The following is a 60,948-nucleotide window of genomic DNA, read 5'->3' on the forward strand; positions in this document are numbered from 1 at the left end:
GACATCAGAGAGAGCTGTGTGACATCACAGACAGCTGTGCGACATCACAGTGATGTCATTGTGACATCACAGAGATGTCTGTGTGACATCACAGATAGCTGTGTGACGTCACAGAAATGTCTGTGTGACACCACAAAAATCTTTGTGACCTCATGGGATCGAAGTGACATCACAGAGATGTCTGTGTGACATCACTGTGACGTCACACAGCTGTCTGTGACGTCACAGAGACATCTCTGTGAGGTCACACGGCTGTCTGTGATGTCACACAGACATCTTTGGGATGTCACAATGTAACACATTCCACATGTGCCAAACAACAGATGCAGCAAATGAAGATAATTGTTTTTCTTCTTTCTCTGAGCTTTCTCACAGCCTTCGCAGGATTTTCCTGCGAAAGCCTGTGTCACTCACTGTTCAAAGGATATGTGAATACCACACACGCCTTCTCTCTACCTGTCCTAGACAGCCCAGGCTGTCTGGTGGGAACAATAGGGAGTGGGGGGGAAGGGGACTCTGTGGAGAACAGAGAACATCTAAACAACAAATCACAATAACATAACTCTACATCAATAAAGCTTCTCTTAATATACACACTATATTCATCCCTTAATTGCGAGAGCCAATCATCTCATTATCTATCTATTACAGTTTGGATGGAGACCAGAACTAACACCTTGCAAAAGGAAAAGAGGGTACAAAGGTCCCTGCATTGCCCTGGCCTAGTACCTCAGCCAGTGGGGAAAGGAAGAGGGCAGCATGTGGCCAGGAGTTTAAAAGGAGGCTGTGTCCTCCAAAATTTTGAGAGAGGAACCCCCACCAGCAGATGTCCCCATGGACTCTCTCCCTGTATTCAAATAAAGATGCAGGGCTCCTCTGGCTCCTTTATGGACACTGGCTTTTCACAGTGTGGTTTGTATGCACGCCTGTTTCCTTGTATCTCAGCATCACCAGCCTGCAGTGGAGATACTCTGACTCGCTGCCACTCTGGTGTGCAGGAGAAATGGAACTAATTTCCATTAAGGCCTTCCCAGAGGGAAGGAAAAACACACCCAGAGGAGACAAGCAACCCCTGCAGGCATCCAAACTTCTGCACCAGATGCCGAGTGAGTCGCAGAGGGAACGTAGTGGGTGCATTTCCCTCAGCCTTCTCCTGAGACTCAGCAGCCAGGGCCTTGCTCTGCACATGTGTGTTGGATAATATACCAAGTTCAATTTTGTAAAATTTCTCTAGTCAGGCTTGGTTTGCCTTTGCTTTGGGGAAAGGAATTCTAATGGGTTTTTTAAGGGATGTTACACCACTCAAGGGAAATGAGTTGGACAACCAGAGCAGAACCAAGAATACATGGGGAAAGGAACAATCCATTAAGGATAAAATATGCTAATACAACACAAAAGTGGGAGGTTTATAGAACCGAGCATTGAAACAGAATTGCAATTGAAAGCACAATAAAACACAGCGCAACACCTCAGTGCACAAGGGAAGAGCTACAGATGCCTCCACTCTGGGCTTCTGTAATGCCCTGGACACATCAGCCCTGCCCAGCATCCTTGTCCCTCGTTTGGTGAGCTGTGGATCTGATGCAGGCACAGTTCGGAGAAGGAGGAATTGGCTGGGTGCTCACATCCAGGGGGGTTGTGGTCAATGGCTCGGAGGCCCAGTGGATGTCAGTGAGCAGTGGTGTCCCTCAGGGAGACAGCAAAACCATCCCTGGACACTGGGAACTCAATGTCCTGATGGTGCTGCTGGACAAGAGACCCCAAGGTGCCTCACAAACAGAACTGTTCTGATCCCCAAGTCTTTCAGGCTTGCTCAGTGAACGAGCAGCTGGTTGAAGTGCAAAGATACTGAGAAACCACAAAATCCCTTCCCTGGGAAGAAACATCTCCACAACCAAACCTCACCTGTCTTTATCCAGCTCCAAGGGGAACAGACATGTCTATATCTAATCAAGTAACTTCAGCTTTAAATAAAATCTCTTCACTTATCCTTTTCCTGTGAAGTTGTGTTTAGAAAGAAGTTTTATTTTATACAGATACATTTACTAAAGACATTAAATAACAGATGCTTTTAAGGTGTCCAATACTGGAACTTCAGCAAATTCCTCCCTGATTTCCTTTCATGAGTGCCTGCTGTCAGGGAGGGATCAGAAGGTCCTGTCCAGAGGGTGGGAGCAGATGTATGCCCTCTTCTCCAGGATCTGCTTTGCAGCTTTTTTAATGGAGTCATCCAGGTTTTCATCAGCATCTATGGAGAAAGAGATAAAAGCCAACTAAGGCACCGTAAAGAGCTGTTGTAAATTTCTTTCAAGAAGTGTTTTTGAATACAAATGTAAGTGGGAGTGCCAGGAAGAAACTGAACATTCCCTTCTGAAAAAGACTGATTATTACAGACTGAGCTTCAGAGAGCCAATGTCCAACTGGTCAGCACTTCCCAAAGAGCCCAAATCCCTAATTTCCATCAGTTACTTGTCAGGAGTATATAAAGAAAATACAGATTTTATATTTCTCAATAAAGAGCCCTGACAGTTTGCTTTAGGTATGAAGTGAAGAGACTACTCTCCACAGGTTCTCGGGCTGCTTCTTGTTTCAAATAAAAGCAAAGCAAAACTCTTCTGTTGGTCACATCAAACCAACATAGGTTTCATGAGTCTGTGAAAGACATAAGAGTGTAAATATTATTTCATATTATTGAACTTACTGTTTTCTAATTCTCCATTGGGGTAATAAGGCCATCATTCACTATATCAAATAGCTGGAATAAGCACTGGAAAAGAAGTTTTTTTTTTTTAAAACACAATTTTTAAAAAGGGAATGAATTCCATAAAGAAGACCATGTACAAAAATACAGCAATTTAAACTTCTCAGAGCCCGTTGATAATGGAGCCCTGAACCCCAATCATGTGAAGTGCAGCCTTGGTGGTCCCTTTGAGCCCAGAACTGCCAATGGTCATGGATGGGATGAGCCTTCACCCAAAACTGGCTCCAAGACTGAATGGGAATCAATTCAGAACAGGGCTCACACAAAGAGCAAAGCCTCAAGGCCAAAGCCAAACCTTCATTGGTTGGATTTCTTTAAACACTGAATTGGAGCAAATTTGCTTGTCCGGTAGCATTACTGTTACCATTAAACTTTTCAGGAGGTACTAAATAAGCAGTGTCCTGTCCTGAACTGTGTTGCCCAAACACTGTTGAGAGCTTGCTGTGCCTCTGCCCTGTGCCCCTGGGGCTGCTCCTGGCCAGGCAGCCTCAGGGGGAGCCAGCACTGGCTGCAGCCCCAGCGGCCCCCCAGGACAAGGCCCAGCAATGGAGAGGCCAAGGAAAGCACTGGGCAGCAGCAGAACCCTCAGCAGAGTGCTTTGGACAGCCATGGACTGCCCACAGCTCCCCTGCAGCATGACTACGAGTCAAGCTACCCATGCTATGAGCAGAGATACAAGAAAATTGGGGAGAAAAATTCCACAACTGACCGTCTGATCTCATACAGCTTCCTGATGCCAAGATAGCAGCCGATCAGCACAAGTGGCACAGTGATCAGTATCACCACCGTGCCTATCATGCAGGACCGGCGTACATCCCGGGGGCAGACAATTCTTGGGAGGCGCACTGGATCCGGGGCATATATTCCTGTTCCAGTGATAACATCTGTGGGAGCAATGGGGAGCGTGAGCCCGCGCTGTGCTGCACTGCTGAGCTGGCAGCACGGTGCATACGGCCAGGACGTTCTCTGTTTGCCCAGAGCTGGGGCCTGCAGGCACCTTGCCGCCCCTTGGCACAGGCTGTGCCCCCCAACAAAGCCCAGCAGGCCGGCAGGAGAGCCCGGGGCCAGCGCAGCTGCTTGGGCCGTCACTGCTTGGAGGGACAGGGGCCAAACCCATCCCTGAGCAGCCCCTGCCAGCCCTGGCCCTCCCTGCCCCGTGACAGCTCCCCCAGCCCCAGGGGACAGAGCCAGGCCCTGTCAGGACACACTGCAGCCTTGCTCTCCCCCTGTTGCCTTTCCCCATCCTGGGCTCCCTGTGCAGCCACTCCCAGGTTTCAGGACGGGGACTGCTCAGCCTGGCTGAGCCTGGCACAGCAATCACCTTCTGTGGCGCTGTCTGGCATCTCCTCCATTCGTGTATCAGGGGTTGGAATGGAGCCGCTGCTTCCTCCAGGAAGGGCTGCCTTCAGCAAAGCCCTGTGGTCCATCTCTGGAGAAAGGAAAACAGCTGGATGAGGTGGAACCATTCCCCACTGGGGAAGTGGCATCTTCAGGATGTAATACTTGTCAAAGACATGGATAAGGATCAGGAAAAGGCCAAGGCTGTTGAGGCTGCCACAGGGCCCTCCGTTTAACAAAGAGCTGCCCTTCCGGATCTGCCTAGAGACCAGGAAATTGCAGGGGACTGCAAGCCTGTGGTGCAGCTGGGGCTCCCTGTCAGCCTGTGCCAAATGCCTTCCTGCAGAGGCTGGGGAGAAGCTGCAGCCAGGCCAGGCTGGGAAACAGCCCTGCAGCCATGAGAGCAGCAGCGGTGCAGCGAGGCTGCCATGGATCCCTTCCCGCTGTGCCGGGCACGGCCTGTCCAGATGTGCAGGGAAAGACCCCGGCTGCTGAGTCCCAGGGGAAGGCTGAGGGAAATGCACCCACCACGGCGTCTCTCCAGATCACCCAGTAACTGGTCCTGATATTTGGATTCCTCCATGGACTTATTCCCTCCTATAGGTTTGTTGTTTCTTCTCAGGGGACCTTAAGAGAAACATTTCCATTTCCATGGAATGGATCCCACAAAACCCGGGCTCAGCCTGTGGGATCAGCAGGGACACACTACTCACCCCTGCGATGGATGATGGGCTTGCGAGCAACATCCACCAAAGGACCTGGGAAAGTTCTCTGTGCAGCCACACCTGTAACTCAAGAGCCACAGAAGCTTCTGCCATCTCTGCAGATCTACACGGGCAGCACTGAGCCACAGGAGCGGTGAGGGGATGGCCCAGTGCGAGGGCACACACGTGCATGGTTCTGTGCTGGCACCTGCAGCGATGCCCCCCTGGCCGAGCTTTGGGCTCTGAGCTGGCAGCTCTCGCAGGGGGAAAGGCCTTGACCTACCCTCAGCATCTCCCAGAGGCTCAATCCTGAACGTGGGTTGGGAAGCCAGATCACTTTTACCAACAGGGTTACCTGCAAAGAAAGGCAGGACAGAACAGCTCCTGTGGCACTGCTGAAGATTGTCCTTCAGGCCGCAGTGGCAGTGAGTGCCCCTGGGTGATTGGTGCCCTCCAAGGCACTCCCTCAGCTCTGCCTTCCACCCTGGAGCAGGGGCAGGGGCACCAAGAGCCTGCGGTGGCCTCGCACTGGGATGGAAGGAGCTCCTTGCGGGGCAGTCGGGGCAGAAAGGACTCCCTGGAGCTGCCAGCAGCTCTAAACCCAGCCCCAGCCAGGGCCAGGGCTTGGCAGCAGCAGCAGGAGCAGCTCAGGCTCCCCGGGGCTGGCAAAGGAGCTGTGAAAGGCTCAGCCCCGGGGCACAGCCCTGGGCCCGGCCCCTTCCCTCTCTGCTCTTCTCTGGGGCTGCACAGAGCACACGGAAGGACACACTGGCATTGCACATGGGTGGAAGATGGACAACCAAATGCTCCTTCCTCCCACTGACCCGGATCCTATGGGATCACTCAGGGCTCCAGAACATAGTAGGGAAGGATTTCCAGAAATTAACAACCTTCCTACTCCTAAGGAAAATGGCACATGTGTGAGCTCTTGCCACACTGATTATACTCTAAGTAAAAATGGACTTTGAGTACTTGGCTAAAGCATGTTCCAAGGACTTCAAACTGTGATCCAGAAGGATGAGCAGGGAATCCATGTTATGATTCCATTCTAGAAAGGGACCATAAAAATGAACTGCTTCCATGGCGTGCTGGGATCTCCTTTTGCCTTTGGGAACTGGCCACTGCAAGGGGCTTCGGTAAGGCCATGGGTGCCAGATGTCAATGGACACGGCCAAAGCTGCACAGGGGACTGGGGAGCGCTGGGCTGGCTCCTGGCCACTCTCCACCCTCTTAGCAGGCCCTGTGCAACATCCCTGGAGGGGTGGCAGGAGTACCCCAAGGGCCCTGGGGCCCTCTCCCTCCCACAGAGAAATGTCCTAAAGTCCTGGGGAGAAGTGCAGCATGTAGTGCCGGAACCATTCCTTCCCTCCTGCACTCCCTCTCTGCCCCCCTCTGTTGGAACTGCTCCCCCAGCCCCAGGGCTCATACCCAGGCCCTCTCAGGACACCCTGGAGCCTTGCTCTCCCCCTCTGCCCTTTCCCCATAACGGGCACCCTGTGCAGTCACTCCCAGGTTTCGGGATGTGTCTTCCACAGAGGGACCCCAGCAGGACTGCTCAGTACCCGAGTGCCCTGAGCATAACAATTCCTCTGGGCTGTGTCGGCCTCGTCCGGCTATGCCCGCACTGCCAAGCAGCAGAGAGGGCAGCTCAAGGCTCAGCAGGGCTCAGGCCCAGAGGCACAGCAATTTCCTCCTGTGACTGTGCCTGGCAGCGCCTCCCTTCCTGCAGCAGAGGCTGACAACGAGCCACTGCTTCCTCTGGGAAACTCAGCCTTCAGCACAGCTTTTTGGTCCTTCTCTGGAGCACGGAAATAGCACAACTGGATCGCATGGAACCATTACACAGACAGGAGGGCACATGTTCAGGAGGCATGGCTTGTGAAACTCTTTGCTATGGATCAGGAACTCATATAAACTATTTGGGTAGTCCAGGGCCCTCCCTTCTCCAAGCTGCAGCCTCACAGGATGTGCCTGGGGACTGGGAAATTGCAGGGGATGTCAGAGTGTGCATGGCTCGTGGTGCAGCTGGGGCTCCCTGTCAGCTGGTGCCAAATGCCTTCCTGCAGAGGCTGGGGAGAAGCTGCAGCCAGGCCAGGCTGGGAAACAGCCCTGCAGCCGTGAGAGCAGCAGCGGGGCAGCGAGGCTGCCGTGGATCCCTTCCCGCTGTGCCGGGCACGGCCTGTCCAGATGTGCAGGGAAAGGCCCCGGCTGCTGAGTCCCAGGGGAAGGCTGAGGGAAATGCTCCCACCACTGCGTCTCTCCAGATAACTCAGGGTCTTGCCCATGTGTTTGGATGCCTCCAGGAACATGTCTCCTCTAAGTTTGTTCTTCCTTCTCAGGGAACCTTATGAGAAATATTTCCATTTCCATGGAATGGATCCCACAAAAGCAGGGCTCAGCCTGCAGGATCAGCAGGGACACACTACTCACCCCTGCGATGGATGATGGGCTTCCGAGCAACATCCACCAAAGGACCTGGGAAAGTTCTCCGTGCAGCCACACCTGTAACTCAAGAGCCACAGAAGCTTCTGCCATCTCTGCAGATCTGCACGGGCAGCACTGAGCCGCAGGAGCGGTGAGGGGATGGCCCAGGGTGAGGGCACACACGTGCATGGTTCTGTCCTGGCACCTGCAGCGATGCCCCCCTGGCCGAGCTTTGGGCTCTGAGCTGGCAGCTCTCGCAGGGGGAAAGGCCTTGACCTACCCTCAGCATCTCCCAGAGGCTCAATCCTGAACGTGGGTTGGGAAGCCAGATCCTTTTTATCAACAAGGTTTTCTGCAAAGAAAGGCAGGACAGAACAGCTCCTGTGGCACTGCTGAAGATTGTCCTTCAGGCCGCAGTGGCAGTGAGTGCCCCTGGGTGATTGGTGCCCTCCAAGGCACTCCCTCAGCTCTGCCTTCCACTCAGGAACAAGTGAGAATCATTTCCTGGTGTGCTGGGATCCCCTTCAGCCTTCGGGAACTGGGTACTGCATGGGGGTCAGGTAAGGTCATGGGAGCCAGATGTGAAAGGACAAGGCCAAAGCTGCACAGGGGCCCGGGGAGGTCTGGGCTGGCTCCTGGCCACTCTCCATCCTTCTTGCAGCCCAGTGCCACATCCCTGCAGAGGTGGCTGGACTAGACCATGGTGCACAGGGGCTCTCTCACTCCCACAGTTTATAGTCTTGCCAAAAAACTAGCGAAAAAATGCAGCAGGTAGCACCACAATCATCTGTCCCTCCCTCGTGCACTCACCCTCCCTTCCTTACCTCCTCTCTGTCTCTATTCCTATCACCCCTGGAATTGCTCCCCAAGCCCAAGGACACATAGCCAGGCCCCCTCAGGACACCCTGGAGCCTTGCTCTCCCCTTTTGCCCTTTCCTCACCACGGGCACCCCGTGCAGTCGGTCCCACAGAGGGACCCCAGCAGGGCTGGTCAGTACCCGAGTGCCCTGAGCATAATAATTCATCCGGGCTCTGCTGTCATTGTCTGGCTGTGCCCGCACTGCCAAGCAGCAGAGAGGGCAGCTCAAGGCTCAGCAGGGCTCAGGCCCAGAGGCACAGCAATTTCCTCCTGTGACTGTGCCTGGCATTGCCTCCCTTCCTTCAGGAAATGCTGCTTTCCATAAAGCCTCTCTGTCCATCCCTTGAGAAAGGAAGAGGCACAGCTGGATCAGATGGAACCATTACACACTGGGGAGGTGGAAACTTCAGGAGGCAATACTTGCCAAAGACATGGATATGGATCACGAAAAGGCCCAGGCTCTTGGGGCTATGACAGGGATCTCTCTTTTCCAAGCCACCACCCCTCCTGATCTTCCTGGGGACTGGGAAATTGCAGGGGACATCAGGGTGTGCATGGCTCGTGGTGCAGCTGGGGCTCCCTGTCAGCCTGTGCCAAATGCCTTCCTGCAGAGGCTGGGGAGAAGCTGCAGCCAGGCCAGGCTGGGAAACAGCCCTGCAGGCCGTGAGAGCAGCAGCGGGGCAGCGAGGCTGCCATGGATCCCTTCCCGCTGTGCCGGGCACGGCCTGTCCAGATGTGCAGGGAAAGGCCCCGGCTGCTGAGTCCCAGGGGAAGGGGGAGGGAAATGCTCTCACCATGCCCTTTCTGCAGCTCCATTGGTTTCAGGATGTTGTTTGCCTCATGGGGTTTTTTCTTTCCTGTGCCTTTGTTCTTCCCTCTCGGAGGACCTTAACAGGAAGTAGTTCCATTTCCAAGGAGTGGATCCCACAAAACTGTAGCTCAGCCCATGGGGTCAGCAGGGACACACTACTCACCCCTGTGATGGGAGCCGGCCTTGTGCGTAGGAATCAACAAAGGAGCAGGAAAAATCCTCTCTGCAGCCACACCTGTAACTCAACAGCCACAGAAGCTTCTGTCACATGGTTCCTGCCAGGTTGTCAGCAATTATTCCTTGGTGGGACAGTGAGAACATACCTGCAGGAGGCTCTAATGGCTTCAAGACTTTATGCAGCCAATCTAGTGGAGAAGCCTTCCCAGCAACCTCATCTAGATCAGAGCACAGATGAGAACATTTTCCATGGTGTGCTAGGATCCCCTTCTGCCTCTGAGAAATGGGCACTGCAAGGCGGCTGGGTAAGGCCATGGGAGCCAGATGTGAATGGACACGGCCAAAGGTGCACAGGGGCCGGAGGAGCTCTGGGCTGTGGCTCCTGTGGCTCCTGGTCACCCTCCACATTCTATCTCTGCCCTGTGCCACATCCCTGGAGGGGAGGCTGGAAATCCTAGAGCCCTAGGGGCTCTCTCACTTCCACACCTGAAATTCTTGTTCAAGCACAGGGGAAAACTGCAGCAGGCAGTGCCACAACTTTCCCTCTTGCCCTCTGTCCCTCCTGCCCTTTCTCACTTCCTTCCTACCGTCTTCTATCTCTCCATCCCTCTTTCCCCTGGGACAAACACCCCAGCCCAAGGGCACATAGCCAGGCCCTCGCAGGACACCCTGGAGCCTTGCTCTCCCCCTCTGCCCTTTCCCCACCACGGACACCCCGTGCAGTCGCTCCCAGGTTTCGGGATGTGTCTCCCACAGAGGGACCCCAGCAGGACTGCTCAGTACCCGAGTGCCCTGAGCATAACAATTCCTCTGGGCTGTGCCGGTCTTGTCCGGCTGTGCCCGCACTGCCAAGCAGCAGAGAGGGCAGCTCAAGGCTCAGCAGGGCTCAGGCCCAGAGGCACAGCAATTTCCTCCTGTGACTGTGCCTGGCATTGCCTCCCTTCCTGCAGCAGAGGCTGCCAATGAGCCACTGCTTCCTCTGGGAGAGTCAGCCTTCTGCACAGCTTCTCCATCTACTTCTAGGGAAAGGAAAAGGGGCAGCGGGGTTAGCTGGTGCTGTTCCCCAACGGGAAGGTGGCATCTTCAGAAGGCAAGGAAGGCAAGGCTTGTCAAAGTCATGGTTAAGAATTAGGAAATCTCTATAAATCTTGAGGGAAAGCCAGTGCCCTTGGCTTTCCAAACAGTTGCCCTTTCTGATCTACCCAAAGACTGGGAAATTGCAGAGGAGCTCAGACCCGTGGTGCAGCTGGGGCTCCCTGCCAGCTGGTGCCAAATGCCTTCCTGCAGAGGCTGGGGAGAAGCTGCAGCCAGGCCAGGCTGGGAAACAGCCCTGCAGCCGTGAGAGCAGCAGCGGGGCAGCGAGGCTGCCGTGGATCCCTTCCCGCTGTGCCGGGCACGGCCTGTCCAGATGTGCAGGGAAAGGCCCCGGCTGCTGAGTCCCAGGGGAAGGCTGAGGGAAATGCTCCCACCACTGCGTCTCTCCAGATAACTCAGGGTCTTGCCCATGTGTTTGGATGCCTCCAGGAACATGTCTCCTCTAAGTTTGTTCTTCCTTCTCAGGGAACCTTATGAGAAATATTTCCATTTCCATGGAATGGATCCCACAAAAGCAGGGCTCAGCCTGCAGGATCAGCAGGGACACACTACTCACCCCTGCGATGGATGATGGGCTTCCGAGCAACATCCACCAAAGGACCTGGGAAAGTTCTCCGTGCAGCCACACCTGTAACTCAAGAGCCACAGAAGCTTCTGCCATCTCTGCAGATCTGCACGGGCAGCACTGAGCCGCAGGAGCGGTGAGGGGATGGCCCAGAGTGAGGGCACACACGTGCATGGTTCTGTCCTGGCACCTGCAGCGATGCCCCCCTGGCCGAGCTTTGGGCTCTGAGCTGGCAGCTCTCGCAGGGGGAAAGGCCTTGACCTACCCTCAGCATCTCCCAGAGGCTCAATCCTGAACGTGGGTTGGGAAGCCAGATCCTTTTTATCAACAAGGTTTTCTGCAAAGAAAGGCAGGACAGAACAGCTCCTGTGGCACTGCTGAAGATTGTCCTTCAGGCCGCAGTGGCAGTGAGTGCCCCTGGGTGATTGGTGCCCTCCAAGGCACTCCCTCAGCTCTGCCTTCCACTCAGGAACAAGTGAGAATCATTTCCTGGTGTGCTGGGATCCCCTTCAGCCTTCGGGAACTGGGTACTGCATGGGGGTCAGGTAAGGTCATGGGAGCCAGATGTGAAAGGACAAGGCCAAAGCTGCACAGGGGCCCGGGGAGGTCTGGGCTGGCTCCTGGCCACTCTCCATCCTTCTTGCAGCCCAGTGCCACATCCCTGCAGAGGTGGCTGGACTAGACCATGGTGCACAGGGGCTCTCTCACTCCCACAGTTTATAGTCTTGCCAAAAAACTAGCGAAAAAATGCAGCAGGTAGCACCACAATCATCTGTCCCTCCCTCGTGCACTCACCCTCCCTTCCTTACCTCCTCTCTGTCTCTATTCCTATCACCCCTGGAATTGCTCCCCAAGCCCAAGGACACATAGCCAGGCCCCCTCAGGACACCCTGGAGCCTTGCTCTCCCCTTTTGCCCTTTCCTCACCACGGGCACCCCGTGCAGTCGGTCCCACAGAGGGACCCCAGCAGGGCTGGTCAGTACCCGAGTGCCCTGAGCATAATAATTCATCCGGGCTCTGCTGTCATTGTCTGGCTGTGCCCGCACTGCCAAGCAGCAGAGAGGGCAGCTCAAGGCTCAGCAGGGCTCAGGCCCAGAGGCACAGCAATTTCCTCCTGTGACTGTGCCTGGCATTGCCTCCCTTCCTTCAGGAAATGCTGCTTTCCATAAAGCCTCTCTGTCCATCCCTTGAGAAAGGAAGAGGCACAGCTGGATCAGATGGAACCATTACACACTGGGGAGGTGGAAACTTCAGGAGGCAATACTTGCCAAAGACATGGATATGGATCACGAAAAGGCCCAGGCTCTTGGGGCTATGACAGGGATCTCTCTTTTCCAAGCCACCACCCCTCCTGATCTTCCTGGGGACTGGGAAATTGCAGGGGACATCAGGGTGTGCATGGCTCGTGGTGCAGCTGGGGCTCCCTGTCAGCCTGTGCCAAATGCCTTCCTGCAGAGGCTGGGGAGAAGCTGCAGCCAGGCCAGGCTGGGAAACAGCCCTGCAGCCGTGAGAGCAGCAGCGGGGCAGCGAGGCTGCCATGGATCCCTTCCCGCTGTGCCGGGCACGGCCTGTCCAGATGTGCAGGGAAAGGCCCCGGCTGCTGAGTCCCAGGGGAAGGGGGAGGGAAATGCTCTCACCATGCCCTTTCTGCAGCTCCATTGGTTTCAGGATGTTGTTTGCCTCATGGGGTTTTTTCTTTCCTGTGCCTTTGTTCTTCCCTCTCGGAGGACCTTAACAGGAAGTAGTTCCATTTCCAAGGAGTGGATCCCACAAAACTGTAGCTCAGCCCATGGGGTCAGCAGGGACACACTACTCACCCCTGTGATGGGAGCCGGCCTTGTGCGTAGGAATCAACAAAGGAGCAGGAAAAATCCTCTCTGCAGCCACACCTGTAACTCAACAGCCACAGAAGCTTCTGTCACATGGTTCCTGCCAGGTTGTCAGCAATTATTCCTTGGTGGGACAGTGAGAACATACCTGCAGGAGGCTCTAATGGCTTCAAGACTTTATGCAGCCAATCTAGTGGAGAAGCCTTCCCAGCAACCTCATCTAGATCAGAGCACAGATGAGAACATTTTCCATGGTGTGCTAGGATCCCCTTCTGCCTCTGAGAAATGGGCACTGCAAGGCGGCTGGGTAAGGCCATGGGAGCCAGATGTGAATGGACACGGCCAAAGGTGCACAGGGGCCGGAGGAGCTCTGGGCTGTGGCTCCTGTGGCTCCTGGTCACCCTCCACATTCTATCTCTGCCCTGTGCCACATCCCTGGAGGGGAGGCTGGAAATCCTAGAGCCCTAGGGGCTCTCTCACTTCCACACCTGAAATTCTTGTTCAAGCACAGGGGAAAACTGCAGCAGGCAGTGCCACAACTTTCCCTCTTGCCCTCTGTCCCTCCTGCCCTTTCTCACTTCCTTCCTACCGTCTTCTATCTCTCCATCCCTCTTTCCCCTGGGACAAACACCCCAGCCCAAGGGCACATAGCCAGGCCCTCGCAGGACACCCTGGAGCCTTGCTCTCCCCCTCTGCCCTTTCCCCACCACGGACACCCCGTGCAGTCGCTCCCAGGTTTCGGGATGTGTCTCCCACAGAGGGACCCCAGCAGGACTGCTCAGTACCCGAGTGCCCTGAGCATAACAATTCCTCTGGGCTGTGCCGGTCTTGTCCGGCTGTGCCCGCACTGCCAAGCAGCAGAGAGGGCAGCTCAAGGCTCAGCAGGGCTCAGGCCCAGAGGCACAGCAATTTCCTCCTGTGACTGTGCCTGGCATTGCCTCCCTTCCTGCAGCAGAGGCTGCCAATGAGCCACTGCTTCCTCTGGGAGAGTCAGCCTTCTGCACAGCTTCTCCATCTACTTCTAGGGAAAGGAAAAGGGGCAGCGGGGTTAGCTGGTGCTGTTCCCCAACGGGAAGGTGGCATCTTCAGAAGGCAAGGAAGGCAAGGCTTGTCAAAGTCATGGTTAAGAATTAGGAAATCTCTATAAATCTTGAGGGAAAGCCAGTGCCCTTGGCTTTCCAAACAGTTGCCCTTTCTGATCTACCCAAAGACTGGGAAATTGCAGAGGAGCTCAGACCCGTGGTGCAGCTGGGGCTCCCTGCCAGCTGGTGCCAAATGCCTTCCTGCAGAGGCTGGGGAGAAGCTGCAGCCAGGCCAGGCTGGGAAACAGCCCTGCAGCCGTGAGAGCAGCAGCGGGGCAGCGAGGCTGCCATGGATCCCTTCCCGCTGTGCCGGGCATGGCCTGTCCAGATGTGCAGGGAAAGGCCCCGGCTGCTGAGTCCCAGGGGAAGGCTGAGGAGATACACCCACCTTGTCTTGCCTGCTCCATTTCCTTCAGCATTTGCCTCATGTTTTCAGATGGCTCATGGGGTTTCTTGTGCCCTGTAGCCTTGTCCTTTCCTTTTGGAGGACCTTAGAGCAAAACAATGCCACTTCCCAGGAACGGATCCCACAAAACCAGTTCCCAGCCTGTGGGGCCAGCAGGGACACATTACTCACCCCTGCGGTGGGAGCCGGGCTTGCGAGCAGTAACCAGCAAAGGAGCTGGAGAAGTCCTCCCTGCAGCCACACCTGTAACCCAACAGCCACAGAAGCTTCTGCCATCTCTGCAGATCTGCACGGGCAGCACTGAGCCGCAGGAGCGGTGAGGGGATGGCCCAGGGCGAGGGCACACACATGCATGGTTCTGTCCTGGCACCTGCAGCGATGCCCCCCTGGCCGAGCTTTGGGCTCTGAGCTGGCAGCTCTCGCAGGGGGAAAGGCCTTGACCTACCCTCAGCATCTCCCAGAGGCTCAGTGATGGGGATGGGTTGGGAAGCTGCACCACCTTCACCAACAGGTTCAGCTGCAAAGAAAGGCAGGACAGAACAGCTCCTGTGACACTGTAGGAGATCCTCAGGCTGCACCCAAGGCTCAGCCCCGGGGCACAGCCCTGGGCCCGGCCCCTTCCCTCTCTGCTCTTCTCTGCGGCTGCACAGAGCACAGGGAAGGACACTCTGGCACTGGACATGGGAGGAAGATGGACTATTAAATGCTCCTTCCTCCCACTGACAGTGATCCTGTGGGATCACTCAGGGCTCCGGAAAGGGAGCAGTGCAAGGTTTTCAGAATCCTTCAACCTTGACTTAACCTTAATAAAAATGGAAGATGAGTAACACCTTGCCACACTGATAGTGATTATTCTGTCAGGAAAAAGGGAAATGCAGAACTTTCCTCCAGCATTCTCCAAGATATTTAAAGTGTCATTCACTAGCACTTGCAAATAATTCAAGTCACGATCCAAATCTAGAGGGAAGCAGAGACCAGACCCATTTCCATTGTGCTGGGATCCCCTTCGGCCTCAGGGAACTGGGCACTTCAAGGGGATCAATAAGGCTGTGGAAGCCAGGTGGCAATGGGCAAGACCAAAGATGCACAGAGGCCTGGGTATCTCTGGGCTGTTTCCTGGTCATTCTCCACACTCTTTCCTTGCCCTGTGTAACATTCCTGGAGAGGAAAGAGGGGCTGCCCAGGACCCACGGGGGCTCTCTCCCTCCCACAGAGGAAACCCTCCCTAAAGCCCATGGGAAAACCATCCCCAGTTCTTCCCAGGGAGCAGGGAGCGCTGTCCCGGGAAAGGGCAGCCAGGCTGCCGGCTCACCTGCTCCCCGCACTTCCAGTGGAGCAGCCCTGGCATCCCTGGCAGGCAGGGCCACGGCCAGGAGCAGCAGGAGGAGGAGGCGCAGAGCAAGGGCCATGGTGCCTTGCCCTGTGCCAGTCCCACCGCTCTCACTGCCACCACTCTCCTGACACCGCTGTTCCAATCTCAGCACCACTGCTGCCACCGCCACTGCTGCCGCAGCAGTTGTGCTCAAGCACTGCCTGCTCGGGCGTGGTGGTGCTCTGGAACCACGGGGCTCTGGGACCTCTGTGACCTCAGAGCCTGCTCTGACCTCAGCCTGCTGTGACCCCAGAGCCTGCTGTGACCTCATGGCTGGGCTGGATTTTGTGAGAATGGATCTCAAGAGCTGCCCTTCCAGTGAGGAGACTATGTCCCTGCAGTCATCTCTGTGCAATATAGTTTTTTTCACAAGAATTGCATTATTTGGCATTGGACAAATAAGACATTTCATGGTTCTACATGCAACAGCAATGTCAAGTCCAAAGTTCAACTCATGTTGGTGATTCCCACTATTACAGGCAGTAGCAGCCCTGCCACAGACACCAAGACCGTGTTGTGTGCTCTCCTGACCTTTGGTCTGTATTTAAAAAGTGAAGGACTTGATGCCATAGCTTAGAAAAATATTGCAACACAAGCCATCACGGTAGCTGCATGCTTTTGGGGACACCCAAACCCACTGCACGTCTTATGGGTGTCCTCAGCCAATTTCCCAAGGTCCTGCATGTAAATGGTTGACTGCCTGTCTCCCAGGGCTCACTCCCACACTCCAGAAAGTTCTGTCCCCATTTCTTCCAGTGGCTCACACGTTGTAGTCACTCCCCTGCTGTTCTGCTATTGGTTGATTGTGTGTCACCCCACCTCAACTCCTCCTTCTACCCCGTATCCCCATTGGTTCATTGTACCCTGTCCCCTCCTACCTTCCCCCAGTTTACATACCCTGAACCCACCCCCTGGGGGGACACTTTCTTTTCTGCCTGCTCTCCGTTGCTGGTTCCCTTCGACTGTGGTTGTTTCCTCGCCTGCTTCACCTACCGGCCTCCCAGCCTCCCTGCCTTCCTCATACCCCTCTGGACCCTCAACCTTACCCTACAATAAACCCAGCTGGATTACCATACGGAGTGCGCTCCCGTCTTTTGCTGGTGAAGAAGAATTTCAACTTCCAGGCATGGGCGTCTGGTCCGCTGGGGGAGCTGTTTGTTGGGCCTGGGGTGGAGATGTCGCCAGTTCAGCAGGCAACCCTACAGGATCTATCATTTGCTTTAATTGGATTTGTCAGATCTCTCAGGTTTTGAAGTTGTTGGTGGATGGACACTGAATGGTCAGATAAGTTTATGTAACACAGTCTTTCAAAATCTTCACAACCGTCTATATGCTAGTAAAAGAAAATTGATGGTAGTTCTGTTTTGTAAGGTTGAATGTTTGACAGCACTAATGTCTGTCATTATGTCACTAATTGTAATGGAAGTAATATTGACCTTTTTACTCAGCTAACACCCTAATTGGTATAATTGTTTTAATGCTTTGCTTGAGGTAATTTGAGGTAGAAATAAAGCTGCTGTAATTTGTTTTGCAGGGCCCCAGAGATTGAAATTGTTATTACAGTTTTCTTTATAAGGATGGGTAAATCTGTTTTTTTCCCTATGTTTTCTCTTGATAGGTTTTTTAACATTAGGTAGGTGCTATTTCAGTGAGCTGTCTGATGCTACATGGCTACATGGGCTACTTTTAATTTTTGAGGGAATGCCCTGTTAGGCTCTATTTCTGTAAATGAGCTGATATCTTTTAGGCAGTTGCTGTGGGGATTCATCTAGGCCAGCAATTTCACCCTTAGAGGCCACTGGGGTAGTACAATTGCACCACAAACTGGAGTTGCTGTATACAGGATGATGACGCGTAACATTTTATTGTGGATCTCCCTGGTACTGAAACTCAGCACGACACTCTGTTGCTAAAGAACCAAAAATTTCTAATTCTTGAGGTTCAGAAGGTGCTTTAAGAAGATCAGGGGCCTAATGATATTAATTGATGATGTGATTTGTCTTGTTGGTAGCTTCACATTAATATTTGTTACAATTAGGTATTGGCCACTCTTAACTGGTATTGGTACACTGAGTGAACAGGTCGCAAAGGGTTTGTCTGGCTTCAAATTGGTCAAATGTGGTGTCTGAGCCTGCTGACTTGGCTAAAGCAACCTAAACATTCATTTTAGTTGATCTACAGACATATCTGCACTGTAAAACTAAGTAAGTAAAACGAGTAAGCGCCAGTATATAATTTGATCAAACTCTATGTTCTTGTTCAGCTGCTTTTCGGTAAAAGCTTTCTCATATAGTTCTCAAGAAAATCTTTTAGCATCTGTTTAGGCACTGGCTAACTATAAGGCACTAAACTGTCCCTCTAACATTCAATTTTTACAAATTTGGATATCTTAGGATTCTTTTTAACACGATGGGCAACATGCTCTTGCCAGAAAAGCTCTATGATATTAACAATTTCCACAGTCCAAACATCAACATAAGACTCAAGATTTGTAGTTTTTGTGGCTTGAACAGGGAATGTCTGGCATGAACCATAGTCTCTGTGCAGCTCACGTCTGTGTGCTCATTTCCCTGCTTGTGGAATTGGCGGTGCACTCTTGTGTGTGATATGGTTTCACGTTTCTTGCTGGGACCCACTTAGGTCCGGCACCTGTAGAAACACAGGCATACCCTTTGCCCCAGGTTACTAGTAGAAATGGTCCTTCAATCTGTCCTGTCTCAGAGTTTCTGATTAAAACTGGAGGATTTTCTTCAATTTTGCCTGTGTGCTATTTGAAAAGTGCCCAAAAATTGGAGAATTAGGTTCTGCAAATGAGCGATTCAAAAAATGGAAGACATATAAAGCTTCGCTCAAACCTCATCTGAAGTTTTGCTTGGACCACTTCCTCCTTCTCTTGATCTAGAATGCGTTTTAGAGTGTGGTGTGTCTTTTTAATGATTGCCTGACTTGTGGGGGAATAGGGAATTCTAAAAGTGTGGTGAACACCCTAATCCATCAAAAATGTGGCCAATTTCTGAGCTGTCTATGTGGGGCCATTGTCAGTTTTTACTTCTTGGGGTGTGAGAACCCCAGCCTTGCCCTGGGGTCCCATGTGGTGGTGAAATTTCTCTTCAAACCCATGATTCCAAAGAAATCTGCGTAGGCTCTTGCTGTTTGGTCTCAAGGCAGTTTATTGTTAGTTACCTAAAAGATTGTCTTCTTGGGCTGCGGCTGCTTGGTCAGCGGCCCAGGCAGAGGCACACACACACCCTGACATCCTCTCTGTCTGCTGTCTTCTTCTTCTCTCTCCTCACCCAGGGCTGTTGCTATCTTTTATATGATATATTACGTATTACATGTTTATAGTTTTCCCCCAATACCTACTACTTATATTACAAAGTGCTTTTCTACTCTAAACCAATCTGTGAGTGCTAACATTACCAAGAACATGGAGGTAAGGAAAAAGAAGGAGGAAGAACAGGATCAGCCCACTTTCCTTCATCTTAGAACTTCTGACCCCCATGTACAAACTCCCTTGTCTAAGTATTAAAACCCCCCTGTACAATTCTAAAAAAATTTCCCCTCTGTTTTGTAACTACTTTTACCATATTATCTAACCTTTTTGTGACTGCTTGTTCTACTTCTAAAGTTGGTAACTCATTCCATGGCTCAAACTCAAAATCACAGCTGTTTCCAGCTGCCTGCCAGGGTCTAAAATGCTTCTGACCAAGGCCTGGAACCTCTAAAAATGTCTGAGAGACATTTTGAGTTCCAACATTGGGGTACATCTGATGAAGCAAAAGATTGAAGAAAATGTGGGCAAGCATGACTGGCTGTTTCCCCTGTGTGTGCAGAAGCAAAAACTGCACTTGAAAAAGCATCAACAGATGCATTAATAGTTTTGAACTTTCCAAAAGATGGGTATTTGGTACTATCTATGGTTTGCCATAGTTGCAAATTTTGCAGTCCTTGAGGGCTAACAGCTCCCGTAGAAACAGGAGGTGTAGAAGTGGGCAAGCACCAATAATGGCTTTTACTTGACCCTTGGAGATGCAAAACATTTGCAGAAGCTCCTTCAGGGGGAGAGGACCTTGTTTGGGTGGTGGCAGCATCTGCAGACAGAAAGCTGGTAAAGCAGCTGTCAGAGGGCCTTCACACATGGACATGGAGATGGGAAATGTCTGGCACAGGTGCCCCAGACTGAGTTGTTTGGCCGTTCCTGTGAAGCTGCAGAGGGACACCTCTTGAGAGAGGAGGAGGCTGAGGCCCCAGCTGCAGCTGGCACACAGGCACCCTCCTGCATAGGAGGAGATTCCCACTGTGCTCAAAGTTTATCTCTGAAGACTAAGAGGTGAGCTTTTCAAAAATCCTGGAAAATGTCTGGGAAAAGGTTTTAAGTTAGATGTCACGAGGTACAAATCTTCAGTGGGAAAAGAGCCTCTCCAGTATGCTGGGTGTCTTGTGATGAATTAGTTCTTCTTAGAGTAAAGATTACCAATTAAATGCAATTTTAGTTTTTACTCTAGAAGTTTAAAAGGGTTCTGAATTGATCTGAATTCTAAATCTACTTTGAAATATACTGAGCTTTTGTGTGAAAAGGGAAGAAATATTTGAGGATTTTTTCCAACAAAAATTTCTAATGTGTAAAAAAGAAAAACGAAGACAAAATGGGGTCACTTTTCTCAGGAGCCCCACGTGTGGCTGCTGCCTGCCCACCCCAGTCATGCCAAGAGCAGCCAGTGCAGGTGGCAGTGCACAGACACCTGAGCTAAAGCCCAAAGATGTGGCTGGAGCCAGGCCCTAGCCTGGCAGGAGGGCTGCACCTCTTGTCATGGTTGGACAACAGGGCCAGCGCCTTTGGGGACAGAGGGTCCTGTTCTGGGTGGTGGTAGCATATCCCTGATAGTAAAAGGGTTTTAAATCATGGGGATTTAGGGTTAAAAGGAAAATTAAGCTTAGTAGGCCCTGAAAAGAAAATAAATACCCTAAGTACAGGAAGACTTCATACCTTGCTAGAACTGCACCTGTGTAGCTAGTACATGATAAATGATATAATCGTTAGATATGATGATTACTTAGTAATTAAATGTAATTACTGTTTAATCATAAGAATAATCATGAGAAACTGTGGTCAGGGACCTAAGAAAGATCACGTGAAACTCATGTCAATGTATAAAATAGAACAATATAAGTTTCATAATTAATATATAAGTGATATAACGAAAGAGTATAAATTACGTTCAGCTCAAAAGCCATGTTGGAGTCAGATTTGGGTCTGTACCACTGATTGCCAAAGCTCTCAATAAAAGCACCATCATATAATCATAACCCATGATTATGTGTGTTCATGAACGCTAACACCCTCAGCAATAAAAATGCGGCCGTGGCAGGGACAATGGAGACATGCTGGAATATGGAAGATGACGGGTCCAGATCTCCATGCAAGAAGGTTTTGATGGACCTTGTGAAGCTGCAGAGGCGCTGCTGTGGAGAGAGCAGTGGCTGAGGCCCCAGCTGCCAGTGGCACACAGGGACCCTCCTGCACAGCAGGGCCCAGAGCTGGCAAGGCTCCCCAGCACGGCTGGAGCGGCTGGCACACCTTGGCCCAGCTGCACAGCTGCCCCTCGAGGCCCCGGCGAGCAGGGGACGGCTCTGGGCAGCTCCCTGGCCAGGAGCGGGCCCCGAGCGCCTCTGCCTTTCAGGGGCCATCTCGTCCCCGCTCTTTCTCCTGCCCACCTTGCTGTGCCTCTGCCCTGTGCCCCTGGGGCTGCTCTTGGCCAGAATTATAATCCATGACTGTTCTGTTAGGAAAGGGACATGGAGAAGTTGCCTCCAGCATGCACCATGATCTTCACACTGTTACCTGCCAGCACTTTCAGGCAAGCCGTATCTCGATCGCAGTGTAGGCGGGAGCGCAGTCCAGAAGCGTTTTCATGCTGTGCTGGGTCCCCAGGTGCTTTAGGGAACTGGGCAATGCAGGGAGCTCCTTCCTCAGTGCGGGAAGGCACGGCCTGAGTTGTAGCTCCGGGTGCCTCCTGTGCCCCAGGGAACGGCTGTGGCTGTAAAGGTTTTGGGCTGCAGCACAGGGTCAGGGCGTAGCGAGGCCCTTGTTGTGCCTCCGGCATTGCCGAGTAGCCCCATGGCACCCCGGGGCCGCGACCCTTCCCCACCAGAGCCAGAGCTGCCCCGACAAGGGCGCGGCGGCTCCAGGGGCCCTGCCTGGCCCCCAAGGATGGGCTCTGCCCGCCCGCCTGGCCCCAGGCCGGGCTCAAGGCTTTGCAGGAAGCTCCTGCCAACTTTGCACCAGCTGGACCGAGAGTGCCCTTTGCTGTGCTGAGGAAACTGAAAAATCCCCTCGAGTTTAACCCCGGTGCACACCTCATGAGGGATCCCTGCATCACATAGCAGAGACTATCGATACTCCTTTGTGCCTCAGGAGGGATCCCTGCACCCCTCAGCAGACACCCCAAAATAGCCCTGTGTGCCTCAGGAGGAATCCATACACACCAAAGCAGAGACCCCAAAATAGTCCTGTGTGCCTCACAAAAGAATCCCGCCTCCTGCCCACCTTCGGAAGGACTCGGCTCCTCTCCAGGCCTTGACACCAAGCACTAAATGGCCACATTAATCACGAGGAACTCAAGCCCCTGCCAGCCTTACAGATTTTCCCAGTCACCTGTACGCCACAGAAGAGATCCCAAATCCCCTAAGAACCTTATGAGGAACCCCAGCCACATGCACTGCTTACACAGGACCCAAAGCCCCGCATGTCCTACTGTAAAACCCTGCACCCACAACACCTCCCCGCCACCTCGTGTGCCTCATGACAGACGCCGGTCATCTGCCAGCCTTACACGGGGTCCCCCATCACCTGCATGCCGTAGAAAAGCCAGGCCTGCCATTAACTCTAGCCAGCAGTGTGTTCCCTGACAGAAACCAATTCCCTTCTGGGCACTGAAAACAGGTCTTGTGTGGCCGGCTGCATCTGTGGGAGCAATGGGGAGCGTGAGCCCGCGCTGTGCTGCACTGCTGAGCTGGCAGCACGGTGCATACGGCCAGGACGTTCTCTGTTTGCCCAGAGCTGGGGCCTGCAGGCACCTTGCCGCCCCTTGGCACAGGCTGTGCCCCCCAACAAAGCCCAGCAGGCCGGCAGGAGAGCCCGGGGCCAGCGCAGCTGCTTGGGCCGTCGCTGCTTGGAGGGACAGGGGCCAAACCCATCCCTGAGCAGCCCCTGCCAGCCCTGGCCCTCCCTGCCCCATGACAGCTCCCCCAGCCCCAGGGGACAGACCATCATAAAGTCTACAGCCAGCAAAGAGATCGTCCCTGTAATTGTGTGCTGCTTTTCTTCCCTGCTGCTGGTCCCAGAAACATCCCTCACACTGCTGCAAATGCCCACACATGGTCTGATCAGTCCGTATGATTTTCCAGTATGCTCTCCAGAATTTTCCAACAAGTCGACTAATAAATTCCCGGTTACCGCTGTGAATTGCACACTTGAGTTTTCTTCAGTTTTTCCCAATACCTGGAAGTTCCTGTATCTAGCAATGGCCTTGAGGATCTCTGATTCTATTCAGTCATGTTATTTTACTAAGACAGATAAAAAAGCCTTATTGGTTTTGGTTTTGCCAGGTCTGATTTTTCTCTTAGCATGATGGTTTGCTTCTTATCTACATGTAAACTTATTTTTATTTATGTTTTCTTTGTTCCCCAAGCAATTATTTTGGCAATCTGTCATTCACTTCTTAGTTAATGTTCCATACATGAACAATTCTAAGTCTCTTTTTCTAGGAATGTAAAGATCTCAGAAAGCTGTATTTTTAATTTTCATGACACTGTCTCTCTCCGCTCCCAGCTTTTACAAGGGAGTGATCCTTTTTCAAACACCCACTCCTAAGTTTTACAGCAATCCCTGAGGATTGGTAGAGTTATTTGGGAAGTGCTTGACTTAACCTGGCTAACGGATTATTATGTTTAGTGCTATAATCCTGCATTGCTTCAAGCTTCACAGCGGCAGTCCTGATTTGTGGCTCAGTGCCTGGATGCCTGTCTGAATTAAAACAATGTTTGTGAGGCAGCTGAAGAGCTTAGGCCTCAGAGATTAAAATTCCTGGGAGGAGGAGGAGGAGGAAGAAAGGATAAAATCCTGTTTCACAGACTGTTTCTTCAATCCTAGGATGCTATAATTATGGTAGACAACACCTGTCTTCAAATATCAGTTAGCTACATCAAAACTGTCTACAGTGCCAGACACCAGGACAAATTACTTGTCACTTTGCCTCACAATGCATTAACATTAATTCTAGTGAGAGGCAGGCTGTTGCTATCATGCTGGCATGGTAGTGTGGAGGAAGGGTTTTAGAAAGCCCTTGGGAATGGGAAACTGAGGAAAAGATACATTTATGTATGCCCCATTGTTTCAGGAAAGTTTCACTTCAGCATTTCTCTGTAAACCCCCTTCTCCCCACCCCTGAGCAGTTCCCATTGGACCTGACCCCTGGGGTGGTTCTGATGTGCCCAGGCTGGACACTGTCTCTATTGTTTAGACCTTATCTCTTAATTTTGCTATATAAAACTGTATCTGGGCAGTAGCCCAGGGTCTTTGGTCCCTGCAACCGTTCAGGCAATACAATCTCTCTGGACTGCTTCCCATTGACCTCTCTTCATCTCTTTTATCTCGATCCCTTGCGGCGACCTAGGCGCGCTGCCGCTCGGACCGTGCTAACCCAGCCGCTGCCTGGTAAGCCCAGTGCAGCGGGACCACGGCAAAACCCCGGTCCCCTGAGGGGAAAGCCAGCCGGAGGGGTCCCGGGGAGGGACGGGGGACAGCCGCAAGTGACCCCCAAGAGCCACAAGTGGTGCCCAACGTGGGGATTTGCACCGGTTTGAGCGAGCGAGCTGAGGCCGCCGTCAGCAGTTCGCCAGTTAGGAGCTTTTCCGGACGCTTTGCGATCAGTGTCACGGCCAGTGACAGAGTGGTGAGCTGTGCGAAAAATCCCCACGCAGGATGTCAGCTCCACAGGGAGAAGCTTGCGGACCACGCTGGTGGTGTGGGCACTCGCCCTTCCATGCAGCCTGGCAGGACTGTCACCGTGGAGACAGAGACGCCAATTTCTGTCCAGCATGGTGTTTGCGGATGCGGGCGGCACCTTCATAACACCCGGGAGACTGTCTGCGGGAGTCAGGAACCGCTGCTGCAGCGTGTTATCTAAAGAACGGCGGTGGCAAGTCTTGGTACTGACGGGGAGGGGTCCGGCCAGGAGACTGGAGGTAGGATCCCATGCTCCCACGGAGGGACACGCCAGCACACAGGCGTGGCAGGGGTCTCTGTTGTGGCTTTAGAACTTTGGGGTTTTGCTGCAGCAGTCTGATTAGAGCAAATCAATGTTGTGTGAATGGCAAGAAGAATTTGCTTGTGAACAGATGAACATGTCCCTCTTAATAATGAGCAAAATTTCCCTTGACTTGGAAGAAAGTAGACATGGAGCAATGCAGTATTTGGGTTTTATCCAGTGATAAAATGGGGCAAGAATCAACTTACCTGTTTACAGAACACAAGTACTGATACAGCCAATAGTACACCCACACAACAAAGCAATGTTCAGGACATTCCTCTTATTTCTTAACATGGAATGGGCAGAAAAATGTTGGCATTTATCTGAACTGGAAGCCATGCTCCTCTCTTGTTTCGCCTAGAGCACACTGTGTGTTATTTGCAGACTTCAGTGCCCAGCTTATCAATCCTCTCTTGGCCATGTGCTAAATGGCACAACTACCAAAATACAGGTGTCAGCATAATCAGCCCAGCACTAATCCAGCACTGCTTTGATGGTGCACAGGAGCACGGAATGGCTGGGGTTGGAAGGGACATTTAAAGGCCATCTTGTCCCATGCCCTGCAGTGAGCAAGGACAACTTTAACTAGGTCAGGCTGCTCAGAGCATGAGCTTGAATGTCTGCAGGGCAGATGTCCACCTCTCTGGGCAACCTGTGCCAGGGTTTCAAAACCTACATGCAAAGAATGGGTTTCTTTTGTCTAGTCTGAATTGACCCTCTTTTAGATTAAAACCAATCCCCCTCGCTCAGGTCACAAAAGTCCTTACTAAAAATTCTGTCCCATCAGTTTTGCAAGCCTCCTTAAGGTACTGAAAGGCAGCAATCAGGTGTCCCTGGAGTCTTCTCTCTTCCAGGCTGACCAGCCCCAGCTCTCCCAGCCTATCTCCAAAGCAGAAGGGCTCCAGCCCTCACAGCATTTTGTCCCTCCTCTGGACTAGACCCAACAGAACCATGTCCTTCCTGAGTTGGGGACCCAGAGCTGGATACAGTACTCGGCTGTGGTGGAGACGGAGACAATGCAAAGCAACACGCTCCATTTCCAGAAGGCTTCAGAGCCTGTTTTTATTCTAGCATGCATGCTTTTTCTACATTCTGACAAAGCACATAAGTTTACACTTGACTCACTGGTCACAAGAGACAAGCAAAGTACTTATTGGAATAAGGCAGTTGCAGGTTTCTCTTATTCATCCTTCTTTCTTTCTTGGTTTGTATGTCAACGCCCTTGGTAGAAAATTCTTTTGGGGTAAACACGGATCCTTTTATCAAACTCCTCTCTGTCTCGCCGAAGTCACTGTAAATTGTGGGAATCATTAAAATTAGAGGGTTTTGGGAAAGTTGCAAAAAGCAGGCCTCAGAAACAACAGACAACAGACTAAAGCTACGCATTAAGATTTTGCAGCAGAAAAATTAAATAAGAAATAGAAAAGTAAGGACAAATAGAACAATGCTCTGTGTATTAACACTTGGCTAGAATAACTCCCTAAGCTATAGAATAGTATATCTAGCAAGATAGTAGGACGTTCTAAGCTTACTAATGGAGCTCTGTACATTGGGTTTTAAGGCTTAAAATGCAAGTAGGTATTGTATTGGAAAGAAGCAAGCCTTTTTTAGAGAAAAGGTACGTGGTGCTTTTAGTGGTTGGATAAATCTATTGTCACTATACTTTTGCTTTGTATGACAGGTCAAAAAACTTTCAAAGTACGTTGTAACATTAAGTTCTTTGTCTGCTGCCAGGGATGTGAGCTGCTGGCATCTGCCCATTGTCACAACCATGTAATGAGACTGATGCTAGAAAAGAAACAGGTCGATTTGTGTTCCTCAGCAGTCCTATCCCATTCCTGATTTGTACATAGATCCCCGGCCAGCAATATGAAACATCTTCCACAGTATTCCAGGTGGAGTCTCACCAGAGCAGAGCGGTGCAATCACCTCCCTCAACCTGCTGGGCACTGTCCTTTGGATGCACATGGCTGGCTCATGTCCAGCCTCTCATCAGGCAGCAGCCCCAAGTCCTTCTTAGCCGGGCTGCTCTCCATCCCTTCATGCCCCGAGCTGTGAGATCAGCTGGGCTGGGACTGTGTCACAGCCCTTGGACAGAGCTGCTGGGCAGGGTGAGCTCCCTCCCAAAGAGGGCAGATCCCATTCCCCACAAAACTCCCTGCTCTCCAGGCCCCTGTGCAGCTTTGGCCTTGTCCTTCCACATCTGGATCCCACGGCCTTACCCAACCCCCTTGCAGCACCCAGTTCCCACAGAAAGAGGGGATACCAGCACACCAATAACTGGTTCTGGTTTTTGCTCCCTTCTAGATTGGGATCCTGACTTGGATGTTTGGAAATGCTGCTGAATGATGGCCTGAAGATTTTGCCAGATGCTGAAGGCAAGTTCTCAATGTACCTTTCCTGACAGAATAATCAGTGTCAATGTGGCAAGAGCTCTCTTCTACCATTTCCCTTAAGTTCCTCTGAAGGTTGATGGATTCAGGAAAATTTGCCCTACTCTTTTCTCAAGCCCTGAGTGACCCCACAGGATTGCTGTCAGTGGGAGGAAGGAGTATTTAGCTGTCCATCTTCCATCCATGTGCAATTCCGGAGTGTCATTCCGTGTGCTCTGTGCAGCCCCAGAGAAGAGCAGAGAGGGAAGGGACTGGGCCCAGGGCTGTGCCCCGGGGCTGAGCCTTTCACAGCTCCTTTGCCAGCCCCAGGGAGCCTGAGCTGCTCCTGCTGCTGCTGCCAAGCCCTGGCCCTGGCTGGGGCTGGGTTTAGAGCTGCTGGCAGCTCCAGGGAGTCCTTTCTGCCCCGACTGCCCCGCAAGGGGCTCCTTCCATCCCAGTGTGGGGCCACCACAGGCTCGTGGTCCCCCTGCCCCTGCTCCTGGGTGGAAGGCAGAGCTGAGGGAGTGCCTTGGAGGGCACCAATCACCCAGGGGCACTCACTGCCACTGCGGCCTGAAGGAGACATGCAAAACCTTTCTGTTAAGGTCCTCCTAGAGAGATGAACCAAGACATAGGAGACAAGAAATCCCTGGAGGCAGCCAGACATCTAGACCAGATGCTGAGTGATCTGGAGAGACGCCGTGGTGGGTGCATTTCCCTCAGCCTTCCCCTGGGACTCAGCAGCCGGGGCCTTTCCCTGCACATCTGGACAGGCCGTGCCCGGCACAGCAGGAAGGGATCCATGGCAGCCTCGCTGCCCCGCTGCTGCTCTCACGGCCTGCAGGGCTGTTTCCCAGCCTGGCCTGGCTGCAGCTTCTCCCCAGCCTCTGCAGGAAGGCATTTGGCACCAGGTGACAGGACATTATCCACCTCTTTGTCACACATTGCTGGGAGCAGAGCAGCACAGCACAGAACAATTACGGCATGCAGGCTCAGGGCTTTGGGTACTGAGCAGTCCTGTGCCAAGGGACAGCATGGTGCCTGCAGGCCCCAGCTCTGGGGGAAAGAGAGAGTGAGAACATCCTGGCCCTATCCACCCTACTGCCAGCTCAGCAGTGGAAAATAGTGATGGCTCACACTCCCCATTGCTCCCACAAATGCGGCTGGCACCTCAACATATGCTGAGAATATCTGGAAAAGCATGAAAAGAGATTTTTGTTGGGGAACACCTTTCTTGATTAAGATTACAGCCATTGTGGCTGGAGCAGCACTCTGCCTGATGATGTGCTCTGCCCGATTCTGGTATTGCTGGAAGAGAAAATGGAGACTGTTTTGCTGGTCTCCACCTCAAAAAACTTCCTTTAAAGGTTGCTGGTAGCCAGGGAAGATTCCCAGTGAGGCTGCAGTGGAGGATGCTGGTCGACAGGGAAGATTCCCAGAGAGGCTGCAGTGGAGCTGTGGCCAGTCCATGGCTCTCCAAAGAACTCTGCTGAGGGTTCTGCTGCTGCCCAGTGCTTTCCTTGGCCTCTCCATTGCTGGGCCTTGTCCTGGGGGGCCGCTGGGGCTGCAGCCAGTGCTGGCTCCCCCTGAGGCTGCCTGGCCAGGAGCAGCCCCAGGGGCACAGGGCAGAGGCACAGCAAGGTGGGCAGGAGAAAGAGCGGGGACGAGATTGCCCCTGAAAGGCAGAGACGCTCGGGGGCCCGCTCCTGGCCAGGGAGCTGCCCAGAGCCGTCCCCTGCTCGCCGGGGCCTCGAGGGGCAGCTGTGCAGCTGGGCCAAGGTGTGCCAGCCGCTCCAGCCGTGCTGGGGAGCCTTGCCAGCTCTGGGCCCTGCTGTGCAGGAGGGTCCCTGTGTGCCACTGGCAGCTGGGGCCTCAGCCACTGCTCTCTCCACAGCAGCGCTGCTGCAGCTCCAGCATCCTGGCCGAGAATGAGTGACTCCCCCTCGCCCCCAGGGAGCCCAGAGATCATTGAGTTGGCAGCAGTCAGACATGGCCTGAGCAGCAGCAGTTGCCCAAGAAAGCAGAGCCTTAGCACTCCTTGCCTCCCCCACGGTCCCCCAGTCCGGCTGTGATGCGGAAGCTTCCCGAGATCCCCCCACCTCCTCCCCCCACCGAGCCCACCACCCTGGTCCAGCTAGGACCGGAATTGGGCCAGCCACGGCAGGGCATGGGCTACCAACAGCTTGGGGCACCTGCTCTCCTTTACAAATAGCACACCTTAGCTATGGACAACAGCCAGAGTCACTTTTTCTACTCTTCTACCTTCAGCAGGAAGGGCTCAAGTTTCTTCCCTGTCCTGTCTCATCCTTTACCACTTCAGTTTTCATACAGTTGGCTGCTGGCTGCATCTCTTAAAGACTTTATTAGCAATGCATGTTTTAACCCTCTTATCAGGCAAAAATAAATAAAAAAAAAAATTCTTCAGTTTAGACTTTGTTTTTAGTGTGGTTGGGCCACTCACATTTTGAGCAATTAATTTTCCATAGTACATCTTTCCTTTTCCCTATTATTCATAAAAAGTTCATCTGGACATAAAAATCACCAGAATTACTGAGATTTCCCTCAAAGCCATTCCAGAGGGGAATCTAGCACAAAATATTCTCCCTGTGTACTGCACAACAAGAAATATTCAGAGGAAAATACAGTCGCAGCTGAGGCTTGTGGAACTCCCAGAATACTGAGCCTGCAGAGGAGGCAAACAGCCCTGGCCTCTCTTGAGGGGACTTCTCCTCACAGACTCCTCTTGAGAATGTCTCACTCCAGGAGGGGAAAGCTTTTAAACCTTCACCTTACCTTCCTCCTGTGCTAAAATGTAAGGCTCTTCCTGAGAAAAAACTGAGCTACAAACAATTCTTCATTCCTCAACAAAGCTACTCAGGTTCTCGATTTATCTTAAAAGAGCAATACCAAATGGGGTCATAAATGTCTCATCAAAGACTGTTTGCAGAGAAACCCCACCATATGAAAGAAAATATTTCTTAGCATCAGTTCACTCAAAAGAAACCCAGCCCTGAATTGAGCAGCACTTTAAATGAACTTGAATTCACTTTTGTCACATATCATCTGGTTTGGTTTGCTCCTTTTTTGGCCTACAGAAAATATTAGACTATTTCCTCTTGATAGGACTCCTTGGATGGTCCCCAAACTTGGCTCCTCATGATGCCTTTCCTGGATTGTTAATGCCGCCTGTTAGCAGCACCTGGCTTTGCCACCCTGTTCATGGTAGCGGGGCATGGCTGGTGCCACAGTCCCCTCTGGGGCCACGGTCCCCTCTGGGGCCATGGTCCCCTCTGTCCCCCTCTGTCCTGGCTTGTGGCATGTCCGTGCTGGTGGAGGATCCCTGCTTGTGCTGCTGCCTGCGTTCCACAAGGCCGATCGTACTCCCCAGCCAAAGAGAGACTAAAGTCACTGCTTTGGGCAGCTCCTTTGAGCGAGTTTAACGCTTACTCTTCTCTATCCCAGACCTCAGAAAAGCCACACAGCAGCACCATAAAGTCACCTCATCGACAGAGCTGAGGAGGTCTGAGCGCACAGAAGGTCGGCTTTCAAGCACATTGGGTTTTTAATTTAGTGGAAGCACTGACTCGTTCACGAGCTTTACTTGTCCAAGTGGATTGTGTGATGCTGCTGTCTTGCTTGCGTTAAAGAGAAAGCAGAAGGGAGGAAGGAGTTAAGAAATGAGAGAGGCACTTGGGGCGCGGGCCTGGCAGACAAACGGAGCGGGGCGGCACCGGGCCGCTTTGCCGGAATCCCTTTCCGTGCCGGACAAAGGCGGACGCGGCTCCGCTGCGGGGCGAGCCGGGCGCTCGCTCGGCGAGCGGCGCTGGAGCGGCGGCGGCCCCGCCCCGCCCGTCCCGCCCCGCCGCGGGCCGGGGCCGAGCGCTCGGCCGGGCGGGCGCTCGGGATGCTCGGGCAGCGCCGCGGGCCGGGCGGGGCGATGGAGCCGCCGGAGGGCTGGGACCCCTACGGGCGGCCGGCCCGGCGCACGCAGTGGCTGGGCAGCGCCCTGCCTGCCACTACGGGCTGGAGCGCGGCGTGGAGAACGAGATCGCCGTGCTGGCCACCGGCCTGGACCAGCACCCGCAGGAGATCTCCCACCGCCTGGACCGCGCCGGGGCGGGCCGCATCCCCGGCGAGGACTGCCGCACGCTGTGCCGGGTGCTGGGGCTGGAGGAGGCGGCGGAGCCCGAGGAGTGCGCGGGGCTGTGGGACGGGCTCTCGGCCGAGCTCCCCTTCCGCCAGTTCCACGCGCGGCTCTGCGGCCACTTCAGCACCCGCGCGGGGCCGCGGCTGCCGCCGGGCCGGGAGAGCGAGCACATCGAGACCCCGATCGGCCTGCGCAGCCCCCGCCGAGCGGCGGCCGCCGGGGCCCCGCTGCCCAGAGCGCTGCGAGGAGATGGTGGCGCTGGAGCGGCCGAGGAGCGCATCGCCAGGCTGCGGGAGGAGAGCGGCACCTGCGGGAGCTGCGGGAGGACCTGCGCGCCGCCCTGCAGAGCAGCGGGGCGCGGTGCCTGGCGCTGCAGGTGAGTCCGGGCCGGCTTCTGCACCGGCCTCCCGGGGGCGGCTCGGCCGGGCCCGAGTGCTTCGGGAGAGATGCTGCTCTCGGAAAGTCGGTGCTTATAGCCCCTCCACTGCCGCACCGAGACCGCGGTTGCCTGTTCAGCCTCGGCATTAACTTTGCTTTGCAAAGTTGAGTTACTGGGAGGCTTTAAGGAGCAAGGTATTGCACCGGTGTGCCATTAGCTATAGTTGTGGTGAGCACTCTGTTTAAAGTGTAGGGGAGCTCAGCTAAACAAACCCACGTGTACAATGCTGCTGCTTCTTCTACTGCATGTGCCGTCAGGATGTGCTGATAGCATATGCTGGATGTGCACCACCGCAGGGTTTTTCCTAAAGTAAGAACTTTCGGATTCTTACGTGCACAAGCAGATGCAGTGTCTGAGTCAGAAGTGCCTACAAGAAATATCAGAAGGATGTTTTCTTCAGAGTGTGGTCACAAGAGTTCAGAGTTGGAGCCAGTTCTGCAGGCAGGCTGATGAATATTCTGGGGCTCCTCTGCAGAGCACCATTAATTCCGGGGCTGGCTTCTGCTGGTTCTGCTGTCCTGGCTCGAGTGACACACTTAACAGCAGTTCCATTACTCTGGCATGAAACAGCGTGGAACAGGCAGAGCAGGGAAGGGCAGCATGGACCGATTGTTCTGGCAGCTCTGACCAGCTCTGATTTGATACTCACACAGCACTCACAGAATCCTGCTCCACCTGTGACACTTCCACTTGCAGTAGATGACAGTTCTCTTCACAATGTCCAGCAAGGCAGGTCAAAGACACTTCCACTATTTGTTTTTAAAAAAGGGAAAGGAAATCAGCAGCAGCCATGAAGTCACCAGTCTGAGGTTCCAGGAAAAATGAAAACAACAGAGGAGAGCTCCAGAACACCCCCAGCTGCTCCCTGCTCTCTTCTTCTGAACACAACTTCATTGGAAATCTTTTTCAGCAGACTTCTTGACTCCTGAGTACAGACCATAGTGATGACATTAAAGCTATACAGAAACTTGTGCAATAACATGATAGTGAGTAATTTGAAAATTGAATGTATAGCTAGGTATTAAAAACTACTTTCCAGAGATTGTTTCCTTGTTTTTGTATTTGGCAAAAGGTCAAGTAGCTTTAGTTGCTGATCAACTCGATGTGATAAAAACCTATCATTTTCTCCCTGCTTTGTGCTCCTGGTCATTGCAGGTGGGGCTGCGGAAGAGCCATGCCAGCCATACAGAAGAAGGATCCTGCTTCATAGGGGGTAAGAGACCATTAACACAGAAGCACTCCCAGACCAAGTGCCTCCAAAGTGTCCTGGAGGAGATGGAGCTCATCCGGAGCTCCAGGGATGGGCAGATTGAAGAAGCCATCAGGTCCAATCAGGAGCTGGAGAAGGAGCTGAAGAGCTCTCAGGAAGCTCTGGTCAGCCTGGAAGACTGCAACCGTAACCTGAAGAGGGAGCAGGCAGAGATGAGGAGGAAGGTGGAAGAGGCCAGACACGCTGTCCTGAACAGTCTTGGCAAAGTGAAGGAGCTGGAAGTGAGAGCTAACGAGGTGCCACATCTGCAAATATACATCCAGCAGCTGGAATCACAACTGCAGCACTACAGGTAGGTTGGAGTCTGACAAAGTGCCTATAAAATCACTGTGCTGGGACACAAGTGAGTTTGAGAATCACTGGTTGGGGCTTATTAGATGTCTCCAAATCACCTTGTAAAATCTAGCCTGGGGGAAATTAGAAGCAACTCATCCATTTTCTTGGTAGGAGTCTTCAGGAGACCTGGGAGTCTTCCAGGCCAAAGTCAGGGTGCTGATCTACAGAGAGCTGAAGTTACTCCTCAAGACACACAGCACAAGAACTCAACATGGTAATGCTTCAAGAAAGCCCCAAAGCAAATTGCTGACAGTTCTTCAGAAACCATTTCCAACACACTTCCTTTTTTCACTGCATTTCCTGGTCCTTAGTCCCATCCCAAGCCAGCTGTAATCAGATGGCTGACCCTCCATTTCATAGAAAGCTCTTCCACTTGTCCTAGGAATTGGGGAAAAGCACACAAGGACAACTTCTGGCCAGTGGTTTGAAACTTGCTGTGACTTCATTGCTTCTTCACTGACAGAATAGGCAATAGAGGAGCTGAAAGGTTCCTAAACCCATAAAATTAACAGAGTGGGAATCTCAAAGGAAAAACACTAGAGCCAACTAAACCCCACTTTTGTAATAGCATTAACAAATCCTTCCAGAAGTCAGAAAGTTGGTCATTATTTTAATAGTCTCCTGCTTTTGTTGCTTTTTATCTCCGACAAAACTTGGACTCACTGATGGTTATTAAGTGTTAAGACATTTCTGCCCAAGTTTCAGACTGACCTATGGAATAAAATCTAGTTTATCTTCTCACTAACCCAAAGCAAAACCATATTTATAGATATATTTTTACTTACAGTACTAAATCTAGTAGTTTAATGAATTGCATCTTATGAAGTCCTTGCCTTTTGCTAAACACACACTTCCTCTGTTTGCATATAAGAAGAATTCATAGTGTGTTATTTGTGGCATCATAGCTATTGTATTGTTTAATGAAGTGAGGAAATTCTAAAAATAACCATTTTATCCAGTGTCTTTCTGTCAGCATTGTGTATGTTAATACTTGCATGGTTGGAGAAGATCAAAGAAAATAGAAGCATTTCTTTAAACATCTGTAGGATTTAAAAGCCATTGCGAGGACACGTGATGTTCAAGATGGCTGTCAAGGACGAATGACACAACTCCTGGTGCTACAAGGGGTCACACAGCTTGTCAGGGCTGCCACGTTCTCCTTGGCATGAGCACCAAAGATTTAAGATGAGTTCTTGTCCCGTGGAATTGCTTTTCCAAAGTACAGTGAAGGATAAAAAAGATCACCTTGGATCAGGTTTAAAGGCAATAAACCATGTCCACTGGCCTTGCAGAGCAGGAACTTTGTGGGTTACATCAAAACAAAGAGTGTGAGTTTAGAAATGTAAATGATATGCTCCTTGTACAATAACCTTCATTTATAATACTTAGTTTTAAATGGCATGCTCGTTTAAAGTGATTGTCAAGCTCAGGAGTGGTGCTGGACTGACCATTTAGGAAGTATACCCCTTTTTTAGCCCTGTAGCACATTGAGCAGAGGCCCAGGCCAGCTTCCAGCCTTTGAGATTCTCTGTTGGCACAAAGCAGCTGCACCTCCCCATCCAGTGAAACAGCTCTTGGTGTAAACAATTTAACTTAGAGATGCATGATGATAATTGTGTCTTGCATGCCTGTGCTCATATTCCATAACACATGGAATCCCATCGCTCCACGTGTTCCCAGCGTGGCACAGAGGTGTCCCAAGTGGCAGAAAATGGTGAATGAGCAGTGCAGAGCTGTGTGTTAGGGTGGGGAAAGGGTTCAGCAGCAGCTCTGCCCCACACAGCCCTGGCTGTCCCAGCTTGTCCCACTCCCTCTGCTTGCCCACCCTGCTGCTCAGGCAGCCCAAAGGCCTCCTGCTCAGAGACAATCCCTTTCTCCTGATGTGCAGGAGCTGACATCCATGGCTGTGGCTCGGGTGAGCTGCTGGAAGCGCTTGGTGAGGGGAAGAGATGGGCTGGCTGAGGTGTGGAGAGGGAGGGACAGCTGGAGCCCACAGGCTCTGCCTGTCCCTTGGCCAGAGTGTCGCTCATCCTGTTGGTTTAAGTCAGCTTGTGTTTCAGGTGCTCTTATGTGTACTGTTAAAGTCTGGCTGGGTTTCAGTCACCACTCCAGTGAGCAGTTTTCTCCCTTGCCAGGTGCCACACAGAGTTTGTGAGCAGGGTCTGGATTTGGCAAGAGCTAATGCTGCAAGGTAGTGCTGGAGAGGAACGGGGGGGATTTGGGTGTCCTGCAGAAAGCATTGACAATTGCAGGTATCTCTCCTGAGAATTCACCTTTACTGGCTTGGTGAGCCACAGGTTTCCTCCAGCTAAAGTCCAGTTTCTTCCAGAGAGAATCATATTCAAGAATGAGTCCAGTCTATGAGCTTTACACACTGCTCCTGTTTATAGTTTCATATTTATAAAGGAAATGCTTTCTTCCTTTAGGCTTAGATGTTCAAAGCTCTTTTAGCATCTAAATCTCTCTTCTAGACCTTCATCTGAGACCTGTTTGCTATCATTTAGATCTGAAATCCCAACCATGACCTGAAGTTATAATCCCTAATGCAGGAAACAACAGTTTGCATTCAGGCAAGAAGGTGTTTAAATACCTGCAAGTGATTAAACATTGTCCTAAATTGGAGTGTGTAATTAAAATCAGCTATTCCTGATTTCATATTCCAGATTCATATTCCTGCAAATGTGTATGACTTAAACATGAACTTTTTCTGAGTGCACAGGTTCCTGTGCCAGGGTTTGAACTGGCCCTGTCACATCATTGGGTTCCTAAACCAGCCTGGTTGATCAAATAGTTCATCGTTCTTTTCTTCAGGTGCCCATCCTGATCTTCCTGCTCTGATCCATGTGTCAGGTTTCTGTCTGGATTGTCTTTCAGCTTTTATTTTTTAACTCCCGGTCAAGTTAGTGAGTCAGCTCAACTTTAAAGGTAAATTTCAGTAAATTCCTTCCTGAAAAGCTTGAGCTCAATTCATTTCAGAGGAAAAAGACGACACAAGAAATTGCATATTTACCATTGGTATTGTATAAAAAGTGTGTAATTGCCAGTGCCTGATGACAGGACAGTTTAGGAAGTCAGGCAAGTCCCATTTTTATGCAATGCCCAGGAATTATTCCCAGAGGGCAAATCATTAACCACTATTCCCTAATCTCCCTTCCCCCCCCCCCCCACAAAGTTCTGCTGCAGCACAAGGTGACACCATCCATGTATTCTAATAGAATCCCATGATTTCTAAGTATTGTTTATAAAAACACCTTACATTGAACTATTACTACAGTGAAAATGTCACATCTACTGCTTTTTTCACCCATTGAGCCATTTGCCGTGTCAGAAAAGGAAATTGGATTGATTTGACAAGAATTGTTCTTGCCAAATATGAGTTCGTTCTGTATTCTATACTACATTGAAGGTGGCTTAGAAATGGATTACTTAATCAAGTGTCCATATTCTTTTTCTCTTTAAAAGCCTTGGAGGGAATAGAACAATTTAACAACCATATTTCTGATCCCAGTGTAAGAAATAAAAAGTGAGGTCATTTAGAATCGAAATAAACTTCATAATAGAGATGTTGACAGAAGGTTTATGTTGCTGCATTAATCAGCAGCACAGTAATTACATAGGTCAGTGAAGGAGGTCATAAAATACCAAAAATGCTTCCCATATGCATGGTCTGTCTCCCAAAATACTTAATTATCCATCAGCATTTCTATGTGTTAATGACTAGGAATCCTTTTGGCATGGAATGCAGAGAAGTTTGTTTCAGCCTCTCATATTTTCCTGTAAATGTAATGACTGAAGCCTCTCGCATAATTTTCCCCATTTCTTTATTTCATCGGTGTCAATTTGTCTAAAAAAGTTGTGCTTTAGGTTATTTTATTCTGGAAGCAGTTCAGTCTTTCTTCTCTTTCAGGAGGCAGTGTCCTGATCTTTTCAATAATTTCTCAGGTTATCATTCACTCTGTAAAATATAACAAGATGGACCAAACAAGTCTAAATCAATAATCCAAGACCAGGAGGAAAATATGGAAATATTCCATACAGGATCAGCTCCATTAAGCATAGGGAAAAAAAGCCCTAGGAAGGAAACATTAATACACAATAGAAGGTGTCTATAGTGGTTATTTCCAGTCAGAATGATAGTGGTTTATATTTAGGCAGCCTAGAACTGTTCTTCTACTTAAAAAATTAGAGAGTAAAGAAAATTGGGACAATTTTTGCTTGACTGTTGTCATCAATACCAACTCCTTGCTGTTGTGAGGTGAGGGGCATCTTGGCAATTTGTTCCAGGTGGCACAAAATTTGAGAGGAGGCTGTGGGTGTGCATGTGCTGGGCAGATGTGCAGGTGAGAAAGAAATCCTTGACAGGAGGAGGGAGCAGGGACTGATGGCACTCAGGGATCTGAGCTCAGAGAGTGAAAGGAAAGGTTGAATTTGCAGAGCCTCGTCTGTGAAAACGCTCAGATTCTTCTGGAGGAAGTGATGTCATCTCATTTTATTTTCTGACTTTGCCTGGAGCTGATACTGTTTTCTACTAAAGGAGGTAAGAAGTTTTGTATTACAGAGAAGTCTGCCAAAAAGCACAGAGCTTCAAGTTTCGGAAGAAGTTAGCTGTAGCAGGTGAATATATTCCCATCACACGAAACTTAGACTACTTCTGGGTCTCTAGTCATAGAAGAATCATAAGCTAAGTAAGCAAACCAGATTACTCTCATTGGGAACACTTTAAAGCAGCATTTTGATTTCACAGGAGGGAATAATGGAAGGTATTGTTATTTATGGTGAAGAGAACTGTGCAGAGCAATTTAAATAGATTAATTTGGCAGCGTAGAAAATGTATAGCATCTCTTTCTGTGGCAGGACCACTTTTATTTCGAATGCAAGAGTCTTTCACAGCTTTCCCTAATAATATTAATAGCAAAACCTTTACTTCCAATCCAGTCACGTAATTGCAAGTTCATTTATCCCAAAGGAACTGCAACATTTACCCCCAATGTGCTGCAACACTGGCACTGTAGCCACTTGCCTGCCTTTTTCCGTGCTGGGTTCTTGTTGACAGTGTTTGTTCTGGGCAGGCTTTCCCTGGCTTCTCCCTAAATCCTCCTTTTATCTGCCTGGCCGTGTTTGCTGCATGGGAGTGACTCGGTGGTGGCTCAGTGGCAGTGCCACACACAGGGACACCCCGCCTGTCCCCTCCTGGCTCCGTTTGCTGGCCCTGCTGGAGCTGTCCCCCAGCTGATCCCTTCCTGGGGATGGAGGGGTGGAAGTGCCCTGCCAGCCCTGCTGCAGCACAGGGACAGAACCACAGCCCAGGGCAGGGCTGCTTCTGTCACCCCATGCCCAGCTGCCTTCCACAGCTGCCTCCCCCGCCCTTCCGTGCATGATTTGGATTGTGCTAGCCCCTCCTACACCAGAGGGATTCCTTTTTGCCAAGGGGATGAGCAGTCAGTGTTTCTGCAGCTTTTCTTCCCTGAATTGGTGCCTGGAAGTTCAGGCAGCAGCTTGGTGACAGCTGTGCATATCCCTCCTTCATCTGCCTGCCCTGACTTTGTACAGCCCCCCCCCAGCTCTCGACTTCTCACAGCACCAACTTTCTGGGTGATCAACAGATTACCCATCTTGCCTTATTTGCCTCCAAAAGAAAAAGACTCATTTCACACGCAATCATCACTTTAAAGAAAAAACTCCCTCCCCTTCCCCTTTCAGAGCCAAGCACTGGAGTCCCCATGAGAGGCTCTCAGAAAGCAGAGCTCCCAGTCCAGAGTCGCTGCTTTGGGGTTACACAAGAACCAGCACCAGATGTGGTCCTGGATCCTAACCAGCCCTCAGCCCCCCTTGTAAATACCCTCGTGTTCCTCAGCACACTGCAGGAGCAGAGGCACCCAGGGGTAGCCTGCCAAGCAGCATTTAAACCTCCCAGGAGGCTGGGCCTGAGCGAATAAATGTCACAGATGTGAGGAAATACAGTGCAGACAACTCCTGCACTCCAGTGACACAAGGCAGTTACTCAGCAGCCCTGCAAAGATTTGTTCTGTTTGGGACTCCTGCTGAATCACTGCCCATGTTTGCTGTGCTGTCCCCTTCCCTTCATCCTCCTGGCATCCTTTCAACTTTGTCAGTGTGTCATCTGCCTGCTTAGCAGCATGATTAAAATCCAGACTGATATTTGCCTCTCTCATGCCTGCCTGGGGTTATCCTCTTTGTGGTACTCAGCATGTTTCCCTGGACTTGGCTGGGAATCTGAACCTCAGATACTCAGAACTGCAGCCCATGAAAAAACCTAAGGAAAACTGCAGTCACATACTAAGGAAAGTGAAAAAAAACCAGAAAAACAAAAAAAGCTAGAAAAGGATGTCCTGCACGATACATAAAACTTGGGTTAAATTGATCTGGTCTTACATATTCGTGTCCTGAGATAATCCCAGGCTGGAAATTCAAAGACTGAGGTTGTGGTGGGGAGAAGGAGCTGGTCTCTGAATCTGTTTCAGTCCTTTATTACAGAAAAAAGATATCCAGGTATACCTAATTCCACCTCCCCTATGGCAGGAGATCTTTAAGGTCACCTAAAGATCTAAAGATTGACTTAACAGTCCCTTCCAACCCAAAGCACTCTCTAATTCTATGATATTTTCACAATTCCAGATTGTGAAAATCTAATCTGTGTGCTCAAGTCAAGCAACCTGAAAGGTGTAAATTGCATCAGGAGAGTGGCTTTAGCTCAGAGACCATTCTTGGTGTCTGAAAAAAGAATTTTTGTACATTTTTATAGCTTTTCATGGTACCCATCTGAAAATTTGGCAAAATCTGATAAAAATGAATAGGTATGCATGGTCTTAAGGGATCACAAAGTTAAAGCTCAATGTCAGAGACTGAAAAATAAAGCATGGGCTGAAGCTCAACCATTATTGCAGGTATCTGTAATCTAGGATTTGCCTGTGTTCTGTGCACTATTCCACAGAGGAATGCACTTTAAAAGAAAAGAAATGGTTGGCCAATAAATGCCAAATGTAATCTTTGAGCATTAGGAAGTTACTTCTGTGGAACAACTTCACAGCATCGTTCCTAAAGCACTTGAAAAATAAGGTGTAGAGGCTGTGACTGACTGTGGGTTGCAGTCCCTCCTTGTTTGAGGAGAAGAATATTCCCTGAAGGCTGCCTGAGCCTGCAGTGCTAATTGCCATCACAGCACCCATCACCCCTTCCTGGAGCAGAATGTTGGGAGTCAGATTTCAGTGGAAAGACCCCAAACCTTTCATTAATCTGAGGAATCAAAATCAGGCCCTGTGCTTTGTTTTGTGCAGAGCCTCTGCTCACAGCAGAACGTTTTAGGGAGGTTCATGGTGTCCCATTAATCACACCACTGAAAAATCTGGTACTCCCTGCACATCTGCTCTGCTTTTGCTCCCTGTGCTTGACACCATGACACGTCCTTGGCATGAGCTCACACAGCATCAAAGCATCTGGGGCTGCACAGGCTGAGCTCAGCCAAGTTTAAAGCACAGCTTTGACAGGTTTAAGCCAAGCTCCAAATACAGCATTTTCACTCTTCTGGAGCTGGGAAATCGAAGGGGCACTGCTAGGCACAAAATTACACAAGGCAGAAATAAGAGCAGTCAGAGCAAAGGCAGTGCTTGTGCAAATTGCAGAAGAGGAGGTTTTGCTACCCATTTCTGTGCCAGCAAGCAGGCAATGGTGGCATTTCCAACCAGGCATTTCCTGGAGTTTGTGGGGCACCACTCTGTTGTCACCCATGAGCCCCCCCATCACTATCTGACATTAATAAATCAGATTTCAAAGTACCACTTTAAAATACAAAAAAGAAGTAAAATTAAATCCTTCACTTGTTGAAGAGATAGTTTTGTTTTCTTAGCTGCAAAATATTTTTCTTCAGATTTCTAATTCAACCAAACTAAAAAAAAAAAAAAAAAAAAAAAAGCCAAATATTCAAACTGTTATAAGCAAAAGTTGTGAGAGAAGCTGGTCCTTAGTCTGAAAGGTTGGTGTTTCCATTAATGAGTGTACATGGCTCTGCTTAATTTCCAGTGCTGTCCACATTCCCCAGGGACAATTCCTTTAGCAGGGAAAAAAAGAATAAGAAAACCAAGAATAAGGATGTTGTCTCTTCATTTTGTCAGAAAATCTCTGTCTGTGCTTCTGGAGCCCTGGCTGAGATGTGACAGGTTTTTCAGAAGCCTTCCAGCTGTGAAATATTCCCACCAGTGGCAGGGTATTCCTGGGTAAATGCACTGACTTTGAACAAAAGACCTTTCAGTGCAGCCAGGGGTTGGGATCTCTCAGAAAAGCTGTGATTAATGTCTCTACAGCAGAATTATACACCAGGTTTATTCCTGTGCTGTCCTTTTTATCTTTACCTTTGCTGCTTTCCTCCCTCTCCCCCTGTTCCCTGCCTGCTTTGCTCTCTTTGGGTTGGGAGTTTTTGTTCATCATGATTTACAGTTTCCAAAAGATGCTTCAAATGCATTTAAAAATAAGAAACTTGAAACTTAAATAAGTATAAAGCTTTTCAGGTAAATACTGTGCAGGATATGAACAATCAAAGCTTTGATTTCACATCAAAACCCTGTCATTAAGGATCTAAGATCCTTAGAGTTTAGACCTGTACTGTGTATAAATGGAGGAGCTTTCAATCCCTAAGGCTTGGCACTTGTTTTGAAGTATTCAAAATCATTTATGCTTAAATTGCAGTTCTCCAGCCTTACCAGTGAAGGCCCTGTTTCTGCAAGCAGCAATATCTTGCATCAAACAAGTATTTTCTCCTAGTTAGGGTGCATTTTGCTTAACTACTTCACTTTGGTTTCATGTTGAAGAGATAGTTTCTTCAGTTGCAAAATATTTTTCCTCAAATTTCTAATCCAACCAAACCAAAAAAAGAAAGGAAAATATTCAAATTGTTATAAGGAAAAGTTGGGAAAGAAGCTGGACCTTAGTCTGAAAGGTCTGTTTTTCCATTAATGAGTGTACATGGCTCTGCTTAATTTCCAGTGCTTGCTTATAATCCTTGTTTATAATCCAAATTACCTCTGTATCAAATGGTGTTGTTTTAGAACAGAAAATTATTAATGCTGGAAAGGCAGCATTGATTGCTTCCCCTTCCAAGCAGAGGGAGCTTTCCTGGGTCAGGTTCCCATGGAGCAGCTGAATTAATGGATCTCTGTTTCCTGAGGGAAAGTGACTCACACAGCAGAAATCACCAGGAAGTAATTGATGCTTTGCCACCTCATGTCCTCAAGCCAAGCCTTTAATTCTATTAATCCACTTTGACCTGTCATTATATCCAGGAAACTACCAGCAAATAACCCCTAAACAGAGCAATGGCTCCATGGGCAGAGCCCACAAACCACCCGGAGCCGTCCAGTTTGTCTGCTCAGTGCCTGGAAGGCAGAGCTGGATTCTTCCTTCTCTAAAGAAAGACAAGGAGAGCAGAGCAGGGAGAAGGAGCAGCTCTGCTCATTACCATGAGAAAGGAGATGTCAAAGCACCTCCTTTTTCCATCCTCCCTCCCTGGCCAGCCTTTTCCTGAGCCAGGTTGGAGCTGAAATCAAAGCCTGGGGTGAGGGATGGAGCTGCAAGGAGCACACGCGGGCAGTGGGTGTCATTGGCACCCTTAGATGTGAAGGGCTGGGGCTATTTTCGGGCTAAGAACGATTTATTGCTCAGATAAACATCAGTCTCAGAGGCTCTGAGATTCTAGAGGATCAAACATTTAGCCATAGCTCACAGTAGTCACAAGTGCTTTCTTACACGGCAATACAGAACTTTCTGACCCAACAGAGAGTTGCCACAGAATTTATTTTGCTTTTCTAACCCATCGCCTTTACTTACTTGTGCTGCACTGCAGATATTTTTGTCCAATGGCTTCTGTCTCACTTGCACACAAATGCTTCTGTTATAACTTCCAAACTCTAGCTCGCTCCACACAACCACACCCCTACATGATAAACCCTTCACCATCTTATCAGTACAGGTTCTCACTTACTTAAGGCATATTCTTGCTTACAACTGTAGAAACACAAGTGTTTGATTTTTCTGCTTAATGTCTGTGTATTGTATTTTTACATCTGCCCAAGCTTCTTCCGAGGCTGCAGATCAAACTCCTCAGTGTCTGTGGAAGTTTCTGTTTCCCTGATTCCCACAAGTGGGGATGGGCAGGGCAGGCAGCACAGCTCATCTCTGGGCTCCTCCACTTCATGGGGCACAGGCTGCTGCCTGCAGGGCACGGCGGGCAGAGAAATCCCCCTTTTGCAGCCCTCATCCTGCCGGGAGGGGAGGCTCCTGTGTGGAGAGCACCACCAGCCAGGCGTGCATGTCACCTGTGCTCCGGGCTGTCCTTGTCATGGGCACCTGAATCTCCTCAGGCAGCCTGCAGAAAGGCGCAAAATAAAATTTAAGTGGCTAATTTGAATTGAGTTCTGTGTTGTAACAGCTCACAATGGGTAAGATGAAGGTGGGCTGGGAGAGCTGCTGAAGGACAGATAGAAAACCAGGCACTGCGTTGTTTTTAAAGGCAGGTTTATGACCCATCCATCAGCTCAACATGCAGAGACCTGAGTTCACTTTCAGGGCTTTATTATTTTTGCTGAAGTTAAGCAAACCAATGCTTTTGGATTCTGGTTTGCATTTTAACCAAGCTTAAAATGAGGCAACTTTTCAGTGACAAAAGTGCTCCCAGGACTCTGGGAACACATGCCGCCATGCCAAGCCTTACAAAAATGCTTCATTTTTTCCATTACTTTATAAGTGAAACTGTAAACCCATGATCTGGCCCAGCATGTAATATATAAAGTGGCAGGTCAGAGGTGAGTGCTATAAAACAGGTGTAAAAAAGGTTATGTGGCTTAGATTGTATATCCTTAAATGTAAAGGGCTTCCCCTCCTTCCTTGATTAAACAAACTCATCTGCACACACTGGTGATGTACTTAGTGGATGAAGTGCATTGTAAATGCATTCTAGATTTTATATTTTAGAAGATTAATTTGTGCTGAAAAAGCTGCACCCTGTCTGATGTTAAACCCCAGGATATTTCAGTTGCTTCCCTCTCATTAAACCCTGCAGAAGAGACTATCGTTCAGAGATGAGTCTGAACCAAACTCTGCAACTAAAAGCAGTGAGGTTCCAGCTCAGTAATTTGATTCATGTCTCCACCAAAAGTGCATCCGAATCACAAAACTTGGATTCAGATCAGAATATCCACTGAGAGGGAGATGGATACCTAACTTTGGCTTTGTCCTAATTTCAACCACAGCTGGTAATCTGGAAACGTGTTTAGCGTGGAGATTTCTGTACTTTAGTTGGAGAAATATGCTTTGTATTTCATGGTAAGGAAAGCTGCAATATTGTGATTAGCATTTGATTTTTAAGTGAAATAATACAGGAAATAAAGATTTTTTAAATTGCTCAATTAGTCAAGATATGAAAAACCAGGATCGACTGTGAAGAATTGCAGAATGATCCTAGGACACTGAGTGATGGCATGGTGGCAGGTACCAAACAAATGAAATCAGATTCATTTTGGCGGCTAAAAAACAAAACCAACCCCAGACAACACTTTCAGCTTCAGTGAAACAGACACAGTAATGAACTCAGAGTTTATTACAGTAAAATTTATTACAAAGAGAACAGAGAACAATACAAAGAAAGTAATTATGCACATTCACAGAACACCTGTATCAAAACAAGGGCATTCATGATCCTTCCACCAAAACCAATTAAACTGGAAGAGGCCTAGAAAAGGCAACAAGTTTGAAAAAAGCTGCTTGCAGATGTGGAAGAGAGATAGCTTTGGAGAGATGTGAAATGGATCTGTAAAATTTTCATCCGAAGATGAAGAGGGGAGAATTGTTCAGTGTCTCAGCACAGGAACTGTGACTCAGCTCATGAAAGCAGAGGCAGGGTCAAAGAAGACAAAACAAAATTATTCTCACCCAGTGGGTCCCACAAGCTTGGAGCACCTTCCTGCACAGTGCTGAGCTTGAGGAAAGGTTACACAGTTTAAAAAAGCAATTAAAATATATATTAAAACAAACAACCACTTAGCAGGTATTAAATAGAAAGATGACTCCACCTGAGTCACCATGGGAATTACTGAAATACAGCAGTGAAAGGCCAGGGGAGGACTAAGGATGCACCAGATCCATGAAGAGCAGGGGAAATGTATCTCTAGGTATTGTCTTTGAGCCTTTAATACTCATAAAATGTCAAGAGTTTGGGTTTCTGACATCGCCTTGGCTTCATCTGCATGAGTCCAAGGTCACAGCTCTGAGAACTAAGCTCACCTCCATCTGTAATCTCAGAGGTCCCATGCTCTGAGCTGAGCCCTGACTCACATTGCTGACCACAGCTTTGGATGTTGTCCCTTCACATCAGTTTCCCCTTCTCAAAAGTGATTTTAATCCACAGAAGAAGGCTACTGCTCCTACCATCACCTTTAACTTGACCTCCAAGCTTAGGGATGCTGTTTCATTCTTCTGTAACAACCCACTCTCATTCAGGTGCACAGATATCACTGGTAGCTGGAGATTAGCAGGATTTAAAATGGGTTAGCTGTTCCTCTAGCAAGGAGAATTTCTGAGCTACAGTGATAAATATTATCTCAGATTTGGGAAAATCTCTTGACTCTCAGCTTTAGCGCAAACTTCCCTGTTAGCAAACTCACAGATTTCTTGCACACGCCTGCAAAGCTTCTCCTTCTGGGACATAATGAGTAGGATACAGGATTAGATGGCTGAAGAGCCCAGCCCAGATCTCGTGTGACAAAACCCTGCGCAAGTCCTGGCCTTTAGGTCAGCCTTTCCCTTTCTGTCTGTGTCCTGGCAGATGCCTATTGTCCTGTCTGCAATCATTTATTTAATCTCCTTTCAGAGCCCAGGAGCTCCTGCTGGGCTGGGAACCAGCACAGGCCATTCAATGGAGATACCAGCTTTTGTGGTAGAGACAGCCACACCAATACTGCAAGGAGCCTTTTTAGCCTTTCGTACCTACAGCAAAATCTAATCTGAAAAGCTAATCTTAGTGTTTCTGACATGCTGGCACAGCAAATATTTCCCCACATAATTGAAAAGCATCATTTGTGTTGGCCCAGATGTTCTCAACACAGGCTGGGATCTGGGGGTCAAGCAGAGCATTTTTCAGAATGCTGTGTGTTTATCAGAAACATAATATTTTTATACTTTATTATATTTAAATTAATAAATTTTGTAACATTTTATTATATTTTTAATATTTCCATTCACTTGGCCATCATGCTGTTTGCAGCTGGGTGGTACAGACATGCACTGCTATTTCTCTGTGCACATTTGCTTACTTCACTCCAAGCTGCTTGGTATGTGCATGTCCAATATTAAAGGTTCTGTTCAGTAATCTGTGTGATATCATTCATACGCAAGTGCCTCACCTCTCTCTGCCCATAAAGGCAGCTCCAACTTGGTTTCTCACTCTGTTGGGACTGTCAGGGAGAGAAAAATGGTGTTTTATAACCCTGGAAAAAGGGATTTTTCTTCTTTCTAGTCCAGATAGTCTTGAGATAGAAATACAACATTTTATCTCATTTAAAAAATGAATGAAGTATTAATGGGGAACCCTTTTTTCCTTTAGAACCCCTCTGAGGATATAAGAATAATCTGACTCCACGAATAGAGAAGAACCAGACAGGAGAGCTGTGCTGTGAAACACAAAGCTTAAGCAGATTAGACACAAAAGAAGTTATTAACTCCAGGGCACAGTTAATAATTCACAGTTAATAATTCACAGTTAATTATTCACTTCAACAGGAGCAAATCATCCCAAAGTCCTCCCAAACCTCCCCCACCAGCAGTGCTGAAGAATACAAGGAGCAGGATTTTCAGCAGTGCGCTGCTCCCACAGCAGTGGCTTTTACTGATACATATTCTACAACCACTCCAACTGCACTATCAGATTATGTCAATCGTTAAATAACAGTAACAGCTCATGTCACCAGAAGAATAACTGTTGGTTTAAGTGGCAAAATAAGAAAGTAACTTTGAGTAATAAACCTTATTACTTTGTATTATCCTACCCTGGCCAGGGATTTAGGAATATTTTGAATCTGACATTCACGTTTGTTATTTCAGAAATCTATTTTTATAGAGGTTACACTAACATTGCCAGAACCAAGGATATAAAATACAGGCTGTATCATGAATATTTTGGTGCTAGAGAAATGTCTATATGATAAAGGAGCATGATGAAATTATCTGGTTAGATTATTTAGGAAAGTCTAATTTAAAATCTGTTCACATCAGTGCATACTTGGGGAAAGCTGAGTGCTATGAATTCCAGAGACCTCCACCATGAATATCAAATACAGTATATTTAAAAAGCAAACACTGATTTAGAAGAGTTACACTTGGACTAATTGATGGCTGTCAGTCCCTTCCCACTGAACTGTTCTATTCTACAGGAAGAATTCATCAGTTTTTTAAATGTGGCATTGTAGTTTTCCTCTTCAGGAAATTCATTTTATAAAAATAAACCACATTCTATCAGATTTCAAAGTTGCAGGTCTAATCCTCACCAGGGGACAGGAGAAATTTTTCTTTATGGGCTGTTTTGGGCTTTTAATTTAAGGAATTTTTTCCATTGGTATTGATGCTATGCTGGCAAGTAAGTACAAATACATAACTGCACATGCTGCTCTACTAAAATTTACGTGATTTTTGGTAGGTTTTGTATATGATGCTAAAATCGATCCTTAGAGCACTTTCCAAGTGGTAACAGACCCACAGGGAATGAAAAAGAATTTGATTAAAGAAGCCTAAATGTGGATTCCAGAGTGATTGCTCAGGAAATTATCCCTGCACCAGCTGAGATGGGTCTGAAGGCAGGCTGAGGTCAACACTGGCAGACTGTAACATTTGATTTGGGTTTTATTCATCTTGTAGAAGAAAAGTCAAATGTGTCGCCTCAAAATGATGTTACTCGGATTTCAGCAGTTTTTATAGAGTTTGGGGAATCGGAGCATCCGAGTAGTTTGGAGAGGTGTCCATCACCCTCAGGTCCTGCTCGGGCACCACCCTTGGGTACAAGAACAAGGAGGTCTCAGGTCTCCATCAGCCTTGGGAAGTGAGGAAATCCAAAGGGCCTGTGGGAGATGCACCTGCCAGAGGCAATTAAATAATAATTACGTTTACAATCATTGTAATTATTATTTAAAACTAAACAGGCAAAACCTAACAACTGTGAAGAGTTGCAGGTGCTGAATCCTTGGAAGGCTTGCAATAGTTGCACAGTGAATATCTTTGGAGCTGGCATCTCGTGGATGTTGAGATTTTTCTACATTTTCTTCTGCAATAATGTAGTGACATGAGGAGTCAGGGAGAGCAGCACCAGCACTGTGGACTCTCTTCCCTGGTTTTGGAAACAAATGCAATTCTTGCAGAAGTAACAGGCCCCAGAACTTCAGATGTGATGGCTTTGCTGGATTACCAAGGAAGGGAAGACTTGGGGAACAATCCTGCAGTTGTCTCCATCTGCAGCCATGAGTTAGTCCAGTCAGCAGCACAGAGTAGACACAGGAGAGAAGCAGCTCTTGTTTAACAGCAATTGCATCAGGAAATTTAGCATATTCAACTGAATAAGAGTCAATATGAATATTCAGCTGTTTGTGTCAAATTGCACATGGGCACAAAGAAGTATTTCCTAGAATCTTGCTCAGTCGTGGTGGGAAAACACAGCCTCTGAAAGCTTTCCACAGAATCCCATTGTTTGGGCCTGACAAAAGGGATTACAAGAGATACAAGGAGCTCCTCTGGAATAAAGGCAGGCCTGGAAGTTCTGCTGCGGGGCAAGGTTTTGTTAAACTCTCTCCCAAACATCAGTGATACTCGAGTCACCTTTGATCCTGCATTGCCTTCTAGGAACTGAAGTAAATAGGGGCTTGAAGGGATATTGGAAATTTATATATTGTGTCTCTTCTGCACTGCCGTGGATCCAAGGGCTGAATTCCCATGGTTCTGATAAATGTGTTTGAATGACAATTCCTGAAGCAGGTGCCAGCACTTTCACATGTGGAGGCAGCCTGAGGCACTGGGCATGACATTGTGAAAAGTCATCTCAAACAGATCTGCCTGTGGAATAGCCTTGATTTCTGTTAATGATGTGTTTGAGTTTTAACTGGAGATCTGGGAATGATTTTAAACAAATGCTTCTGCTAGAAAAGAAAATTTATGCACCTGTGGGAGTGCAGAGCATCCCTCTGGCTGCCCTGGCAGGTCTGGGACCCTGGCAGGGGCCAGGAACCCCCCTGGACAGAGCCCCCAGAGACACTGGCTGTGATCTCTGTCCATGGAAAAGAGTTTTCAATCTTACAGGGTGAATTACAAGCTCTGAGTGTTTGATATAAATAATAATTAAGTGTGGCACAGGTGTAAAAGTAAAATTTTAGGATTCTAGATGAGGGGTCCAAAGGGGACAAGCTGGAGGAAATTGGGAGTGCCTTGTCCTTTTTCTCCTTCTTCATGCCCTCCATGTCTCACTGTGGTGTTGGCATTTTTCTGTTGGTTCAGGCTGGGGACACACTGTCCAACGTAGGTGACAGATATTGGCACATTATTGTAAATGCAGCCCAGGGAGTTTCTGGTATTTAATGTTTGTCACATCCCACTGAGGGCAGAGCCCCACACACTGCCCTGCAGGACAGAGCTGGGCAGGGCAGCAGAACATGTGAGAGAGAAACAGAATAAACAACCTGGAAACCAGCACAGACCAATTATGGCTTCTTCTTTGGCAGTGGGGCAGAAAGACAGAGACTTTTTACAATTTTGGAATCATCAACACCACAGATTCCGACATGCACCAGTTGGGTTTTTCCCTAGCTTTGGCTCTTCATCAGATCTGAGCCTGTTACTTTTCAAACCAGCATTAACAGTGGCCCTCACATCTGAAAGCAAGGTCCTTTCTGCTCCCAGAGGGATGAGTGCCCTGAAAACAGGCAGTATTTATCCTGACTCTCCCAGCTCTGGGCAGGATCAGTGCGGGTCGATGAGCCTTTGCTAATGCAAAGCAGACTCGTGTGTGCTGGTGGGATGCTGTCATTAATCCTTGAGGACACAAACCTACAGCTGGCTCCCTTTTCTGCCAGCAGCTTTCTTTAATGACCCTCCGGATATCCCATGTTTAATGTACTCTGCCCTGCTGGAGGAATTGCCATCCCAAAAGGCAGGCAGGGCATGGTCAATGCCACGTTTAGCTGTTCTTGTCAGGCTGGTCAGTGCAGCTGGGAAAATGCTCTCTTAGGGCCTCTCTCAGTTCCTGAACCCCACAGCACATCACAGGGCAGCAACCATTCCTGCAGTGAAAGATGAAACTGATTGCACTCACAATAATCAGGAGCACTTTGAAGAACCATAAATGATGGTTTAGAGGGAGAAGGGTGCTCTGCTGACAAATCTCAAGCTTAACACTGCAACAGTATTGCACTTTGCACTGACTATGTTGATTTTTTTTCCCATTTAGTTGTTTAAGGTATCTACAGAAACCAAAACCAAGAAATATCTACATTCACTCCAAAGCCCTGCTGCTGCTTTTTTTAAGTCTCTCCAGATGAAAGAGTCTCTTGACAGACACCAGTGCTTCCAACAGTTTTAGCTGGAGCAGCAAACCAAACCTTTTGGTGGCACTGAGCTGAAAGAAGCCTAGAACTGCAGCACATCACTGCTGTTTGTGCTCTGACCTCAAAGGGACCCTCTCAGATCTCCAAAGCCTTCTGCCCTCGCTCTGATGGAGATTTCAAAAAGTACAATATGAAATATTTCTGTGACATTCCAGGGTGTCGCCTTTAAAAATCCAGCCAGCTGCATTGCCAGCTGAGTGGAGTGGATAAAACAGATCTTGTTTTAGATGCTTTTGCATTGTGAGGATTTTGAGCTTTTATTTCATATATATCTTGAAACACAATGTGTCTAATTACTAAAGCCTCGCAGTGAAACTCAGAAACATCCACTGCTTTCATTTTTTGCCATTTTCTGTATCAGAAATGAGCACAGAATATATAATCCCCAAGTTCTAAAATGCAAACAATGTACTGTGAAAGCCAAATCCGTCTTCTTTGTTTGGCTTTATGAAATTAAGAAAGTGACAGTAAAAGTAAGTCAAGTTTCCTTTGAAGGATTTACAAATGTAAGAGTTTCTCCCCTCAAAATTGTCATTCCACATGCTATATCCCCATTTTTGATGGGCCTGTGTCACCTAGCTAACACTCCACAGCCCAAGATTCCCAATGCAGCCATGTTATGGTTTAGGGTAAATTTGGGAGAAAACTGGAACATTTTCCTAATGTGATTACAGTTGCTTTTAAGGTGGAGAGTTACAAATTCTCTCTCCCTTTTCAAGCCACAGTAAAGTCTATAACAACTCCATAACATCTAGAACTTTGTGAGAGTTTGAAGATGGATTAGAAAGGATCATTTCAAAACCTCCAGAAGGTTTTAATTAACAAATATTTCTGCATGTCAGATTTTGTCAAATGTTATCCTGACCTGTCTTCCCTTCTAATGCATAAATCTCAGGATTTGAAACTGAATTATAGAAGGTCAAAAAGCCAAGGGAAAAGATGAAGTCTTATATTGGGGCAAGTGGAACGGAATAAGCATGAGAAAGTTTGGGATCCCATCCAAGACTGAGATAGATGGGAAGTTTTCCAAAAGGGTTGCCCAGGGAAAATTCAAAAAAGTGAAAATAGAAAATATGGTGTAAAACTCTGGTTACAGAAGTTTAAGTGCTGGTCACCTACTGTCAACTACAATGAAAAGCTAAATATATAAACACCTGAGGTTTTTAATCCTGCTGCAGCCCTATGATGTTACATTTAAACACTGTTTTCACATAAGATAACACCACTGGTGTCACCTACTGCTTCAAACAACCACATTTATTTTAAGTCTTCCTCCTAGTGCTGATCACAGAAAACTTCTGAGGACTGCTTCCTGTTTTTCGTACAGATTTCCCTCTTTTCCTGTGGAAATCTATTGAGGAAGCTCTCTGAAAACAAGAGGAAATATCTGTTTCTCAATACCTGTGAGAGTGTCCAAAGGAAGGGTCTTTGCCCCCTGTGGGGCCCCTGGGGACGGCAAGGGCTGCTTGTGATGGGGAGCACGATGTGTCCCCACCAAAAAAGCTGCAACCCCTCACACACAGCTGGGATCCTCCATGGAGAGGCTCCAAAAATGAGGGGAAAACTGCAATTAAGCATTGGCTTAATTTTAAATTTTTTTTCTGAACAGGGAGAAGCAAAGAGACAAAGCCTTTTGTTAAAATATTATTGACTTTGAAAACAGGAATCCTGTTTACCAAACTTCCCCATGAGGAATTTTGCTATAAGTGTGACCATCTGTCTCCTTCACCTCCTGTAGCAGCTCTGCACTGCAGCCTTTGATGGCCACATAATTAGAGCCAAACTAATTAAACTGGGTTTATGTCAGTGAGATGTTGTAATTGGCTAAAATTAAGCACCTGCTTAAGTGTTCTGCTAGGAAAGAGTCTATGTAATTTTAAACCTAGATCTAAGTGAATCTGGTGATGAATGCAATGCAAACCTGCTTGGACTGGGGTTCATCAAAGAAATGGGAGGTGCTGCTGAGAAAAGCAGAGCTCCAGCCATGGAGAAGGGAAATGAGACAGTGTTGAACACTGGCAGAAATCAGTTCTTACACCCAGGGAGCAACTAAAATGGTCACGTTACACTCCTTTCAGTGGCTTTTTGACCTCCCAGTAACATTTCTTAATCAACCATATCACCAACAAAAGACAAATAGAAGCTGCTATAATTGCTGCCAAAGCACGGGATCCTAATAAATGCAGAATGACTAGGCAGCATCTTCTGCTCTTTAGGAACTGGCAAATAGGTTATAAACATTTGCAAAGGAAAATAATTGACCCTGAGATTGGCTCAGTTCGTCATAGCATGGCGTGAATAATACCAGGATTGTGGATTTGATCCAACCATGGGCCATTCAGTTAAGATTGAGCCTTGTGAGTTCCTTTCAACTCAGAACATTCTGAGTTCTGTGAATCAATTCAGGAGTTACTTTTCAGTCACCTACCAGAACAGTACCTCAAGGAGGCAGAGGACAGGCTGCTGTCAGGAAACTTTCAAAAGGTATCAAGCTAGCAGGCATGGAGCTGGGATTGAAGGAACATGCAGAATTTCAGAGTCTCTGTTGGAGAACAGCACTCTGAAGCTCTGAGGATGTTTTTGCAAAGCAGCAAGCAGGGTGAGGTAATTGTTGTTGCTTCCTGATGCAGGATCTGAAGAGTGGAAGCTGCGCCTTCCCCACGGCCCCAGCAGGCAGCTGCTGTCTCTGACACCTCAGCTCAGCTCTCCCAGTGCCTCCTTTTCCCTCTGCACGGACAAAGCCCCAGCACAGCTCTCCTGGGGAACCTGCAGGCACCAAAACCCCTTTGCACAGCTCCTAAGAAATCCCCATCTGGGATGCAGAACTGATGCTCGCAGCCCCTCCCTCACACATTCCTGTCGGATTTTCCCAAATGCTTAGGAAGAGCTGGTCAGAAATAACTCAGAGCCGGTTGAAGGCACAGTGTTTGCTGTTAAATGAGCCATCTTTCCCTCCTGTCACTCCAGATCCACCAGGCTCTGAGTCTGGGAGGTGCTGAAATAAATCATGAAGGAATTTACGTGCCAGTAAGTAGGAGCTCTCAGTCTGTACCACACTCAGGGATAGCTGCAGTTTTACAGACATCAAAAAGAGCTCTGGCACATTTTTAAGCTTTCAGAGTGGAATTCTGTAGGATCTTCACCCAGCTGTTAAGTAGTCTTTTAGCAAGGACACTTCTGAAGACACTGAAAGGCTCCCTGGACATTTGATTTTTACTGCCATGCACTGCAGCACCCAGGAGATAAGGGAAGGATTCCTGGGGATTAAGCTGCACACGTCTATGTGAAGGAACACACGAAGGCAAGGGCTGTTACACAAGCAATGGCAGAAGGAAATGATCCACTGGAGCACTGCTTTGCTTCCTCTGGCTTCGATGATTTATGTCAAGTGCCTTGCTTAGAGCTGTCAGTGCTCAGAACACCACAGGATTTTAGTTATTCATTTTTTTTTTTATAGCAGGCTTTCAAGCATCTTTCTGTAAAATCCAAGTCAGGACACCAGGAGAGACAGAAATCAAAATGTGCATTTGAAAAGCAGCAAGGACAAGCAGAATGTATCCAGGCAATTCTGGCACGGGCGTGTGGGGGCGAGGCTGTGTTTGCTCCCACATGCCCCTGTTGCTATCCCTTGTGGACTGGGATAAAAGCAGACCTCAAACAATGTCATTTCATAATGTGTGCACAATGTTTGGGGCTGTCTCCAAAGTGCTCAAAGTCACCACAAGAAGGACAGGAAGGCACAGTCCTGCTGTGTGTGACAGCACCATTCCACAATTGCTTGCTCATATCCAGCATGCAGGGAGATGGAAAGGTTTGCAAGAAAACACATGGACATCACTTCAATGATTTTTTTTCTAGAGGCTGGTGATTTTGGCAAGAAAATGAAAATCATCAGCTGAGAACAGGAAAACTCCCTTAACTGCAACTATTATAGTTGAAGTTATAACTATACTTTTTAATTGCCCATATAAAGCCAGGATATTTAGTGATCTTTATTATAGCCACTAAAAAGTCATGCTTTTAAACATTTATCTTTAATGCCTGACAGATCAAGCTATTTAAAAGCTGAGATGAAGCATCTGGATTGATCACAGAAAGTTCATTCATAGGATTTCTGCTGGAGAGGAGCTCAAAGCACCAACCAGAGACAGATGAATTCAGAAAACCCACACAGACATTCACCTCCAGCGTGAAAACAAAATCTCAACTGTAAATGAAAAGTCATAAATAATTCCGAAATGTGCACACCCGAAGTCTCTAATTCCCACGGGGAATAAGCCAAATCTGAAACCATTCTGAGTTCCCTGAACTCTGACAGCTTAGGAAAAATAGTATGAAAATAAAAATCACACCTCATTTTGGTTAAAAACCACAAGTCCAACACTTTGAAAATAAAGTGTAGCTCTCAGTATAACTACACTCAGGACAATGTATACACACAGCTGTTTGATCTGCTCCAAGGAAGTCTCTAAAAGAGACGAGTTAAAGGTCTGTGAATGACAAGTTAATAATTCCTCAGAGTTATTTTCTGATCAGTCAGAAATTGTTGAAGCCCAAGATTTGCTCAGCACCAGAAGCAGGTGGGTTTTCCTGCAGCTCCGTGTTTCCATAACAATACAGCAGAGCCAATTAAAAGCCAATTAGTCATGGACATTACTTCAAGGTCCAGTACTTTGCAAACTCTTCCCTCTTCAGTGCTGCTGCTGCCCATAATGCTGGGGACAAAGGCTCTGGGATGAATGGGGGCTGTTTCCCCGTCTCCATGGAAGCCTTGCCACGCTCACCCCACACAAACCTTCCCAGGCACCTCCAGCGCCACTTCCCCCTCTGATCTTTTCCCCAAACAAATGTGCTGTTTATTCACTCTGCTTCTCATTTATGGAGACCCATTTGATGCTGTATGAATAGCAGTGAGGAAAGAATTAAACCCGTGTTTGAGAAGCAGTGAAGATTGCTGCTTCCAGCTCTTCCAAGTCCCTTTCACCCACACCTGCTGGAAAAGATTTCCATGATACTTGAAAATTCTTGAAAATTAAAACTTTAGTCGCTGCAATAAATATTCACTGAAATACCGGCATCTGGGTTATGTGAACTAACTCTAGAATCTGAAACACCATCAATCTTAATTTATACTGCAGCTCAAAATTGAGAACAATCTGCTCAGACACCAACTACAGTGGTCAAGAAATTGTAAAGGATTCCTGTAGAGTACCACAAAATCAGCACATTGCAGGAAAGCAAAATGCAGTATCCGTGGGAAGGGAATGTCCCCCAGTTGCTGTCCAGAACTCTGAAGCTCTGTGATGCTTCTCAGAGCCCCCACTCTGAATATCCAGGCTTTACAGTGCATTTTATTTGTGCATAACTCCAGAATTATTTTTTCCAGAACTGATGACTGTCCAGGCTCCTTCCTGGGATTGATGTTTACCTTGGCTTTACAGGAAATCCAGTTATTGCTGAGCTGAATAATGCCATAAATTGCAGATGAAGAAAGTCATTAGTTTTTAATGCAGTCAGCTCTACTCAAGGGGGCAAAGCAAGTGCTGGCTTCTCAGCAAGGTTTAGCTCAGCTTCTCCCCTACAGATGTTTTCAAATATTGACTTCTGTTGTTAAATTCATGGTCTTGTTTACTCCTTACAGTTTCACAGGCAAAAAGGGAAGTACCAATGGTGTGGCTCCTCAGCAGCAGCTGAGTTAAACAAAAGTTCTGCAGTTCCGGTGACCAGCGTGGCCTCAGCTGCTCTGTCCCTGCAGCCAAAGTCCCCTCCCAGCTGCAGCTGGATGTACTGGCAGGAAGCACAAGATTTGTACAGAAAGCTCATGTTATACAACTTGTGCCAGCAGGACCCACCTGCTGAGTGGTTTAGCTCTCATTTTTGCTATTTAATGTGTTAAAATAAAGGAAATACTCAATATTTGCTGGATCAAAACTAACCTATGGAAGAATTTAGAGGGAATTTGGCACCTTTGAGGATTCCTATTCCTTGGTTACATTATTTGATCTATATGACATCCCATGAAAGCCATTCCTTTAAAACATGTAAGTGTGATGTCCTCTAATTGACCTCTAAGACAATCCCAAAGGAGTCTATCAGCAATGATGACACCATTCTGAGATGCTTCTCACCTGCAAGTCCCTGATTTCCAGGTGTGCCACCATTCGTGGATCATTCTTTTTCACTGCTCAGGCTCTGACTCTGCTTCATCCCAGTGCTCACAAGACATGGATCCAACTCCCTGACATACCTGCACCCACGGGACTGGGTGCAGGTACCTGTGGCCACAGTGACTACTCCATAGATGTTTCCTAGAGGTCTTAGACCTGACCTACAAGTTACAGGCACTGCTCAGCTCTTCTTATCAAAGGACAGCTGAAATCTACCTTCCTTTGGTTGTCAGGGAAGTCACCTCAGGCAGCCCTTGGGGCTGATGGTCCCATTCTTCAGGAAGTCCCAGCAGCTGCATCCCACCAAAGCCATGCTGGGCACATCTTGGTTTTCTGAATTTCCTGCATGCCAACCTCACTCTGGCATGGAAGAGGTTTTACAACAAATTCTGAGAGCCAGAGAGAAGTTTGATAAGAAGATCCATGTTTATCCCTGAAAGAATTTTCTACCAAGGGCATTGACATAGAAACCAAGAAAGAAAGAAGGATGAATAAGAGAAACCTGCAACTGCCTTATTCCAATAAGTACTTTGCTTGTCTCTTGTGACCAGTGAGTCAAGTGTAAACTTATGTGCTTTGTCAGAATGTAGAAAAAGCATGCATGCTAGAATAAAAACAGGCTCTGAAGCCTTCTGGAAATGGAGCGTGTTGCTTTGCATTGTCTCCGTCTTGACTACGACACTCTGGCCTGTTTTGCAGGTCAGAACTGGAGCGATGCCAGCTTGCCCAGCAGAGCAGCAGCAGCAGGAGGGAGCAGCCGTGCCCGCGGGCACCCGCGGAGTGTCCGTGGCACCGCCGGGCACCACCGACCACGGTACCCACCCCAGCCCCAAAGCCAGCCCCAAGCACTGCCTTGCCTCTCTCATCCCTAGTGCCAGCAGCAGCAAAACTGCCAGAGAGGTTAAATCACCGTAGCACAAACCAGTCCTAGAGAGTCTTGTAATCCCAGACCGACGCAAAACCTCATTTCCACTCCTCTCTCCCCACATGATTCTGTGTTTAATGAGAGACTGAACTTATCACTTACAGCTATGATTTCAAACTGCTTTTTTCCACATGAGTCATCCCACCAAAACTTTTTTCCCTCGCTTAAAAAGTATAAATATTTAATTTCTTTGTAAATAAAAATGCAGAACCTCAGTGAAAATAATTTCCAAGGAAACCATTTGCATTTAATATTCTGTACAGTCACGCTCCTTGGAAACATCCTGGCTGCTCCAGTGGCTCTGGACAAGCCCAAACTGTTTAGCACATGTAACACAAACAGCTGCCATAACATTGCACACTTTGGCTTTCCTGCAGTGATTTGGTTTTTTGGGCACATCCAGTTCAAAGACCACAAAAGCATTTATGTGACAATAACTCTGAGTTACAAGGCACCTTTACTGCAGGCTGGAGAGCTCTTTGTTGTGACATAAAATTGGATTTTAGGTGTGTGTTGAGTGAAGCTGGCAAGCAGCTGCTTGGGAATGTTAAAAATAGTGACATGTAAATACAATTAACATTGTAGCATGTTCTTCATCTGGTTAGACTTAGAAAGCAAACCTCCTCTTACAAATGTCTCTATCAAATCACACACTTTGCCAGCTCAGAGCTTCCACATAGAATTACACTACCTGTATTTCAAGAACAAGCAACTTTTTAGGAAAATGTTTTCATACAAATAAATAATGGGCTCATAGATTCTAAAACAGGGGAAAATGTTCCATTGAGTACAATAAGATTGGTTAGGCAGAAAAACTAACTTAGAGAGATGAACAAGTAAAAAAATTGTGTCCTTGAACAGTAATTGCCCCCCACAACTGATCCTTCACACTTACCACACTTACCTCAGAGTAACTCGACGAAAGAAGAGAGCTGAGGTGAAACAGCTCCAGGTTACCCACAAGAGAGCACTGAAATGTTCAAGACTCTTAAAATAGGGATCTGGGCTGCAGCTGCCTCAGCCCCTTCCCAGGGATGCTGGGGGACCCTGCCTGGGGTTTCTCTGGGGGTTTAGGCTCTCGCTTGGTTCTGGCTCAGACTGGGGGTGTAGCTGGGTTGTTGGGGTGCTGCTGAGGGCTCCCTGTCTCCCAGCAGAGGAGCAGCTCTTCCGCTCCGTGGAGGGCCAGGCTGCCTCGGATGAGGAGGAGGAGAAGTGGGCAGGGGCTCCCCAGCTGGGCCACGTGAAGAAGATCCTGGCCAAGCTCCCTTGCTGTGGCAGTGGGTAAGTTAAATACGTTAATTAATGCCATTTGAGCCCTTTGCAAAGATCGTTTCACAACCTGTGGCTGCAGTCAGAAGGCTTTTGGCCATCCTGTGTGGCATGTGGGGAGCAGCCTGCTGGAGACTCCCACCCAGCCCTAATTAGTGTCAGACACTCATTTGTGACCCCTGCTGCCAAGAGTTCCACAGGAAAACTGGCTCTTGCAAACGCAGATCTCTATTGTGAGGTCTCACTAACTCTTTTCTCTTAATGATGTGTGTAGATGTGATGAAAAGACGTGGAGAAAGCTGCTGTCCTACCTGGAGACCACCAGCACTGACGGGAAGGACCCTGTGGAGCTCTCAGGGAGAATCTCCCCCCTCACAGAGCAGCCAGAACTCAAGGGCCACCAGGAGAAAAAACTGGAAATAAGCATGGAAGAGGTAACAGGTGCCAAGCAGAGAGTGAAAGAGTTGTTTATGCATCTTTGGGGAGCTGCATCTATGTGTGTCAGTATTTTATTCTGGCCATTTTGCTCTCTGTTGCCAATGTTTGTTGTTGTGCTGTAGTTTGTCATCTCAGACATCTCCTGCTTTCCTCCAGCACTTGCATTTCTACTCTGGTTCCTACCCAAAACTGCCTTTTGAGGTTGAGATGTACCCCAGGCCCTTCAAATACTGTCCTTGATTTACTGAGGTTCTCCAGCTGTGGATGAAGCACTTCCCATATCCAAAGGCATCCAACACCTCTGGGAGCATAATAACTTTTCAATAAATCCCTCAGGCTGGCTGAGACTCCCTGTTTTGGAGTAAATTATCTCATTCACTCTGTCCTTTTCTTGGGCTTAGACTGACATATTTGTGTCATAAATATAATATATAAATATAATATAATATATCAATAATATAATAAAATATGAATAAAATTAGGTCTCAGGTTAGCAGCATGTCCAACTCCCCTTGAGCAGGGGTTATAACCACATTATTTAAACCCCCAGTGCTGTGTCCCAGCAGTCCTGTGTGAGCTCTATTTAACTATTTAAATTCTGCAGACTTTAGTCCCTGATGGGCACAGAAGTGCTAGAAATCTTTCTAATGAAACAAAAATAGTGCATTGCCGTGGTCTGCTTTCTCCTGTGCTTGTTGAATATTTTATACCCCATATTTAAAGCAGAAAGCTTTCAGTAGTTCTGTTAGGATTATGTGAATTAGTGAAATATTTAACATAAGGGTAAATAAAGTATTCCGCTTCTTTACATGTTGCCATCCTTTGTGTTTTAACACTGTTTCATATAATTTTCTCCCTTGATTAAGTTAAACCAGAATAAAATCATGTTTATGCCTTACACAATTTGCAGTATTCAATGGCAATTTATCCTTGCAATATTCTTTAGAGGAATGAAAGCTCCTTCTCTACTGCTTAGCATCAAGTCTACAGAAAAAAAAATACCTGCAGATAGTGCCAGTTTTCTTTTCCTTTTTTACCCCATTCTGAGGTGCTCATCCTCTTTTGCAGCATCATACTGCCCTCTTTTTCATCTCTGCTGATGGATATTAGTTCTGTGCAGCTTGTCTGGAAAAGCACTATTATCAACAGATTAATACAAAATTCCAGAAGAAAAATAGAATCTGTTACTCTTGATTTAGAGGCAATCAA

General features: G+C 48.5%; 1 protein-coding gene across 1 annotated transcript; it reads left to right on the plus strand.

Annotated features, from left to right (window-relative positions):
• The first annotated feature begins 30,338 nt into the window (after positions 1-30,338).
• Positions 30,339-59,649, plus strand: LOC110470662 (EF-hand and coiled-coil domain-containing protein 1-like). The gene is made up of 8 exons (XM_077786210.1): positions 30,339-30,483; positions 30,569-30,643; positions 31,098-31,327; positions 31,378-31,629; positions 32,848-33,254; positions 57,807-57,921; positions 59,187-59,313; positions 59,576-59,649. Exons 1-7 carry the CDS (start codon positions 30,339-30,341, stop codon positions 59,274-59,276), a joined length of 1,314 nt encoding a protein of 437 aa, XP_077642336.1. The 3' UTR covers positions 59,277-59,313; positions 59,576-59,649.
• The last annotated feature ends 1,299 nt before the right edge of the window (positions 59,650-60,948 follow it).

Source organism: Lonchura striata, chromosome 12 (assembly GCF_046129695.1).
Source record: "Lonchura striata isolate bLonStr1 chromosome 12, bLonStr1.mat, whole genome shotgun sequence".
Taxonomy (NCBI): domain Eukaryota; kingdom Metazoa; phylum Chordata; class Aves; order Passeriformes; family Estrildidae; genus Lonchura; species Lonchura striata.

Bases quoted from the DNA above. Each gene is read 5' to 3' on its own strand.
- LOC110470662 (XM_077786210.1), top strand. From the start codon at position 30,339: ATGGCTGGTGCCACAGTCCCCTCTGGGGCCACGGTCCCCTCTGGGGCC. The intron at 31,328-31,377 runs GCCGAGCTCCCC...CGGCCACTTCAG, and splicing joins GGCTGTGGGACGGGCTCTCG to CACCCGCGCGGGGCCGCGGC. The intron at 33,255-57,806 runs GTAGGTTGGAGT...CCTGTTTTGCAG, and splicing joins TCACAACTGCAGCACTACAG to GTCAGAACTGGAGCGATGCC.